The sequence below is a fragment of the Phyllobates terribilis genome, unplaced genomic scaffold, assembly GCF_046119375.1.
Source record: "Phyllobates terribilis strain yellow unplaced genomic scaffold, ASM4611937v1 Scaffold_1__5_contigs__length_1240528914, whole genome shotgun sequence".
NCBI classification, from domain to species: Eukaryota; Metazoa; Chordata; class Amphibia; order Anura; family Dendrobatidae; genus Phyllobates; species Phyllobates terribilis.
In genome coordinates this window covers 604175800-604247888 of record NW_027362761.1, presented here as the reverse complement: position 1 = coordinate 604247888, position 72089 = coordinate 604175800, and the positions used below count along the sequence as shown (strand labels likewise).

Sequence of the window (72089 nt, the reverse complement as noted above, 5' to 3'; positions counted from 1 at the left end):
AAAGAGGAGTAAAGACCGATAATGACTTCACGTGATCTAGACTGTATGCTTCTGTTAATACATCCCAGAATTGTATTTGCCTTTTCTGCTGCTGCATCACACTGTTGACTCATGTGCAGTCTATGATCTATTAGTATACCCAACATAGCGCGTCAACTGACTTAATTCTGCTCAATATTAAGTGGCAAAATTAATATTAATATGGAGCAGATTTAAGTTCGGTCTGTTGGCCCGGTCTCCACGTCAGTCATAGTCTCTCAAATGGCCCCTCGGGAAAATTAAAAGAAATATTGCAGCAGGTTTTTCTATATAATCTGAGAGCAGCATGATCTAGGGAAAGAGACCCTGATTCCAACGATATGTCACTTACTGAGCTGTGCTGTTTCATTACAATCAGTGTTTTACCAGCAGCAGATTATCACTGCTGGACTAGCTGCCTCGTGCCTCCTGGTCCAACCACGGCCACAGCACTGATTAGCAGCTTTCACTATACAGTGTACACAGAAAACTACTAATCAGTGATGTGGGCGGAGTTATTCAGAGAAAGCTGCCAATCAGGGGTGTGGGTGGGGTTATACACAGCTCAGCATTCTGAGCTCTGCTAAATCTGCAGCAGAGAAAATTGTGTTTCTATCACAACTGCTGCACCCAGTGAACTAAATGACAAATTTTTGGATTCATGGTCTCTGTCCCTAATGCTGCTGTCAGATTGCACAGCAAACACCTTCTGATGGATTACCTTTATAAAAAAATACCTCTTGAAAGACTTTCCCTTTTAATTTCTTTTGTAAATCACCTTGTGGTTCATATGTTCAGTTTTTTTTAACGTTTTTTTCCACTTCAGGTTTAGACTGCAGATTCATGATGTGTTATTGAAACTCTTCTGATAATCCCAAAGAAGAAAAAAAACACGAGGACTGTAAATGCTGTGATCGACTATGGAAATTCAGTGCGACAGATGAAAGACCATGTCCTATGAGGAACGGTTGCAGGATTTGGGAATGTTTAGCTTGCAAAAAAGAAGACTGAGAGGAGACTTAATAGCTGTCTACAAATATGTCAAGGGCTGTCACATTGTAGAAGGATCATCTTTATTCTCATTTACACAAGGAAAGACTAGAAGCCATGGGATGAAACTGAATGGGAGGAGACACAGATTAGATGTTAGAAAAAACTTTTTGACAGTGCGGGTGATCAATGAGTGGAACAGGCGGCCACGAGAGGTGGTGAGTTCCCCTTCAATGGATGTCTTCAAACAGAGGCTGGACAGACATCTGTCTGAGATGATCTAGTGAATCCTGCTTTGAGCAGGGGGTTGGATCAGATGACCCTGGAGGTCCCCTCCAACTCTACCATTCTATGATTCTACTTCCCTACGAAATCGGAAGATGCCCAGCAGTGCCATCAGCTCAGAACAGGCAGCAACAAGTGGAACCCAGCTACACCCATCTACTGTTCAAAGTTGTTTGGCGAGAAGTTGTCTTCATGTGAAAATTGAGACTACAAAGCCATGATTTTGAAATGGAAACAAGGCCAAGACACTCAACTGTGCACCAAAATATAGGAACTGTGACTGCAGAAAAATTAAGGACTGATGAGTCAAAATGTGAGATATGTTTCAGGAAGCTTTTTGGCAGAAGACAGTTTTGTTTTCCAACTCTGTCTGGGATCACACGAAGAGACAGAAAGATCTGCACAAGCCTCATACACAGATCTGGGGGCAGTTCTCCAAGATGTTTGGGACAACCTCTTGCCGAGTGCCTTCAAAAACTGTGTACAAGTGATGAGTGTATCTAGAAAAATTGATAATTTGATGCTGTTTAGAAAGTAAAGGGTGATCACCAAATATTGATTTTAGATTAGATTTTTTTTTCTTCATTCACTTTGTATTTTGTTAATTGATAAAAAGAAACTATTAACACTTTTATTTTTCAAACCATTCTTAGTTTTCAGAATTTTTTCACACCTTCCTAACTTTAGTACTTGTACTGTAAGTGTGCTCAGGTCAGAAGAGCTGTCTGTCAGACCATATATCATGAATGTGAACCCAGCCTAAACTAAAAAAAACAGCATCTGTCTCTCCACATTAACAATCAGATCTAGGAAACGAATTAGAATTACAGAAGTAAAGTGCACAAATTCTGTAGTGTGTGACTATAACCTAATGTAACGTTCTAAAGATTCTTTACAAAGATCTAAATGTGGAGCACATGATTCTGATTTTAGGTCTTTAACCCCTTTGCCCCTGAAGGCTGTTTATACGTTAATGACCGGGTCAATTTTTACAATTCTGACCAGTGTCAATTTATACCTCTGGAACGCTTCAATGGATCCCCCTGATTCTGAGATATTTTTTTTTTGTGACATATTGTACTTCATGATAGTGGAAAAATTTATTTGATATGACTGGCGTTTATTTGTGAAACTTTAAATTTTCATGCCCTTAAATCAGAGGGATATGTCACACAAAATAGTTAATAAATAACATTTCCCACATGTCTACTTTACATCAGCACAATTTTGGAACCAACATTTTTTTTTGTTAGGGAGCTATAAGGGTTAAAAGTTGACCAGTGATTTCTAATTTTTCCAACAAAATTTACAAAACCATTTTTTTAGGGACCACATCAGATTTGAAGTGACTTTGAGGGACCTATGTGACAGAAAATACCCAAAAAGGGACACCATTCTAAAAACTGCACCCCTCAAGGTGCTCAAAACCACATTCAAAAAGTTTATTAACCACTCAAGTGCTTCACAGGAATTTTTGGAATGTGGAAGAAAACAATGAACATTTACGTTTTTTTTCACAAAAATTTTAGTTTAGACCCAATTTTTTTTTATTTTCGCAAGGGTAACAGGAAAAATTGGACCCCAAAATTTGTTGTGCAATTTCTACTGAGCACGCCGATACCCCCTGATGTGCCTAAACAGTGGAAACCCTCTACAAGTGACACCATTTTGGAAACTAGACCCCTCAGGGAACTTATCTAGATGTGTTGTGAGCACCTTGAACCCCCAAGTGCTTCACAGAAGTTTATAATGTGGAGCCGGGAAAATGAAAAAAACATCCCATTTTTTCCATAAAAATCTTTTTGAGCCCCAAATTTTTTATTTTCAAAGGGGTAACAGGAGAAAATGAAGCACACAGATAACCCATATGTGGGGGAAAACTATTGTTTGGGCACACGGCATGGCTCACAAAGGAAGGAGTGACATTTTGGAACGCAAACTTTGATGGAATGGTCTGCGGGTGTCATATCGCGTTTGGAGAGCCCCTGATATGCCTAAACAGTGGAAACCCCCCACAAGGGACACCATTTTGGAAACTAGACCCCTCAAGGAATTTATTTAGATGTCTGCTACACAGAATTTTACAACGTGGATCTGTAAAAATGAAAAAAAAAAAATTTTTCCCACAAAAATGTTCTTTTAACCCCCAATATTTTCATTTTCACAAGGATAGCAGGAGAAAATGGACCCCAAAAATTGTTGTGCAATTTCTCCTGAGTAGGCTGATACCCCATAAGTGGTCAAAAACTGCTTTTGAGGCACAGTGCAAAGCCCAGAAGGGAAGAAGCACCCTATTGGAGTTCATATTTTGCTGGGCTAGTTTGACGGTGCCATGTCACAGTGACAGAGCCCCTAAGGGACTGCAGAACCCTCAATAAGAGACCCTGTTTTACAAACTACACCTCTCAATGAATTCATCTAGGGGTGCAGTGAGCATGTTGACACTATATGTGCCTCACAGAATTTTATACCACTGGGTGGTGAAGAAAGAATAATTACATAATTACATTTTTACCTCCAACGTTTTGTTTTAGCCCCAGATTTTACATTTTCACACTGGGAAATGGGTAAAAATGGCACCAAAATTTGTCACATAATTTTTGCTGAATGTATAAATACAGTACAGTACTGCTTAGCCACATGGCAAGACTTGGGAGAGACAGAGCGCTATTTGCCAACTGGAGCGCAGATTTTCCTAGAATAGTTTGTGGACTCCATATACAGAGACCCTAAGTGCTAGAAGAGCAGAATTCCCCCTCAATTGTCCCCATTTTGGAAATTATACCCCTTTGGGAATTTATCTACAGGTGTGGTGAGGATTTTAACTACTTGGGTGTTTTCCAGAAACAAGCAGCAGTGGATGTTGCTGAGTGAAAATTACAAACTGCCGTTGTAGTGACCAGTACGTTGTAGTGACCAGTAAGTTATGCCCAGCTCATGCTTCTGAGGACTTGCACCCATAAATTAGGCGGGCTCTCATCGCTATAAAAATGGCAAACATGTGGACGCTAACTGTGGTTTAGGAACACTGTGTGGCTCAGAAGGGAGGTGAGCATTTGTATTTGGGAGCACAGTATTTACTGAATTTCTTTTAGGGGGAAAGGGCCTATTTCACTTTTCAAGAGTCTTTGTGCTACTAGTAACGTGGAAGCCCCCTATATTTCCGTTAAAAGATGACGGACCTGAGTAGGGACTTGCTTTTGTTGTGGATTGAGTTGAAGCTTTTATTGTGATTCAAAATGTTATGTAAAATGTTCCCATTTATCCTGCGCTCTACGCTGAGCACTGATATCGGGGTTTCCATTTAAATCTCCGAGTGACTTAATTCAGATTAAACTCTCAAAGAATCCATTCACTATAATGAGGCAGCAGAGTTACTCTGGACTCTGTCTGGCCTCGGTTTAGCAGTGTCCTTTTTTTCAGAGGTTCACAAAACTGTGGCCGACGGCATTTTTGTACACGCCTAATAAAAAGATGGACACCGTGGGATCACAGACCAGGCAGCGTCCACAGTGCCTCCATCTGCCTCATTACAAGGAATCTTCCGCTGGTGGTTCCGTCTGAATCACGTATTTCAGAGATTTACATGGAAACCCCGGAGGAAGCGCTCAGCACAGAGCGCAGGATAAATGTGCGCCGAACCTTACTGCGATCTTTGGGAGGCAGAATGAACAAATCAGCAGCAGTTGAATAATTGGTTTAATTTACTTTTTATGCTATTCCTCATGTGGTATAAATGATTAGACAACTTTATCCTTCGGGTTGGTGCGATTACAGCTATACCAGATTTATATCGGGTTTTTATGTTTGGCAGCTGTCACACACTAAAAAACGATTTTTTTGCAAAGACTAGTTTTTGCATCACCATATTTTGAGAGCTATAATTTTTATATATTTCTTCCGACAGAGTCATGTGATGGCTTGTTTTTTGTGCGACAAGTTGATGTTTTTATTGGTACCATTTTTGGGAAAGTGACATTTTTTGATCGCTTTCTGTTCCAATTTTTGGGAAGCAGAATAAACAAAAATCAACAATTCAGGAATTGTTTTTTTGTTATGTCGTTCCGCTTGTGGTAAAATTGATAAAGCAGCTTTATTCTTCGGGTCAGTACATTTACAGCAGTACCACATTTATATCTTTTTTTAATATTTTGGCGCTTTTACACAATAAAAACTATTTTAAAGAAAAAATATTATTTTTTGCATTCTTTTTACTCTGAGAGCTATAACTTTTTTATTTTTCCGTTGATGGAGCTGTATGGCGGCTTTTTTTTTGCAGGATTTTAGATACATTCGTCTTTTTGGTCGTGTTTTTTTCCACTTTTTGTTTGGCGGTATGATGATAAAGCTTCGTTTTTGCTTCTTCTTTTTTTTTACCGTGTTCAATAAAGGGGTTAACTAGTGGGACAATTTTATAGGTCAGGTCGTTCCGGACAGGCGATACCAAATATGTTAGTTTTTTTTTCATAACAATATGTATTTATGGGTACAATATATCCACTGCTCAATAAAATAAAGGGAACACTTAAACAACAGAATATAACTCCAAGTAAATCAAACTTCTGTGAAATCAAACTGTCCACTTAGGAAGCAACACTGATTGACAATCAATTTCACATGCTGTTGTGCAAATGGAATAGACAATAGATGGAAATTATTGGCAATTATCAAGACACCCTCAATAAAGGAGTGGTTCTGCAGGTGGGGACCACAGACCACATCTTAGTACCAATGCTTTCTGGCTGATGTTTTGGTCACTTTTGAATGTTTGTTGTGCTTTCACACTCGTGGTAGCATGAGACGGACTCTACAACCCACAGAAGTTGCTCAGGTAGTGCTGCTCATCCAGGATGGCACATCAATGGGAGCTGTGGCAAGAAGGTTTGCTGTGTCTGTCAGGTTAGTGTCCAGAGGCTGGAGGCGCTACCAGGAGACAGGCCAGTACACCAGGAGACGTGGAGGGGGCCGTATGAGGGCAACAACCCAGCAGCAGGACCGCTACCTCCGCCTTTGTTAAAGGAGGAACAGGAGGAGCACTGCCAGAGCCCTGCAAAATGACCTCCAGCAGGCCACAAATGTGCATGTGTCTTCACAAACGGTTAGAAACCGACTCATGAGGGTGGTATGAGGGCCCGACGTTCACAGATGGGGGTTGTGCTCACAGCCCAACACCGTGCAGGACGCTTGGCATTTGCCACAGAACACCAGGACTGGCAAAGTCGCCACTGGCGCCCTGTGCTCTTCACAGATGAAAGCTGGTTCACACTGAGAACATGTGACAGACGTGACAGAGTCTGGAGACGCCGTGGAGAGTGATCTGCTGCCTGCAACATCCTTCAGCATGACCGGTTTGGCAGTGGGTCAGTAATAGTGTGGGGTGGCATTTCTTTGGAGGGCCGCACAGCCCTCCATGTGTTCGCCAGAGGTAGCCTGACTGCCATTAGGTACTGAGATGAGATCCTCAGACCCCTTGTGAGACCATATGCTGGTGCGGTTGGCCCTGGGTTCCTCCTAATGCAAGACAATGCCAGACCTCATGTGGCTGGAGTGTGTCAGCAGTTCCTGCAAGATGAAGGCATTGAAGCTATGAACTGGCCACCCGTTCCCCAGACCTGAATCCGATTGAGCACATCTGGGATATCATGTCTTGCTCCATCCACCAACGTTACGTTGGACCACAGACTGTCCAGGAGTTGGCGGATGATTTAGTCCAGATCTGGAAGGAGATCCCACAGGAGACCATCCGCACCCTCATCAGGAGCATGCCCAGGCATTGTAGGGAGGTCATACAGGCACGTGGAGGCCACACACAATACTGAGCCTCATCAGGAGCATGCCCGGGCGTTGTAGGGAGGTCATACAGGCACGTGGAGGCCACACACAATACTGAGCCTCATTTTGACTTGTTTTAAGGACATTACATCAAAGTTGGATCAGCCTGTAGTGTGTGTTTTTTTTTTTTTTTAATTTTGGGGGTTACTCCAAATCCAGGCCTCCATTGGTTAATAAATTTGATTTCCATTGATGATTTCTGTGTGATTTTGTTGTCAGCACATTCAACTTTGTACATAAAGTATTCAATGAGAATATTTCATTCATTCAGATCTAGGGTGTGTTATTTGAGTGTTCCCTTTATTTTTTTGAGCAGTATATATATATATATATATATATATATATATATATATATATATATATATATATACAGTACAGACCAAAAGTTTGGACACACCTTCTCATTTAAAGATTTTTCTGTATTTTCATGACTATGAAAATTGTACATTCACACTGAAGGCATCAAAACTATGAATTAACACATGTGGAATTATATACTTAACAAAAAAGTGTGAAACAACTGAAAATATGTCTTATATTCTAGGTTCTTCAAAGTAGCCACCTTTAGCTTTGATGACTGCTTTGCACACTCTTGGCATTCTCTTGATGAGCTTCAAGAGGTAGTCACCGGAAATGGTTTTCACTTCACAGGTGTGCCCTGTCAGCTTTAATAAGTGGGATTTCTTGCCTTATAAATGGGGTTGGGACCATCAGTTGTGTTGTGCAGAAGTCTGGTGGATACACAGCTGATAGTCCTACTGAATAGACTGTTAGAATTTATATTATGGCAAGAAAAAAGCAGCTGATTAAAGAAACACGAGTGGCCATCATTACTTTAAGAAATTAAGCTCAATCAGTCCGAAAAATTGGGAAAACTTTGAAAGTGTCCCCAAGTGCAGTTGCAAAAACCATCAAGCGCTACAAAGAAACTGGCTCACATGAGGACCGCCCCAGGAAAGGAAGACCAAGAGTCACCTCTGCTTCTGAGGATAAGTTTATCCGAGTCACCAGCCTCAGAAATCGCAGGTTAACAGCAGCTCAGATTAGAGACCAGGTCAATGCCACACAGAGATCTAGCAGCAGACACATCTCTACAACAACTGTTAAGAGGAGACTTTGTGCAGCAGGCCTTCATGGTAAAATAGCTGCTAGGAAACCACTGCTAAGGACAGGCGACAAGCAGAAGAGACTTGTTTGGGCTAAAGAACACAAGGAATGGATATTAGACCAGTGGAAATCTGTGTTTTGGTCTGATGAGTCCATATTTGAGATCTTTGGTTCCAACCACCGTGTCTTTGTGCGACGCAGAAAAGATGAACGGATGGACTCTACATGCCTGGTGCCCACCGTGAAGCATGGAGGAGGAGGTGTGATGGTTTGGGGGTGCTTTGCTGGTGACACTTTTGGGGATTTATTTAAATTGAAGGCATACTGAACCAGCATGGCTACCACAGCATCTTGCAGCGGCATTCAATTCCATCCGGTTTGCGTTTAGTTGGACCATCATTTATTTTTCAACAGGACAATGACCCCAAACACACCTCCAGGCTATGTGAGGGCTATTTGACCAAGAAGGAGAGTGATGGGGGGCTACGCCAGATGACCTGGCCTCCACAGTCACCAGACCTGAACCCAATCGAGATGGTTTGGGGTGAGCTGGACCGCAGAGTGAAAGCAAAAGGGCCAACAAGTGCTAAGCATCTCTGCGATCTCCTTCAAGATTGTTGGAAGACCATTTCCGGTGACTACCTCTTGAAGCTCATCAAGAGAATGCCAAGAGTGTGCAAAGCAGTCATCAAAGCAAAAGCTGGCTACTTTGAAGAACCTAGAATCTAAGATATATTTTCAGTTGTTTCACACTTATTTGTTAAGTATAGAATTCCACATGTGTTAATTCATAGTTTTGATGCCTTCAGTGTGAATGTACAATTTTCATAGTCATGAAAATACAGAAAAATCTTTAAATGAGAAGGTGTGTCCAAACTTTTGGTCTGTACTGTATATAGAGCTAACACTTCAACTTCCATTGAAGTGGGGACCTCCTGCAGTGAACAGGTAATTACAGCAGAAGATTTTTAATTTTTCCTCTGGAAACTTGACACCAAGTCTGGTATTTATTTACACAGAGGCGGAGAAGCACACTTCCGAGGCAAGAGTTTCCTGTTCGAAGGGCTTGTCTGAGACACTTTGGAGCCAGTGGTTAGTGATGAATATTGGGGTTTTCACCAATCCAATATTTATGGGAGATATATTTTTGACATCGTAGCGAGGGGACAAACATAACACACTCACTCACATCACTGTAAGGCCAGCAGAACCCCTCCAACTTAATATCGGGAACATGGATGATGCTATCCATGCCATGTTTCATCTCTATAGAAAGGAAAAATTGCAATAGGAAATATGACAATATCTACTGCCTGGGACCTCCAGGGGCGAAGATATCCTGAAAGTTGGGGATCTCATAAAATTCTAAAAGACCTAGCATATCCCACAACCAGCCCCCATATGAGCTCACGAATTGGAGGTATCTGGGAGTAACCTTGATTTAATAAAAAGCAGAATTTGTGTTTGGTCATTTGTCAGTCCTGAAAGGTACAACTTGCTGTGGGTTCTGTCCATTTTCCTAAGGAGTACCTCCCTCCGTTAAGCTCTGAGCTATTTCCGTGACACGGGTTTAGTAATTTTCTTTCTTTAATTGTATGTTTTGTATTGTTTTGTTCCTATTTTATACCATCTTTGTATATTTTTTATAAACACTGCCTACCTTTCTGGATTAAATATATAAAATTAAATACCTCTGTTCATCTTGCTTTGTAAACTGCACCCCTGAAGCCATACGCTACTTGTAACGGGTGTCCAATTGGCCTGTATAAACGAGTAATGGTGGCAGCTAGTAGTTTCCTTTGTTATTGTGGAGTTGGCAGTGATCGTACCGGTGTATATATATATATTAAATATGTTGGAATTGAAGATGTATATACTATTTACTCAGTTCCCCAATAACCGGCCTAGTAGTGTAAGCAGCTGCGGCTTCGTCCATCACTCGTCAGTCAATTGCCTAATTGTCCTGACGATTGGAGACAGAGGAGCTGTGTCCCCTGACAAACCGGTGACAGCATCTGCATGATCTCTCTGGTGTTATCCTTGACAACGACCATTGGCTTCACAGTTTTGAGTGTAAACAATTTTTTTTGTTTTCCTCATACCTACAATAGATTTCTCTGTGTATCGTGATATCTCTAGACCTCCGGTAACCATAATTTAGGAGTTAGGCAGATCCAGTATTGTTCTGCTTAACTTCCACCACCTCCTCAACTTGTATAACCTGTCTAGTAACTCTGAATTACCTGTTAAATTAAAAAAAAAATTATTAAAAAAACATAAAAATACATTTTGTACATATAGAACATTAAACAGCTTTGATCTACGTAACTCTTCTGATGATCTCAAATTTTAACCAGTTCAGGACCGGGCCATTTACCCTCATTCCTGACCAGGCACAGTTTCATGTTTTTTCATGCTCTCAGTTTAAAGAGCTGCAACATTTTTTCTCGTTCGTATTTTCAAATATTTTTTGCAGTTTTTATTTGGTGATACACGGGGCCCAATTTTTATTAATACTCTCTTTTTTTATTCTTTTCACCATATCGAGCGATAACGGTGGGCAAAATAAAGGAAATACTGTTTTTCACACTTTTTTTTTATGACCACAAATGAACAATGAAATACATTTTTTCAATTATTTTTCCTTTTCATAACAATTATTTTTATATATCTGACACATTTTATCTTGGTTGAGGTGGAGCTAATGACAGAGATTTGGATTGGCAAATTGGATTTTTTTAAATGTAATTATGTTCCTGCTTTATATTTTTCAATTTAATTTTCATTTATTACAAATATTCTGCCACCCCCCTCCACCATATTAGATCATAAAAGACTTTGGAGTGGGGGCATTTAAATATCTAAACACTTTGTTTTTCACCTGATTTTTCCTGTAACTGGGGCTGGCAGAATAAGCTCAGTTACAGTGGAAATTCAGCCTCCTGGTTGTATAACAGAGATGACTGGGTCTCCTAGGACCAGCAGCTCCTGCTCATTCCCTACACTCAGCGATCACATGACCACTGGGCCCAAAGGAGGAAGAGTCATTGGAAATTGTTTTAGCACCGCGTATATAGCGATTAGGAAGGCAGAGACGGATAAAAAAACATCTGTACCTTTTCTATTGGGAGTCTGAATGTGTCGGGTTAAAAAGCGACTAAACTTTTGCAACTTTTTTTTTATATTTGAGTGCCCTTTTAATTTCAAGCCGTTGGGTTCAGGTCTTGACTAGAGATGAGCGTTGTTCGACTAGAACTGTTCGCCAATCTCAAATTCGAGCTGTTTTGGGCGGTGTTCGAGTTGTTCGACGAACCCGAACGATTTGCAAAAAATTCGGCTGTTCGAGGTTATGTTCGATAACTGTTCGTGCACCAAAAGCGTGTCCTGCATGTCTGGCGCTATTTAGAGCACCAATCATGCAGGGATTGTCTGCCACTCACTGTAATGCCACAGCCATGGTGGTTGTGGCATTACAGTGATTGCCCAAATCGATGGGAACAGTGCCAACAGTGAAACATGAAAAGCCGGCAATTCAGCAGCGGCATACACCGGTACTGACAATTTAGAACCGAAAGAATAGAGCTTCACACATAGATTAGATAGATATAAACATGTCAGCCACATATATACGAAGTACAGTGAAAGTGCTGCTTACTGTACTTGTCATTTAGCGTAAAGGATTTATCAAAAAAAATAATAGTGTTTTCATGCACCGTCTCTTTAAAAAAGCCGGCCGGCAATTCAGCAGCGGTACCCGACAATTTAGAATAGAAGGAATAGAGAATCACACATAGATTAGATAGATAGAAACATGTCAGTCACATATATATGAAGTACAGTGACAGTGTTGATTACTGTACTTGTCATTTAGTGTAAAGGATTTATCAAAAAAAATAATAGTGTTTTCATGCACCGTCTCTTTAAAAAAGCCGGCCGGCAATTCAGCATCTGTACCCGACAATTTAGAATAGAAGGAATAGAGCTTCACACATAGATTAGATAGATAGAAACATGTCAGTCACATATATATGAAGTACAGTGACAGTGTTGATTACTGTACTTGTCATTTAGTGTAAAGGATTTATCAAAAAAAATAATAGTGTTTTCATGCACCGTCTCTTTAAAAAAGCCGGCCGGCAATTCAGCATCTGTACCCGACAATTTAGAATAGAAGGAATAGAGAATCACACATAGATTAGATAGATAGAAACATGTCAGTCACATATATATGAAGTACAGTGATAGTGTTGGTTACTGTACTTGTCATTTAGTATTAAAATAAAGGATTTATTATTAAAAAAATTGGCGTGGGGTTCCCCTTAATTTTAGTCTCTAGCGGAGGTTAAGCAGACGGCTGGGGCAGATGTTTGAAGCCTGGGAAGGGGGTAATACCCACGGAGCTTCCCAGGCTACTAATATGAGCCCCCAGCTGAATACATAGCCTTTACTAGCTATTAAAATGGGGGACCCCCCCAAAAAAAATGACGTGGGGTCCCCCCTAATTTAATAGCTAGCAAAGGCTAGGCAGACAGCTGGGGGCTGATATTAATAGCCCAGGAAGGGAGCCATGAATATTGGCCCCCTCCCAGGCTAGAAACACCAGCCGTCAGCCGCCCCAGAAATGGCGCATTCATAGGATGCGCCAATTCTGGCACTTAGCCTCGCTCTTCCACGCTGCCCTGGTGCGGTGGCAGGGGGTAATAGGGCTGGGGTTGATGTCAGCTTATAATGCCAGCTGACATCAAGCCCAGGTTAGTAATGGAGAGGCGTCTATAAGACACCCCCATTACTAACCCCATAGTCAAAGTTAAAAGAAAACACAAACACCCAGAATAAAGTCCTTTAATTGAAATAAACACACAATTCTTTATTGTTCTAAATTAAACTATACTTACCATCACGCCCATTCCAGCTGAAGCCAACGATCTCCTGCAATAAAAGAAAAATAATAAACCAACCTCATCCTTACCTTTCCATGGTTCCCACGACAGCTTCAGCTCTGCTACATCGAGATGACAGGCTGGACCGCAGCAGAACGCTGCCATCCAGCCTGTAATGCCGCAGACACTGAGAAGCGCAGGCATGCTTGCGCTCCTCAGTGTCTCTCTGTGACGGCATCCAGATGAGCCGAGGTCATGTCCAATGAACTCAGCTCACCTCATGCACCTCACTGACAGCGTGGGAAAATTCTCACGCTGAAGTGCTGAGTGCAGGAGAATTCTCCCACGCTGTCAGTGACGTGCATGAGGTGAGCTGAGTTCATTGAACATGACCTCGGCTCATCTGGATGCCGTCACAGAGAGACACTGAGGAGCGCAAGCATGCCTGCGCTTCTCAGTGTCTGCGGCATTACAGGCTGGATGGCAGCGTTCTGCTGCGGTCCAGCCTGTCATCTCGATGTAGCAGAGCTGAAGCTGTCGTGGGAACCATGGAAAGGTAAGGATGAGGTTGGTTTATTATTTTTCTTTTATTGCAGGAGATCGTTGGCTTCAGCTGGAATGGGCGTGATGGTAAGTATAGTTTAATTTAGAACAATAAAGAATTGTGTGTTTATTTCAATTAAAGGACTTTATTCTGGGTGTTGTGTTTTTTTTAAATACTTTACTAGAAATTCATGGCGGTCATGTCTAATACTGGCGTGACCCCATGAATTTTGGGCTTGGGGCCAGCTGATAATACCAAGCTGGCCCTAACCCCTTTATTACCCAGTGAGCCACCGCACCAGGGCCCTGGATGAGTTGGGTACAGCGCCAGAAGATGGCGCTTCTATGAACGCGCCATTTTCCGGGGTGGCTGCGGACTGCAATTTGCAGCGGTGGGGGCCCAGAAAGCTTGGGCCTCCCTGCGCTGCAGATTCCAGCCCCCAGCTGCCTAGTTGTACCTGGCTGGACACAAAAATAGGGCGAAGCCCCACGTATTTTTTTTTTAATTATTTCATGAAATTCATGAAATAATTAAGAAAAAAAGGCCTTCCCTATATTGTTGTGTCCGGCCAGATACAAATAGGCAGCTGGTGGTTGGGGGCAGCCCGTTCCTGCCTGCTGTACCTGGCTGGACACAAATATAGTGCGAAGCCCCACTTCAATTTTTTTTAATTATTTCATGAAATTCATTAAATAATTAAGAAAAAAAGGCCTTCCCTATATTGTTGTGTCCGGCCAGGTACAAATAGGCAGCTGGTGGTTGGGGGCAGCCCGTTCCTGCCTGCTGTACCTGGCTGGACACAAATATAGTGCGAAGCCCCACTTCAATTTTTTTAAATTATTTCAGGAAATTCATGAAATAATTTAAAAAAAATTGACGTGGGGCTTCGCACTATATTTGTGTCCAGCCAGGTACAGCAGGCAGGAACGGGCTGCCCCCAACCACCAGCTGCCTATTTGTACCTGGTTGGACACAACAATATAGGGAAGCCCTTTTTTTCTTAATTATTTCATGAAATAATTTAAAGAAGATTGACGTGGGGCTTCGCCCTGTTTTTGTGTCCAGCCAGGTACAACTATGCAGCTGGGGGCTGGAATCCGCAGCGCAGGGAGGCCCAAGCTTTCTGGGCCACCCCCGCTGCAAATTGCAGTCCGCAGCCACCCCGGAAAATGGCGCGTTCATAGAAGCGCCATCTTCTGGCGCTGTACCCAACTCATCCAGGGCCCTGATGCGGTGGCTCACTGGGTAATAAAGGGGTTAGGGCCAGCTTGGCATTATCAGCTGGCCCTAAGCCCAAAATTCATGGGGTCACGCCAATATTAGACATGACCACCATGAATTTCTAGTAAAGTATTTAAAAAAAACACAAACACCCAGAATAAAGTCCTTTAATTGAAATAAACACACAATTCTTTATTGTTCTAAATTAAACCATACTTACCGTCACGCCCATTCCAGCTGAAGCCAACGATCTCCTGCAATAAAAGTAAAATAATAAAGCAACATCATCCTTACCTTTCCATGGTTCCCATGACAGCTTCAGCTCTGCTACATCGAGATGACAGGCTGGACCGCAGCAGAACGCTGCCATCCAGCCTGTCATCCCGCAGACACTGAGAAGCGCAGGCTTGCTTGCGCTCCACAGTGTCTCTCTGTGAGGGCATCCAGATGAGCCGAGTTAATGTCCAATGAACTCGGCTCACCTCATGCACGTCACTGACAGCGTGGGAAAATTCTCCTGCACTCAGCGCTTCAGCGTGGGAGAATTCTCACACTGAAGCGCTGAGTGCAGGAGAATTCTCCCACGCTGTCAGTGACGTGCAGGAGGTGAGCTGAGTTCATTGGACATGAGCTCACCTTATGCACGTCACTGACAGCGTGGGAAAATTCTCCTGCACTCAGCGCTTCAGCGTGGGAGAATTCTCACGCTGAAGCGCTGAGTGCAGGAGAATTCTCCCACGCTGTCAGTGACGTGCAGGAGGTGAGCTGAGTTCATTGGACATGAGCTCACCTTATGCACGTCACTGACAGCGTGGGAGAATTCTCCTGCACTCAGCGCTTCAGCATGAGAATTTTCCCACGCTGTCAGTGAGGTGCATGAGGTGCGCCGAGTTCATTGGACATGAACTCGTCTCATCTTTATGCCGTCACAGCCAGACACTGCAGAGCGCAAGCATGCCTGCGCTTCTCAGTGTCTGCGGGATGACAGGCTGGATGGCGGCGTTCTGCTGCGGTCCAGCCTGTCATCTCGATGTAGCAGAGCTGAAGCTGTCGTGGGAACCATGGAAAGGTAAGGATGAGGTTGCTTTATTATTTTTCTTTTATTGCAGGAGATCGTTGGCTTCAGCTGGAATGGGCGTGATGGTAAGTATGGTTTAATTTAGAACAATAAAGGATTGTGTCTTTATTTCAATTAAAGGACTTTATTCTGGGTGTTTGTGTTTTTTTTAACTTTGACTATGGGGTTAGTAATGGGGGTGTCTTATAGACGCCTCTCCATTACTAACCTGGGCTTGATGTCAGCTGGCATTATAAGCTGACATCAACCCCAACCCTATTACCCCCTGCCACCGCACCAGGGCAGCGTGGAAGAGCGAGGCTAAGTGCCAGAATTGGCGCATCCTATGAATGCGCCATTTCTGGGGCGGCTGACGGCTGGTGTTTCTAGCCTGGGAGGGGGCCAATATTCATGGCACCCTTCCTGGGCTATTAATATCAGCCCCCAGCTGTCTGCCTAGCCTTTGCTAGCTATTAAATTAGGGGGGACCCCACGTGATTTTTTTGGGGGGGTCCCCCATTTTAATAGCTAGTAAAGGCTATGTATTCAGCTGGGGGCTCATATTAGTAGCCTGGGAAGCTCCGTGGGTATTACCCCCTTCCCAGGCTTCAAACATCTGCCCCAGCTGTCTGCTTAACCTCCGCTAGAGACTAAAATTAAGGGGAACCCCACGCCAATTTTTTTTAATAATAAATCCTTTATTTTAATACTAAATGACAAGTACAGTAACCAACACTATCACTGTACTTCATATATATGTGACTGACATGTTTCTATCTATCTAATCTATGTGTGAAGCTCTATTCTGTCTGTTATAAATTGTCGGGTACAGATGCTGAATTGCCGGCCGGCTTTTTTAAAGAGACAGTGCATGAAAACACTATTATATTTTTTAATAAATCCTTTACACTAAATGACAAGTACAGTAAGCAACACTGTCACTGTACTTCATATATATGTGACTGACATGTTTCTATCTATCTAATCTATGTGTGAGGCTCTATTCCTTCTTGTCTAAATTGTCGGGTACCGGTGTATGCCGCTGCTGAATTGCCGGCCGGCTTTTTTAAAGAAAGCGTCTTCTGAGCAGTTTGTCAGCTTTTGGACACCTTTGAAGGTGTTTTCTATGTGTTTCTATGTGTTTTTGTTTGCCTGCCATTGGTTTTAACGGTGTTCGACGGTGTTCTAAGGTGTTCGACGAACAGTTCCTTGAACATCCCGGTGTTCGACGAACCGAACCGAACCCGAACACTACGGGGGTGGCTCAACACTAGTCTTGACATTCCCACCAACTGCTCAAAAACCGTCAATGAGGCGCACAATCCATTCAATAGGAGTGCACATCTGTATGAGCGCGCACTCAGAGTTGGGTACAGATTCAATAGAAAGCATAGGCTACGTGTGCACGCTACAATTGATTTTAGAAGCACGGGCACAGATCCCAAGCGGCAGTGTGACTGCTACAAGAAGACGTATATGTCCTGGGTGAAGTCGGCCATAAGCCAGCAAGTGTCGCCGGACCAAAGAGGACCTGCTTAAACATCTGTTGCAGGCACAGGAGGTGCAACAAGTGCAGCACCAGCAGCAGCTTCAGCAACAGCAGCAGCAACTTCAGCAACAGCAGGCTCAGCAGGGACAGTTCCAGGAGCAGTAACTGCAGAGCCAGCAGAGCAGGCAGCAGCAACGGGAGCTGCAGCAGGAAACAAATAAACTTCTGATGCAGCAGATCCAACAGCAGCAAAGACAAATGGAAATCTTGGCAGAGCAGATCCGTGACAGGACGACCGCCACCTCCTCAGATCCAGGTGATGACTCACACATCAGGAAGACGGTAAGAAGAACATTACAAAAGATGACCCCGGGTGATGACGTTGAGGCGTTCCAGACGGTCTTTGAGAGGGTGGCAGAAATTGCCTCCAGAGCAGTGGGCGGAGGTACTGGCGCCATATTTGACAGTCGAGCCGCAAAAGGCCTATACTGACTTGGCCTTGCAGGACGCGGAAGAGTACGCTAAGTTGAAAACTGAGATTTTGGCACGCTTGGGAGTGACTCTGACTGTCAGGGCGCAACGGGTGCACCACTGGGCCTATTGCAGTGACAAACCTCCCCGGTCCCAGATGTTCGACCTCCTACACCTGGTCCAAAAGTGGTATCTTCACAGCATAGACAATTGCCTTCAGATGACCCCAAAGATAAAAGTCTAAGGGGGTCAGATCGGGAGACCTTGGTGGCCATTCAACTGGCACACGACGACCAATCCACTTTCCAGGAAACTGTTCATGTAGGAATGCTCGGACCTGACACCCATAATGTGGTGGTGCACCATCTTGTTGGAAAAACTCAGGGAACGTGCCATCTTCAGTGCATAAAGAGGGGAACACATCATCATGTAGCAATTTCAGATATCCAGTGGCATTGAGGTTTCCATTGATGAAGAATGGCCCCACTATCTTTGTACCCCATATACCACACCGTACCATCAAGATACGAGATGTGCAGCCTCTGAAACAACGGATACTGGAAGCCTGTGCTAGCATTTCTTCTGCGGTGTTGCTATCACTGTGTCAAGAGTGGGAGAAGAGGGTTACATTGACAATCCAACACAATGGGCAGCACTTTGAACACATTTTATAAGTGGTCATAAACTTGTAAAAAACTCATGAAAGAATAAAGTTATGTTAAAACCAAGCACACCATTCCATTGTTTTTCTTATGAAATTCTCAATAAGTTTGATGTGTCACCTGACCCTCTTCCCTTTGAAAAAAATAAAGTTGGATCCAAAATGGCTGACTTCAAAATGGCCACCATGGTCACCACCCATCTGGAAAAGTTTCCCCCCTCCCATATACTAATGTGCCACAAACAGGGAGATGATATCACCAACCATTCCCATTTAATTTAGGTGTATCCATACAAATGGCCCACCCTGTATATATAAAAGTGTTATAAATGTGTAGTTACTCTTTAGTAACATCTGATTTAACTGTTAAAACACTTCCGATATTTTACACGAGTACGGCTTCTCCACTCCTGTGTAACAAGTTCTTTCTGTAAAAATCTGGCATCTCTCTTTTTGAGTTCTTTTATGTCTAAGCCTACGTTTCCACGGTGAGATTTGGGTGAGTTTTTGGTGTTGCAGATTTTGGTGTTGCAGTAACCTATCTCAATTACTGGGTGCAGAAATGCTGCACAAAAATCCTCAACATCAAAAATCTCATCGTGGGAAAGTAACCCAAGATTTGATTTATTTCCCACATTTGGAACATGATTCAGGTTTCTCTCCTTTGTACGTTCCCTGGTGTTTAATAAGACTTAAGTGCAAAAGATTTCTCACATTATAAACAATAAGACTGGGTTTGCACGTTGTGTGTTTGGTGCAGATTTTATGCAGGTAAAATTGGTTGCATTTTACAGTACCAGCAATGTGGACAAGTTTTAATGTCATCTCATCCACATGCTCTGTTTTTTTTTTCGCTGAGGAATCTGCACAGAAATAGTTTTCTGGTGCATTTTTAAAAGCATAGCCTGTTGCAAAAATGCACCTTTTCGGTATGGTTTTACGCATTAATTTCAATGGTAAGGGCTCATACTCATATGCGAGAAAAACGGACGAGTGCAACCCGATACAAAATCGGATTGCACTCTGACCAATGTTATTCTATGAGGCACATCTCATCTGCGATTTTTTTTCTCAGCTGAAATGGGACTGAGATAAAAATCGCAGCATGCTGCGTATATCGGACGAACCTCGTCAATGCAAGTCAATGGGTGCGAGAAAAAAAACGGATGGCATACGGACCATTCTTATGCCTTCTGATTTTTACGGATACATTACCATTCTGTAGCACAGAACACTGTAAATGGTCCTGTAAATGATTGTAGAATAATAGTTGCAAAGAAAAAAAACGCATTGCATATGGATGTCATACGAATGCTAGGTGTGAAAAATCGCATTGTCCTCTCATGAAAATTGCATGACACTTGCATAGCACTCGTCCGATTTTTCGGTCCAGATATCGGAACGTTTTCTTTCACACATATAGGTATGAGCCCTAACCCTGAAATCTGCTTGTTAAACTGCTGGTCTGCAATATTTTGTTGCATTTTTTGCTATAAAACCACATAAAAATCCACTAATAAGTGCAGCAGTATTTATGCACAGATTTCGGTGGCAGGCACAGAGCAGATTTCTATTTGGAAATGCATGTACAAAATTTGCAGGAAATACAAAACGTGTGGACTGACCCTAGAAGTTCTCTGATATATGACTTCTTTTTTACTTAATGAAATACGACTCAACTAAAGAGGACTTCCCACATAATGAACAGGAAAATAGTTTCTCTCCTATGTGACTTCTCTTATGTTTAATGAGAGTTGATTCGTATGTAAAGCATTTCCCACAATCCAAACTTGAATATGCCTTCTCTCTTGTGTGAATTCTTGGATCATTAAAAGGATTTAATATAAAGATCTTATACCTGTAAAAAAATGTTCCATATTCTAGACATAAATAAGACTTGTCCCCTGTGTGAAATCTCTCATATCTATCAAAATTTGATTTATTTATAAAAAAAATTCCCACAGTATTAATATTAGTACGGCTTTTCTCCTGTGTGAATTCTCTGATGATTAACAAGATATGACTTAACTGTAAAACATTTCCCACATTCTGAACATGAATATGGTTTCTCTCCTATATGAATTTTCTCATGCCTGACTAGATTTGATTTATTTAGAAAACATTTCCCACATTTAGAACATGAATACGGCTTCTCTCCTGTGTGAATTCTCTGATGATTAACGAGATCTGATTTAACTGCAAAACATTTTTCACATTCTATACATGAATACGGCTTCTCCCCGGTGTGAAATCTCTGATTTCTAACAAGATCTGATTTATTGATAAAACATTTCTCACATTCTGAACATGGATACTGCTTCTCCCCTGTGTGAACTCTATAATGTCTAACAAGATATGATTTATTTATGAAACACTTCTCACATTCTGAACATGAATACAATTTCTCTCCTGTGTGGATTTTCTGATGTCTAACAAGATATAATTTATTTGTAAAACATTTCCCACATTCTGAACATGAATATGGCTTCTCTCCTGTGTGAATTCTTGCATGTGTAAGAAGACCTGATTTATTTCTGAAGCCTTTCTCACATTCTGAACAGGAGTATGGTTTAACACCCTGAAGCATTTTACCTTTTATACCTGTACTTGTGGTAGCACCCTGAGATTGCTCAGGAGAAGGTTCTTCAATCTTAGGAGAATTATAGAACAGATCTTCTGTATATATATTAAGGGTAATGAGGTTTTCTTGTAGGGTATTTTCATCTTCTCTTTTATAATTTGGCAACAACATGAAGTTTCCACCAGAATTCTCACTGTAGTTTTCTCTTAAGAATAAAAATAGATTTTGTAAATTTTTTTTACAACTACAAAGTTGACAAATTTGTAAACTCACTTACTCGGCTGCAAACACATATTTCCTGGACATCCTACGACAGCACAGTTTGGGTTAAGGTTACTTCATTAGTTAAAAGCTAAGGAGATAAATAAATGGGTTTTTCAGGCTGAGAAGAAAAGTTTGCAGTAGCTCTATGTGACTGTAGTCTGTCAAATCGTGGCAATGTGTGATGTGCACACTGTCATGATTCCACTATATTTCCCTTGTGAGTGGGCGGTCACGTGACCACAAGTATGCAATTTGCATAGTTGCAGTCGCGTGGCAATTAGATTGTCCTCCGATTCTTTCAATACAACATTAAGAGACGCATAGGAGAGTTTGGACGACACGTGAATGCAACTATACAAATTGAATAAAGGGCACATCACACACTGCTACGGTTTGGCAGTCTTCAGTAACTTCGAGTGACGGCAGACCTTTCTTCTCAGTCCAGAAAAAACTTCAATCAGCAATATATTAAAATAATAAGCTAAAGAAAACCTGTTAGTAGATTTATTCACGGACAGCAAGATCAAAATCTGTCAGGATTTCTGTTGCCCTTCTACAGTGTGACCACTAGTGGCCGCTATTGTTCACTTTAATATTGTGCTGCAGTTTCACTCCTTACCATTGGAGGCTGCTGTTATGTTCTGCAATTGTCTTTTACCAAGCTGGCGGATTCTGAATCTATGGAATCCATCTTGTTTCCTGTTTGGGCCCACTTAAAGCTGCATGGACCTTTCACTCATTGCTTGAGTATTGTGTCTAGCTGTTAGCCTTGTTTCAATCTCCAGCTCTTGAACATTCTTACCCAGACTGTTCTATTCATCTACGGATTGTTTCCTACAAACTCCTTTCTATCTCCAAGAACTTTTACTACCGCTTGCTGTTCTTGCTTGTGCTCCTTCGCCAACTGATTTCCAGCAGTACTATGCCAGTATCGTAACAAAGCCTGACTGCACAATTTCGACCAAGTATGTTTAGGGGATTAGAGGTAGAGACCTGACTAATCTGATGACATCTCCAGCTAGCTTCTTCTTGGCCTGCTACAGTTGATTGATGGGTCTCTCCCTTGAAGGGAGAGTCTCAAACAAAAGCCGTTTCTGCCTATTTGGTGTCAGCGCCGTTGTAGATATACTCTGCTTGTTTCGGTTGTATCTTTTACCATGTCGATTTTGGCGTCCAGAAATCTTGTCTGTGCATGCACAGGATTGTAAGTATCGTGAGACTTCTGATCTTTGAACAATTGGCATGGACACTGCTTGGTCTAGTCACTCTCTGCCGGGCAGCCGAGCTTACTGTCCACCAATGTGAGGACTGTTGTTGTCTGAGAGCACATGGCATTCGGTGAATATTTTTACAGTAAAAGTATTTTTTATGTGTTTTTCGGATGGGTAACCTTATTGGGCACGTTCAAGGTGCTCCTGCTCTACATACATATTTAAACATCTTGCTTTTCACACCAGGTGTTCTCTGTTCAGTTGCCGTTTACATGGCAGTTTTTGGGGAGTTTGCTTCACGCATTGTTCTCCTCATTTCTAGGAGTGATCTTGTATTAGGGCTTATTCAGTTGTGTCCATCTTGTGCTTATTATGATTTTTCTTTTTCAGAGTTCTCCGTTCTCTCTTGCTTCTGCTAAGAAAAAGTCCAGATACAGATCTTGAGTTCTTGTTAAAAGCTTCTTCTTGATGACTGCTTAGAAGATCTTTGTGCCAACTGTGTGCCTCCTACTGGAAAAAAAATAATTCCAATCTGTAGCTAAGGATTTCTTTTCATGGCATTGTTCTCAAGGTTCTGATATGTTTAACCAAGGCAAACAAGGTAAGAAAAGGTAGCACTATTCCTGCAAGAGTACACTTTCTCCAGCCTTTTCCATTATGCATGTTCCTGATTCTTTTGATGACTCAGACTTGGGGGTATCAGTGGATTATTATTTATTTTGTATATTGATTGTCCATAGACCTGCCAGGCTTTAATAGTTTATGGTTGAGTCACCCAAAGACAATGAAAGAAAAATCAAGAGAAGCTTTATATTCTTTTCCTACATCTGACAATAGGACCTTTCTTCTTTCTTAGAAGCATTGGTTTGAAACAAACTGGAAGAAGCCAGAGTGGAAAGTGGATTCTAGCTGAAAGTTTAAAGCTGTCTTTGAAATGGACCCCCCAGAGTGGGAAGCACTTTCGAAGATGGATCTGGTCATGGCAAAATCTCTTTTCTTCTGAAGACTCCTCACTTCTGAAGTAACCCAAGGATAGGAAGGCGAATTCATTATTGTAAAAAATCCTATTCTGAATCGGCTGCTATAGCAAATACTTTCAAGGCTACAATTATGCTATAAGGTGTCCTTTGCATTTGGTTAAAGGGAACCTGACATCAGTAGGTCTTTATTTTAAATGTGTCTATGCATTTGCTGCAAAATTGAAGTTTAATATCGGCGACCCTGTCCCCAAAGTAGTCTGGGAGCACCATCAATCATCTCCGCATTTTCCTGGCATCACGACACCCGCAACATGATTGACAAAGCATCGTTTACAGAGAACAGGAAAGAGGAGCAGAGGGATGGCGTGTTGTCACGGTGTGTCAGGTGTAATAGACAGTTGCTCTGGATCTAGCTGTAGAAGTTCACTGTGTTTGGCATTGCAGACACCTTCTTAATCCTTCTTCCTTTAGGACCCAGCAGCAACCTCCCTCCTGCTGCTGATTGACACACCCTTGCCTGGGAGTTAAAAACATTGTTTGCTCCAGGGAATCGCCGGTGATACTTCTATGTACCTTTGTGCAGGTTTGGAGCACTAGCAGTCTGCTAGCTTCTTCTCTGGTGCCCTTGGAGGACAGTTGGCGTTACTCCTCTGGTTTCTGCTCAAGTTAAGTTTATCCCCTTTGTTTGCATCGGGATGTGGTTGAACACGTGTCTGCTTGTAGTATTTGTGTGCGTTCTAAAGTATCGCATACCCGTCTGTCTGATACTCTTCTTCCACTGCCTATTACTAGCAGGCCATGGACACACTTGTCCATGGATTTTTATTACTGACCTACCGGTATCTGCAGGCAAAACTGTGGTTTTGGTGGTTGTAGATAGGTTCAGTAAAATGGTTCACTTTGTCGCATTACCGGCACTTCCGAATGCCAAGACTCTTGCTGAGGTGTTTATAAATGAGATTGTGAAGCTTCACAGGGTTCCCTTTGATGTGGTGTCAGATCAGGAGGCCCAGTTTGTTTACAATTGCTGGAAAGCGTTCTGTTCTCGACTGGGGGTGCAGCTGTCCTTTTCCTCTCCCTTCCATCCTCAGTCGAATGGGCAGACCGAGCGCATTAATCAGAATTTGGAGACTTACCTCAGGTGTTTTGTCTCTGAAAACCAGGAGGATTGGGCATCTTACTTACCGCTGGCAGAATTTGCTATTAATAATCATCGTCAAGAATCTACCGGCAGGTCACCGTTCTTTGGTGCATACGTTTTTCATCCACAGTTTGATATTTTTAGTGGGGGAGGGGCTTCAGGAGTTCCTCAGGTGGAACGTTTTGCATCATCGCTCTCCTCGGTGTGACGGGTGGTTCTGAGTAATTTGAAGATCATAGGAGACAGGTAGAAACGTATGGCTGACAGGAAACGCTCTCCAGGTCCGGACCTGAGTATGAATGACTTTGTGTGGTTGTCTACCAGGAATATCAAGATGAAGGTTCCTTCCTGGAAGCTGTGACCTAGATTTATTGGTCCCTATAAAATAACTGCTGCGTTAACCCAGCAGCGTTTCATCTTGAGCTACCTCAGTACCTTAAGATCTACAATGTCTTTCACAGGTCTTTGCTCAAGAAATATGTAGAACCTCTTGAGTCCTCTCCCCTACCGCCGCCCCCAATCATGGTTGATGGTAATTTGGAGTTTCAGATTTTGAAGATTGTAGATTCTCATCTCCAGCGTCGTTCCCTACAGTACTTGGTGCATTGGAAGGGTTATGGTCCAGAGGAAAGGATGTGGGTTTCAGCATCAGAGGTGAATGCCCCCAGGTTGGTTGATGAATTCCACACCTCTTATCCTGAGAAACCTGGTCCTGAGGCCACTCGTAGAAGCGGGGGTACTGTCACTGGTGTATCAGGTGTTATAGACTGTCGCTCTGGATCTGGCTGTAGAAGGTCACTGTGCTTGGCATTGCAGACGCCTTCTTAATCTTTCTTCCTTTAGGACCAAGCAACGATCTCCCTCCTGCAGCTGATTGACACACCCTTTCCTGGGATTTAAAAACACTCAGTTTGCTCCAGGGAATTGCCGGTGATACTTCTATGTACCTTTGTGCAGGCTTGGAGCACTAGCACTTGGCTAGCTTCTTCTCTGGTGCCCTTGCAAGACAGTTGCCATTACTCCTCTGGTGTCTGCTCAAGCTAAGTTTATCCCCTTTGTTTGTCTACCTTGTTGTCTTTAGTTTGTAGTGGAGCCTGACCAGTGCTCACCCCTCCTCCTCTAGGGCCAAGCTCTAGGGACAAACAGGGCTTAGGATTCTGCTCAGCGATAGGTGTGGAACCTATATAGGAACGGTAGGGTAGGCAGCGTGATATTAGATCTGCCTAGGGGTTTCCACTCTCCCTTTCCCTAGTGTTTGGGCTTCCTTCCCCTCTTCCCTGCGTGTTGCACTTAGTCTTTCCCTCACCTTGCATGACACATGTTCTCTCCCCTGTTCTCTCGGCACATGCTGGTTTGTTAATTATGCTCCGTGGTGGGTGATACCAGTGAAGTGCAGAGATAAATGGCGCTCCTGGACTAGTCTGGGGACAGGAGCACCAAGATTAACCTTCAGTTTTACAACAAAATGGCGTTGACAGAAAATAAATATTGAATAAAATTGCTTTATCGAATTGTGCTTCTGAATTTCTTTAAGATACTCTTCTGGACTTTCTCAGACTTTTTCCCATTTCTTTGGCTCTTAAAGATTCAGCACATAAAGCGTTATGGATTAAACAGTGGTCAAGACATATTCCTGTAAAACACAACTTCTGTTCCCTTCCTTTCCAACAAGTTATATTGTTCAGACTCCAGCTACAGCTCAAGGACATTTTGAAAACCTATTGTCCTTCAAAAATTACTCCAAGTTTTAACTTCCAATCCAAAATGTCAAATCTAAAAAAGAAACCAGTTCCTACAAATTCTCAAAAAGAGAAATTTTAGAAATAAAGCAGGACCTTTTTTATGCCAGTCATTAAACTCAATGGTCCAATAGTTTGTGCACAAAGTAATCCTTAGATGTGGTTCCACATTTTCAAAGAGGAAATGGTATTTATTCCAGAATTTTTCTAGTGCCCAAGTTGGGGAAAAAGTGGAGGCTTGCCATAAGTCTCAAATTTCTAAACAAGTTTCTAGTTATGAAATCTTCACAATGGGCACCATCAGATCAGTAATGGCAAACCTTCAAAGGAGTGACTTCATGGTGTTCATAGAACTTTTCAACGCTTATCTTCATGTCCCAATTTTCCCATCCCACAGAATTGAAATCAATCATTATCAAGACTACCATTATCAGTTCACTAGGTTGTAAAGACGTTATCAGTCTCAAGAAGACCTAACACAAGATAGACCTATACCACAATCTGGAAAATCTTCCATACTCAATACTCTGACAATCTTGTCTCTTTATTTTAAATTTTACTGTTCTGCCAACAAGTTCTCAAGAGAGGACTCAAAGTAATATGCTGAATGAGCAATTTTCTGCAATTAGTGCCAGTCTGAAAGTTTTTTTTTTTTTTGCACCATCCCTTTCTGAGGCATTTTTTCAAGGTCGTAAATGTGTATTTTCCAGTTTCTTCTTGGGATCTCTTTATAGTTTTAGGAATAATATGTAATTCTCCATTTGAACACTTATCTGAAGTAGACCTCAAGTTCCTGTCTTGGAAAACTATGTTTCTAGTTCCCATTTCCTCTGCGAGAAGAGTTAGCGATCTGCAGTCGTTAACCTGCTGAAGACCCGATTTAAAAAATACTAGTTCTCCATATGATGTCTGGTTTCCTTCCTAAAGTCTTATCCTATATGAACAGCAGTTACCCTACCAGCCTTTTCTGAGGAAGAACTGCATGGTTCACCATCACAAATTTAAATCTTCTTGATGATAGAAGATCTGTACTTGCTGATCTACGTAGTTTTACAAAAGAGGAGCAACTTTACTCGAGTTGCAGAATAAAGTCGTGAAACCAGTGATTATTCCCTTTCCAACTGAATGCAGAATGTAGTTGTCTTCTGCTATAATCAAGATCTCCAATAGCCTCTGGTCAAAGCTCATGCTACATGCTCTACAACAGCTTCCTTGGCAGAGTCTAACTATGTCCTTCTTGACCAGCTTTGTAAGGCTGTTATCTGATCAAATCAATCATCAATCATTAAGCACTTTAGCGTAGAGGTGACAAAGAGCAGAGGTGGGTTGGGAAAAGCTGCTACTTGAGTTTCCTCCTGTTTTCTTTAATTGCTCTACAATTCCCATACTGTGCATTCATAGGACATCCAGAAAAGAATAGAACGTGTGACCTGAAATGCTCATATCATGGAGTCAACAGACAGCACATAAATCCCCTCTTGCCCCCAATACCCCAATACAATCTCAAAGACTGACTTATTGGTGTTACCTTACATAGGGCCTAAATAGTTAATTATCACAACTCATTGCTAACTAGTTGTGCTTGTATCTAGGGAAGGAACCTTAACCCATACTGTGCTGCCAACGAACTCTAGGAAAAGAACATGCCAGGTACATTTTATTCTGTAGTTTTTGATGCATATATTTTTTTGTAAAATCAGAAGTGGATCCCGCACGAAGGTAAGTACAAGCTATTCCTGTTGAATTCACTCCTGATTTTTGCCATAAAACCTGTATGTTGGATTCCAGCCTTATGAAGCTTTTTCATAACTTCATAAAATGTATCAATGACATCAGCGATTCCGATCTACACGTTGACGTCATGTAACTAAAACGTGAAAAAGCATAACATTTGTACAGGAAACATCCATCTTCTGAGGGCCCATCAATACTAATAAGGCTTCACATTCACGCAGTAACCTAATATTGTCAGTGACGATCTGTTCCTGGCCACAGACTATTGGTAACAAGATAATATAAGATAAGGGAAAGCACAAATCTCCAGCTGAATCCTAACAATGAGCGTGGTGCAGCCCAACAACCACACCGCCACCGGCGCTCAATGCTATACTGTGTCCTAAGGATGGAGCGCACCAGACCGCGAGGTGATCAAGGTTTCTCCACCTCGGAGAGAAAAAGTACGTTCTATCGAGTGCTAAAAGGGTGGAACTGATGAAGCGGCCTCTGAGTGCAGCCAATCATCACTACAACATGTGAGATAGGGAACACTATGAAACATATAAAAAAAGAAAAATGTTTGGGGCATTCTTTGATCGTATCAATGAATCAATAACTAATATATAACTCAAATACTTTCTGGAAAAAAAATAATACAATTTCTGCCACATGAAACAAGGACTCATAAAACCAAGACAGAGAAAAGAACTCATGAAAAAAATAAAAGTTCTGGCTGATGAAATGCGCAGAGAAAAATATAAAGAAAATTGGTCCTTTGGGCTCCCCGCCGGGACTTGAAGCACCAATTGCTCCTGAATGTCGTAGAATAGAGTAAATCAACGTGTAACCTGGCCTTAGACTCTCCCAGCAGGAGCGGGACAGCATGTATTTCTATGCAGCTGTCACGCTCAGGTTGGGAGAGCCACCGGCCAGTCCAAGCATTGCGTTGCAATCCTTGTCGGAGATGTGACTCTCCCGATACAGGGAGAAGCAGTCCACACCATTGTGAAAACCATCTGATAGCTTTAGTTAAGTCCAGGTTGGTGGTAACTCATAAGGTCCCAAATACTTTGATTGCTAATTATCTCTGCAACGGACAGGAGAAATTAGAAACAAACAAAACAGTTTTATTCAGCTGTTATTACATCGTGTGTCCAGATCAACATGAAAAATTTGGTGAAACGTTCTCTTTAAATCCCTTCTGGAATCTGAGAATTAATTTCTGAGACAGCTTTTGGAAAGAGTCCTGTTTCTCCAGTGCTTTCTTGGGTAATAGCTGATAAAATCCTTCCTGCTCATATCGATTACAACTTCGATGTGATGCTTCTGATCCAGAGGAAGAGAAGAGAGGATGCGGAGCGCCGTCAACAGCAAACACGGATCCACAAGTGCAGGATGAGCCGAGGCGTCTATGCCACCTTCGGCTAGCCTAGCCCTTTCCTGGGACTGATGAAGTCCTATCCCATTTGTTGTTGTTTGTGTGGCACCTTATGAAACCTTACTCCAGTCGTACCACAAGCAGATTTATATCTAAAGACTGACCAGAGCCCAAGGGCAAGGTGAGAATCATTAAAATCCATAAAGACATCTTCGAAGAGGGGACATATCACCCTCGCATTGAACATATGGTAATAATTCTAGCTGGGGAAGTGAGAAACTAATTCTAACTGGGGAAGTAAGAGAGAGCTGACACTTAAATCTCCATTAAAGTATGGACTTCCTCAGTACACATCTCAGGTTATAGCTTCCTCTGATCAAAGCAACGTCTTGAGACGTTTTGGAGCCTGTGATGGATATTGTGGTTTGCATTGATCCGATATTTATGGGAGATATATTTTTGTCGTCGTAGCAAAGGGACGAACATAACACATTCACTCACGTCACCATAAGGGCATTTTAACCCCTCCAACTTAATAACGGTCCGATGGATGGTGCTATCCAGGCCATGTTTCATCTCTATATAAAGGTAAAATCACAATAGGAAACATGACGACAATATCTACCGCCTGAGACCTCCAGGGGCAAAGATATCCTGTATGTTGGGGATCTCAAAATTATAAAAGACCTAGCACATCCCACAACCAGCCCCCATATAAGCTTACCAAGGGGAGCTATGAGGCTATAACTGGGAGCTAATAAAAAGCAGACTTTGGATCTGTGTATTCTGTCAATCCTGGAAGGTACAGCTTGCTGTGGTTCTATCCATTTTCCTGAGGAGTACTTCCCTTCACTAAGCTCTGAGCCATTTCATGAAATCAGGTTTAGTAATTTTCTTTTGTTATCTCTTTTATCCAATGTAATTGCATATACTGTATTGTTTTGTTCCCATTTGTATCATCTTAGTATATTTTTTATAAACACTGCCCATCTTTCTGGATTAAATATAAAATTTAATAGCTCTGTTCCTCTTGTTATTTAAACTGAACTCCTGAAGCCATATGCTACCTGTAACAGGTGTCCAATCGACCTGTATAAACGATTGGTGGTGGCAGCTAGTAGTTCTTTTTGTTACTGTGGAGCTGGCAGTGACCATACTACGGTATATATATATATTACATGCATTGGAATTGGAGGTGTATATACCATACGCTCACTGTTCCCCAATAATCGGCCTAGTAGTGGAAGCACCCTTGTCCTGATGAATGGAGGCAGCAGAGTTGAGTCTCCCTGACAAACTGGTGGCAGCGGTGGGATCTTCATGACTACACCCCGGCTATTGTCTGTGACTATATATATATATATATATATATATATATATATATATATATGCACATATAAACACATGCACCTATATACACACACAAAAACAGGCAAAGGAAGAGATTTTTTAGTCCATGTGTGACTGTGGAGGGGTGATTGGTTATTGTCAGGGGTTCGTCACAAGCACGATCCCGATTACTCACTTCGTAGCTATCGGCAAGCGAGCAGTGAGCATATGGCGTACACACCTCCGAATTCCAATGCATGGAATATGTATATACGCTCCCGTACCATCACTGCCAGCTTCACGATAGCCCATTTAAGATTATTCGCTGCCACCACCGATCAGTTTTCAAATACAATACAGGCCTGATCGGACGCCTGCTTTCTGGTAGAGTATATGGCTTCGGGAGAGGGATGATTATAGAGCACAAGAAACAGGACTATTAAATTTTATATTTAATCCAAAAGGGAGGCAGTGTTTATGAAAAGTATACAAAGATTTTACAAAGGTGAACAATGCAGTACGGAATATACAGTTCCACAAAATAAAAAGAATTAACAAAAGAAACTTACTAGACAAATCGCAGAGACGATGTAGTTAAGTTGGAGGGGAGGTGCTCCAATTCTGGCCGTTATCAAATGGGACCCCTGCTTGTAAAATATATAACTCCTGGCATGAGTATAGATCTTCAGCTGGATCTTTTATGCCAAAGGGGGAACCTGCCCACACACTCCCCTGTGAGGACCTCGCATGGGCTCATCTCTGCCCTTCATGGTTTTAATAAAATCTCTAACTTATGCGATAACTTCTGGCTGGTTGATCGCAGAAGTTCGCAAGTGACACCTTATTTTTTAATACGAATTTACCTTTCTTTAGAGATTAGACGTGACATAGCTGCCATTAGTTATCTCTGCCGTCTGGTGTTACAGCTCACCCGTAGGGCTCTCAATTGCGGAAAAATGTGCATATCATTCCTTAGCTGACCCTGCAGCTAAAAATAGGTGTCCCATTATTATCGGAAGTAGAGAACTTCTGATAATCCATATTTTGTGTTGGTGCCTGCGAGACTGCAGATCGTACACATGTGTAAATGAGAATGTCCTGGCTATTGTGGAGAGTGACATGGATTTTCTTTTGAAGTTTAATGAGCGATTTCCTCTTTAGCCAGGTGTCTACTCATCACAGGCCTCTGCTATTAGGAACTACATTCGCATGTTAATTCGAATTGACAATTGATTTTGCCACCTCAAGTCCACAGGAGGGACATATAGAGTGGAAACAGACAAAGATTTACAAAGGAGAAAAAATTGTCAATGGGTGTAGAGGGAGTATAAATGGCAGAAAGGAAGTAAAGATCAGGAAGAGAATCGACAAGAGAAGAGGAAAAAGAATGAGATGTGAGAGGGGTAGAGAGGAAATAGGTCTGGGAGGGCAGGATGTAATGGGGTGGAGGTGGGACTAGGGATAGGATTGGGATGGAGGATACGACTGGGAGGGCAGGGGTAGTGACTGGGATGGGGGGAGCTGTAGGAATTCCAAAATGGTGCTAAGAAGCCTCAGGCGGCACTCATGCTGCTGCTCCGAAGGCATTAGGTCGATCCAGGGGCTGAGACTTATGAGGAACGGAGTATTTCTTGAAGGGGGAAGTGACGTCCCCACTCCATCCGGCAGCCGATTCAATTCTTCCCTTATAGAAAGGTTCTGTTCTTCCAGTCCCATCATGGCTTCACGTGTGATCCTTGTGAGATCATCTAAGACCTCTAGACGTCTCCTACCGGATCGTTCCCGCCGCAACAAAGGTTCGGACACATTATACATGGCTGACTGATTTGTTCGAAACAGAGCAGATTCTGGAATTTGACACTCAGGTGCCTGAGTGCGAGTATGAAAGATAGAGGGGGCAGTTCTAGGTTCTTCCTCCGGGACCATTACATTTAACACTATTGGTCCCCGAGTGCAAGTATGAGGCGCAGAGGGGCCGGCTCTAGATTCTTCCTCCGGGACAGCTACATGAGAGACTTCTGGTGCTCGAATGCTGGACGTTGTCCTGAAAGGAAGATAAGAATCAATTATTCACCTATTATGGTAATATGTAAACAACAAGTCTACGTGAGGAATCTTAGTAATGAAGATCTAATCAGACACTCATGTTGTCAATTCTCTTTATTTCGAGTGGAGGCAGAGTATTTTGCGATGAGGAGCGGCAGGTGGTGTAGAGCGCAGGCAATGAGGAGCGGCAGGTGGTGTAGAGCGCAGGCGATGAGGAGCGGCAGGTGGTGTAGAGCGCAGGCCCAACAAGAGCTGATGACCAGTGTGAGAATTGATGAGATTTTACTTAAGATTAGGGGATTAGCAGGACAATGTGAGTACCGGTTGTTTTCAATACTGTTACTTTATTTTGCAGTATCGGAATCCGATCTGACCAGCAGCTGATTATGTATCTGCTTTCTTTAAGTCCCAATCGTGGCTCTGCCTCCTGTTAGGGGGCTTCTCGCTGGACCACAGTTATATATCTGAATTAAATACTGGATTGGATCTATAGAATAGAATAGAGGAGATACTTACAGACGCAGATCGGCGCAGCGGTCCAGGAAGCGCAGCATCTCGCTATAACAGTATAGGGGTCTTCGGCAGGGCGCTGAGCCACTTCTTTCCTCCCTTAAATCTCTCATGTAGCGGTCCCTGATTGACCGCCACCGAATCAGAATTTTCTCTCCTTGAAAAAAAAAAATATAAAAAATAAATATAATATTAATCCAAAACTACAATATAACATTAAAAATAAATAGATTTCATTGGCCGCATTATCTCCTCCAGCGACCGACCAGAGCGGCTCCACATACCACTCACCGCTTCTCCTCCTCTGCTCAGGCGTGAGCTCACCCCAGCGGGTGTCAATAGTCCGGTATATCTTCTCCCAGAGGCGGCGGGTGTGGACGTAGTCGGCATGTCTGGGGTCCATTGAATCCCATAAAGGGGCTCTTGCCTCCACCAGTTGGATGAGGAGTTCGTTGTCGATGTCTGGACCTTTGTACGCCTCATCCTCCCTGGTAGAGCCTCTGGGGACCTGGAAGAGTAAGCATATATCCAAACATGAAATTGGATGGTCGCCATTCAGACATGAACTGTTAGAACCCTCCTGTTAGTTTTTTCTATCTTGTGTTTTGCGGTCACGTGACCAGCTGCCTATATATTCCAGCTCCGCCCTTCTGGCTTTGCTGGACTTCAGTATTGTTTGACTGTCTCTCTAGCCAGGTGCTTTTGTGCCTTTCTCTGTCAGTTCGCTTGGTCCTCTGGGACCTCTAGTACTTTTTGTCAGTTTGTCTTTTGTGCTCTGCAACAACTTCTGTTTAGGAGGTGTCCCATTTTGTCCCAGTCCTTAGTTCTTTTAGGGACCCCTCCCTTAATTCTATAGGTCGTTCAGACTAGCCGAGGACTAAGGCGGGTCTGTTCACAAGGAACAGGCAGCCCGCTACATCGTTGGGATTCAGCTTAGTCTTACTGTAGGGACAGCTTTCCCCTATCTTTCCTTAGTTCTTGTTGCAGATCATAACAGTAAGTCCAGCCCAAAAAAAACTAAGGAAAGAAATTCGAGGATCAGTATGGTTTCCGTCCAGGATTTGGCTCAATGCCTGCAAAGATTGTCTCTGGAGGTGGCCGAGCTCCAGCAACACTTGAGTAGCTGTTCTGGAGCGCATTTTGTTGAACCCAAGGTAGGTCTGCCTGATGTTTTTTATGGTAAACAGCAAGATTTTTTTTCCTTTAAAAATGCTTGTTTGTTACATTTTCGTTTGAGACCAAGATCCTCTGGGAATGAATCACAGTGCATTGGTTTTATTATGTCACTTTTGCGCAAAGAACCACAGGGGTGGGCCTTTTCTCTCCAACCTAATGATCCGTGTTTAAGTTCTGTTGAAGAATTTTTTTCTGCTATGGGGCTATTATATGACGATCCTGATCGAATCTCATCTGCTGAATCAGAACTTAGACGTTTAAATCAGGGGTCAGATGATGTTGAAAATTATTGCACACACTTCAGGAAATGGGCCTCAGAAGTTAAATGGAATGATTCTGCGCTGAGATGTTTATTTCTTCGTGGTCTGAGTGAAAGGGTTAAGGATTTGCTAATTGAATTCCCTGCACCTGAGACTCTGCAGGAAGCTATGAAGTTAGCTGTTCGTGTGGACAGGAGACTGAGGTCTAGGGTTAATAATGTAAAAACTCCTGTAACTTCAGGTCCTAGTTCCCAGAAAACCTGTTCTGACAGCGGAGAACCAATGGATGTTACGGCGATGTCACTCCGCTCTCAGGAAAGAGATCGGAGATTCGCCGAGGGTTTGTGTCTTTATTGTGGTAAAGCTGACCATTTGATTAAGTATTGTGAGCGTCGTTTAAGTAAAGAAAAAAAGGTCAGTTACGCCCGTATAGCTTGCTTACGCTCTGCAGGAGTGTTTCTTTCTGGGAGTACTACTCTGCATGGAGATTTGATTGAATTTCAGGTATTTGTGGATTGTGGTTCAACACTTAATGTGATTGATAAAGGGTTTTTGGAAAACCTTAAATTGAAATCCAAACCTTTGTCATCACCTATTTCTGTGATTGCAATTGATAACACTCCTTTGAAATGTATTACTCACAAGACTGCTGCATTTCCTCTCACTATCAATGGAGTTCACCAAGAAATTTTGGACTTGGTTGTTTTGGATAATTTGCCCTCTCCAGTTGTTCTAGGATTGCCTTGGTTAAGACTGCACAATCCTTTACTGGACTGGTCTACTAATGTGATTAATTCTTGGAGTCCGAAGTTCTATGATAAATGTTGTAATGGTCGCATTGCGGCTGTGGAAAAAGGGGAATTACCGGTATGTATTCAAGATTTTTGGAGAGTTTTTTGCGGAGGAGGAGTCGCAAGTTTTACCTCCTCATAGGGATTATGATTGCGCCATTGAGTTTGTTCCTGGAGCTACTCTTCCCAAAAGTCGCTTGTTTAATCTGACTATCCCTGAAAGAAAGGCCTTGGAGGAGTATATAGAGACTAGCCTGGCTGCTGGTCACATTAGACCTTCTAAGTCGCCTGTGGCAGTTGGATTCTTCTTTGTTAAAAAAAATGACGGGGGTTTACGACCATGTCTGGATTTTCGTGAAATTAATAAGATTACCGTACGCAATTCCCACCCATTGCCGTTAATTCCTGACTTGTTTAACCAGTTAGTGGGAGCAAAGTGGTTCTCAAAAATTGATCTCTGGGGGGCATACAATTTGTTACGTGTGAAGGAGGGTGATGAACGGAAAACTGCTTTTAACACTCCGGTGGGTCATTTTGAGAATCTGGTGATGCCTTTTGGTCTTACCAATGCACCTGCATTTTTTCAGAGCCTTATTAATGACATCCTGAGACCTTTGATTGGTACGAATGTGGTTGTGTATTTGGATGACATTTTGATTTATTCACCAGATCTAGAGTCCCATTGGCAGAGCGTACGTGAAGTTTTGCAGTTATTGGGTGATAATTCACTCTTTGCTAAGCTGGAGAAATGTGAGTTCGCTGTGCAGAGAATTAGTTTTTTGGGCTACATTATCTCCAGCGAGAGCTTTGAGATGGACCTGGTGAAGGTTCAGGCTGTGCAGGAATGGCCTAGGCCTATTGGTTTGAAATCGATACAGAGATTTTTGGGTTTTGCCAATTATTACAGGAAATTCATTAAGAATTTTTCTGTAATTGTTAAGCCTCTGACCAATCTCACCAGGAAAGGTGTGAATACTGTCCAGTGGACTACTGAGGCCATTGAAGCGTTTGAGTATCTCCAAGAGAGGTTCAGTTCTGCCCCTATCCTTATGTAGCCTGATGAGACCAAGCCTTTTTTGGTCGAGGTCGATGCTTCATCGGTGGGGGTCGGAGCAGTTTTGTCTCAGGAGAACAGGGATGGAGTACATCCTTGTGCCTTCTTTTCGAAAAAATTTTCGGAAACCGAACTGAATTATGATGTTGGAAATCGGGAGTTGCTGGCTATTAAACTCGCGTTTGAACATTGGCGTCATTTTTTGGAAGGTGCTAAATTTCCTATTCAGGTTTTCACAGATCATAAGAATTTGATCTATCTGGATGCTGCCAAGCGCTTGAATGCCCGTCAAGCTAGGTGGGCACTTTTTTTTCCCCGGCTTCATTTTTCTGTTGCCTATATCCCTAGTACTTAGAATGTTAAAGCCGATGCTTTATCTCGCAGCTTCTCTCCTACGGTCGGTGCCGAGGAGGAGGAGAGCATTTTACAGAAAGGAGTTGTGGTGGCGGCTTTGGACTCCGTTTTGGAGAATGGGATTCTGAAAGCCCAAGATGATGCCCCATCTAACACTCCTCATGGGAGGTTGTTCGTGCCTAGAACCTTTAGGAGAGATTTGTTTGTGGAGTGTCATGAGTCTCGGTTGGCAGGTCATCCAGGAATTTCAGAGACTAAGAGACTTATCAGTCGCAGTTCTTGGTGGCCTGGATGGCAGAAAGAAGTCCTCAAGGGGGTGCGTCACTGTACTGTGTGTGCTAGGTCAAAGGCTTCACATACTCCTGCTGCGGGGTTGCTTTGCCCTCTGGAGGTTCCTAGTGCGCCTTGGACGCATCTCACTATGGATTTTATTACTGATCTTCCTGTGTCCGAGGGTTTTACTGTCATCTGGGTGGTCGTGGACCGTTTTAGTAAGATGTGTCATTTGGTTCCATTCATTAAGTTGCCCTGCGCCAAGACATTCGCTAAGGCGTTTGTTAAGGAGATTGTCAGACTCCATGGCGTCCCCACGGATATTGTTTCGGATAGGGGACCTCAGTTTGTGGCTCGCTTTTGGCGTGCTTTTTGTGACAGGTTGGGAGTCCATTTGTCATTTTCGTCTGGTTATCATCCGGAGTCGAATGGACAGACTGAAAGAAAGAACCAGGATGTTGAACAGTTTTTGCGTTGTTTTGTTGTGGACAATAAAGAGGGGTGGTCTGAGTTTCTACCTCTCGCAGAATTTGCTCTTAACAATCATACATCCTCCTCTGCTGGGTGTTCTCCTTTTTTTTATTGTACTGGGAGACATCTTTCTTTTGGTTCGTTCTCCAAATTGGGGTCGGCGGTGCCGGAGGAGGAGAATTTTTCCGGTGATTTGGAGAGAGTTTGGACTAATGTACGTTGTAACCTGCAAGAGGCTAACAAGAAGTCCAAGAAGTATTTTGACAGGAAACGTAAGGAGGTTTTGTTTACTGTGGGTGACATGGTTTGGTTGTCCTCGAAGAACCTGCGGTTGAGGATTCCTTCTAAGAAACTGGGTCCTAAGATTGTGGGTCCATTTAAAGAGCTTCAGGTTGTTAACCCGTCTGCTGTTAGGTTGGATGTCCCTACTTCCTGGAAGATTAATCCTGTGTTTCATGTTACCTTGTTGAAAAAGGCTGACGTATCTGATAGGGACGCCACTGTCACAGTTCCTCCTGTGGTGGAAGACGGCGAATCTGAAATTTCTCGTATCTTGAATTCTAGATGGCATAGAGGGAGATTACAGTATCTTGTCTCTTGGAAGGGTTTCGGTCCCGAAGACAACTCCTGGGTAAGGACGGATGATGTTACAGCTCCTAGGCTTGTTAAAGCTTTCCACAGGAGGTTTCCGGATAGGCCTGGGCCTGGAAGATCCGGAGGATCCTGTAGCGCCGGCGTCCCTGCCCTCTGCTAGGCAGGGACGCTGTTCCCCTCACCTCCCTGCTCCGTGCCCGGCGTCCTCCTCCCGCTCTGCTGGCAGCGCGCGCTCCTTCCCGTCCACTGTGCTTAGGGCGCGCACGCGCGCTCTCCCTCCCTCTTAAAGGGGCCGCGCGCGCCGTCCTAAGGAGTCCCCGGCCAATGGCCGGAGGACTTCACCATATATAAGGCACCTCCTCCAAAATGGAGGTGCCCGAGCAATGTTGTTGCACTGTTTACTACTCTGCTTCAGCCCTCAGGTCCCGTTGCCAGTTACCTGCCAGTTACCTGCCAGATTCCTGCCTGATTATCCGCTACCTGCCTGCTAGTCTGAGGTCCGAAGGTCTGCCTTACTACTCCTGTCAGTCTGTCTAAGGACCAGTCTGCCCGCTCACCTGGGAGCGCACATCAGCCACCTGCCTGCTTGCCCAAGGTCCGACGGTCTGCCTTCCAACTCCTGTCAGTCTGTCTATGGACCAGCTTGCCCGCTCACCTGGGAGCACACACCTGCTACCTGCCTGCTAGTCTACCTGGAGGCTCCGCCGTCACGTGCTGTGACCACCTGCCTGTCCAGTGACTCCTGCTCGCTCACCTGGGAGCGCTCATCTGCTGCCTGTCTGCTAGCCTACCTGGAGGCTCTGCCGTCACGTGCTGTGACCACCCGCCTGTCCAGAGACTTCTGCCCGCTCACCTGGGAGCGCTCATCTGCCGCCTGTCTGCTGGTCTTCCTGGAGGCTCCGCTGTCACGTGCTGTGACCACCCGTTCATCCAGAGACTCTCGCCTGCTCACCTGGGAGCTCAAGTCTATCATCAGCCGCCACAGTTCGTACCAACCCTTTACCTAGAGACTGCCCCGGTCACTTGCCGTGACCATCTGCCCGTTCATCCAGAGACTGCCCCGGTCACTTGCCGTGACCATCTGCCCGTTCATTCAGAGACTGCCCCGGTCACTTGCCGTGATCATCAGCCCGTTCATCCAGAGACTGCCCCGGTCACTTGCCGTGACCTCCAGCCCGTTCACTCAGAGACTGTCCCGGTCACCTGCTGTGACCTCCTGCCCGTCTTCCCTGGTCGCCACCCGCTCCCTTACAAGGACTGCCCCCTTGTATAGTAGCTCAGAGGTTCCGCCTCCCAGACCCGTTACAGTTTGCTCGGGCCATGGAACCCGGTGGCACCCAAGCTCCCTCGCTCTCGGACCTGTGTCATGAACTGTCCCGTCAAAGGTCCCAACAGGAGTCCATCCTGGGTCACCTGCGGAATGTCAATACTCGCCTGGACACTCTGACTGCTCCACCAGCAACCTCCGCCAGTGCCATGTCTCGCAATCCGGCAGCTCCGCTGCCCACTAATACCATGGTATCCTACCCCGGACCCCGGCTTTCTGCACCTCCTCGCTTCGGAGGCGACTCCGCCCAGGCTCGGGGCTTCATAAATCAGTGCACCCTGCACTTTGAACTATTGTCCCACCAGTTTAACTCCGACCGGGCCAAAATTGCATTCATTATGTCCCATCTCACCGGGGAGGCCCTGGCCTGGCTAAATCCTCTATGGGAGAGAGGAGACCCCCTGGTGTCCAACTTGCCTGCTTTTCTCACGGCTTTCCGGAAAGTCTTCGACGAACCCGGACGGAAGACCTCATCCGCATCATCACTGCTACGCCTCCGTCAGGGAAGTCTCACCATGGGCCAATATGCCATACGGTTCCGTACCCTTGCCTCGGAGCTGGCCTGGGATAACGACGCTCTGGTATCCGTCTTCTGGGAGGGTCTGTCCGGCCGTATTAAAGATGAACTTGCCGGTCGGGACATTCCTACCACTCTCGATGACCTAATAACTCTTGCCACCCGGATTGACCTACGGTTCCAGGAGCGTGCCAAAGAGGTCACCCGTGAGAGGAGGTTACCATGTCTAGCTCCTACTTTTCAGAAACCCGTCACTCCCTCCGTCTCTACCCAGGTACACTCTCCTGAGTCTATGCAGGTCGACCAAACCAAGATGGTCAAAACCCGTCAGGACTTACGCCGTGCCGAGGGGAGCTGCTTCTACTGTGGCAGTAAGGAGCACCGGACCCGTGCCTGCCCGGAGAGGTCGGGAAACGCCTGTGTCTAGGTTCGCTCAGAGAGGTCAACCTAGACAAGAATAAATCCTCTCCATCTCTGCTGCTGTCAGTCTCAATCGTCTGCGGGGAGAACCGTTATTTCGAACTAGCCCAACTTGACTCTGGAGCAGCCGGGAATCTTATTTCACAGTCCCTGGTAGAGAAATACCGCATCCCCACCAAACCTCTGGCTGTACCCTTGTCTGTTGCTGCCGTGGATGGGGGCCTCTTACCACGCCCCATCCAACTCATCACCGAATCCATTACTCTGCAGGTGGGAATGCTGCATTCTGAGAGTATCTCCTTTCATGTTCTGCCTGGACTCTCTCACGCCCTCTTGCTAGGCCTACCTTGGCTCCAGAGACATGCACCCGTGCTTGACTGGCAGACCGGAGAAGTCCTTCGCTGGGGACAGGACTGCCATAAGACCTGTCTGGTTCCCGTCCATCCCGTCCGTCCTTCTCCTACCCCAGCTAATCTACCTGGACTTCCGATTCCTTATTGGTCTTATGCTGATGTCTTTAATAAAAAGGAAGCAGAGACACTACCTCCTCATAGACCATACGACTGCCCTATCGACCTGTTACCTGGTACTACTCCTCCCCATGGGCGTATTTATCCTTTATCCGCTGCTGAGACCCGGTCGATGTCCGAATATATTGAGGAGAATCTGGCCAGGGGATTCATCCGGAAATCTACCTCCCCGGCGGGAGCAGGCTTCTTTTTCGTCAAAAAGAAGGACGGCTCTCTCCGTCCCTGTATAGACTATAGAGGCCTTAACCAGATCACGGTGAAGAATAAGTACCCCCTTCCGCTCATTCCGGAGTTATTTGATCGTCTGAGGGGGGCTAGAATCTTCACCAAACTGGACCTCCGTGGGGCGTACAACCTGGTTCGTATCCGTCAGGGGGATGAATGGAAGACGGCATTCAACACCCGGGACGGCCACTATGAATATCTGGTAATGCCCTTTGGTCTCTGTAACGCTCCTGCCGTCTTTCAAGAGTTGGTCAATGACATCTTCCGGGACCTTCTCTACTCCTGCGTAGTGGTGTACCTGGACGACATCTTGGTCTTCTCTCCGGATCTCCAGACTCACCGGAGGGACGTTCGTCAGGTCCTGCTCAGGCTCAGGCAGAATCACCTCTTCGCTAAATACGAGAAGTGCCTCTTTGAGCAGACCTCGCTTCCGTTTTTGGGCTACATTATTTCTCAGACCGGCCTACGAATGGATCCAGAGAAACTGTCTGCCATCGAGAAATGGCCTCGACCGGAGGGGTTGAAGGCCATTCAGCGATTCCTGGGCTTCGCCAACTACTACCGCCTCTTCATACCACACTTCTCTTCCCGGACTGCCCCAATTTCCGCGCTCACCCGTAAGGGTACTAATCCCAAAGAGTGGCCGCCCGAAGCAGAGGAGGCCTTTCTTTCCCTAAAACAGGCCTTCTCTTCCGCCCCGGTGCTGCATCGCCCGGACTGCAACAAGCAGTTCTTCCTGGAAGTTGACGCCTCCTCCTCTGGAGCCGGAGCGGTACTTACTCAAAAATCATCTTCCGGGAGAATGGTAACTTGTGGCTTCTTCTCCAAACTCTTCTCCTCTTCTGAGCGCAACTATTCCATAGGAGACCGAGAGTTATTGGCCATCAAACTGGCATTGGAGGAGTGGCGTTACCTACTCGAGGGGGCTCTTCACCCGGTAATAATTTACACTGACCACAAGAACTTGGCTTACCTCCAGCATGCCCAGAGACTTAACCCGCGCCAAGCCCGGTGGTCCTTGTTTTTTGCTCGCTTTGATTTTGTTCTTCATTTTCGCCCGGCTGACAAAAACGTCAAAGCAGATGCCTTGTCCCGATCCTTTCTGGTGTCCGATCTCGAGGAAGAACCTAAACATATCATCGATCCCGCCAGAGTAATGCAGGTGGCTCCCGTGAGCCTAAATCGTCTCCCTCCCGGTAAGACGTTCGTATCAGTACCTGATCGGGAGAAGATCCTACACTGGGGTCACTCGTCTAAACTAGCTGGCCACGCCGGTCAGAAAAAGACCCTCCAGCTTATTGCCCGGCACTACTGGTGGCCTACCCTGCACAAGGACGTAATAGACTTTGTTTCTGCCTGTGTGTCCTGCGCCCGCAACAAGGTCCCGAGACACCTGCCAGCCGGACGCCTTCTTCCGCTTCCTGTGCCTGCTGGCAGCATATTGCTATGGACTTCATAACTGATCTCCCCGTCTCTGCCGGTTGTACGGTCATTTGGGTGGTCGCTGACCGCTTTTCCAAGATGGCTCACTTTATTCCCCTGCCTGGCCTTCCGTCTGCACCCGAGCTGGCTAAAGACTTTATCCGCCACATCTTCCGTCTTCATGGCCTGCCCCTCCACATCGTGTCGGATCGTGGGGTACAGTTCACCTCACGTTTCTGGAGAGCCACTTGTAAACTGCTAGACGTCACCCTGGACTTCTCTTCCGCTTACCACCCACAGTCCAATGGTCAAGTGGAGCGGATCAATCAGAACCTGACCAGTTACCTCCGGCACTTCGTTAATGCCCATCATTCTGACTGGGTGGATCTCCTACCATGGGCCGAGTTCTCCTATAACAATCACGAGAGCGAATCCTCCTCCAAATCCCCGTTTTTTGTAGTCTTCGGTCAGCATCCTCGGATTCCTTTCCCTGTCTCCACCTCTGTGGACAACCCGGCTGCGGAATCTCTCGTTAGCAAATTTTCCTCCATTTGGGAGAGTACCCGATCCGCACTCCTCCAGTCGTCCGAACGGATGAAAAGACACGCTGACAAAAAACGCCTGGATCCTCCTCAATTTCGTCCTGGAGATAAAGTCTGGCTCTCGTCTAAATATGTCCGACTCAAGATACCTTCTTACAAGTTAGGGCCTCGGTTCATCGGTCCTCTGGAGGTCATCAGTCAGATCAACCCTGTGGCCTATAAATTAAAACTCCCGGCCAACTTACGGATCCCTAACTCCTTCCATGTATCTCTCCTCAAACCTGTGGTACTTAACTCTTTTTCCAAGTCTACAGGTACGCCTCCTGCTCCGGTTTCTGCTGAGGACGAGTTTGAGGTAGAGAACATTCTTGCCTCCAAAAGGGTAAGAGGAAAGACCTTTTTTCTAGTAGATTGGAGGGGGTTTGGTCCTGAGGAGAGAACGTGGGAGCCCCGGGAGAACATCCATGCCCCTCTTATCCTAGCTAAATTTCTGTCTGGCCTAAAAAAGGGGGGGCCTAAAGGGGGGGGTACTGTAGCACCGGCGTCCCTGCCCTCTGCTAGGCAGGGACGCTGTTCCCCTCACCTCCCTGCTCCGTGCCCGGCGTCCTCCTCCCGCTCTGCTGGCAGCGCGCGCTCCTTCCCGTCCAATGTGCTTAGGGCGCGCGCTCTCCCTCCCTCTTAAAGGGGCCGCGCGCGCCGTCCTAAGGAGTCCCCGGCCAATGGCCGGAGGACTTCACCATATATAAGGCACCTCCTCCAAAATGGAGGTGCCCGAGCAATGTTGTTGCACTGTTTACTACTCTGCTTCAGCCCTCAGGTCCCGTTGCCAGTTACCTGCCAGTTACCAGCCAGATTATCCGCTACCTGCCTGCTAGTCTGAGGTCCGACGGTCTGCCTTACTACTCCTGTCAGTCTGTCTAAGGACCAGTCTGCCCGCTCACCTGGGAGCGCACATCAGCCACCTGCCTGCTTGCCCGAGGTCCGACGGTCTGCCTTCCAACTCCTGTCAGTCTGTCTATGGACCAGCTTGCCCGCTCACCTGGGAGCACACACCTGCTACCTGCTTGCTAGTCTACCTGGAGGCTCCGCCGTCACGTGCTGTGACCACCTGCCTGTCCAGTGACTCCTGCTCGCTCACCTGGGAGCGCTCATCTGCTGCCTGTCTGCTAGCCTACCTGGAGGCTCTGCCGTCACGTGCTGTGACCACCCGCCTGTCCAGAGACTTCTGCCCGCTCACCTGGGAGCGCTCATCTGCCGCCTGTCTGCTGGTCTTCCTGGAGGCTCCGCCGTCACGTGCTGTGACCACCCGTTCATCCAGAGACTCTCGCCTGCTCACCTGGGAGCTCACGTCTATCATCAGCCGCCACAGGTCGTACCAACCCTTTACCTAGAGACTGCCCCGGTCACTTGCCGTGACCATCTGCCCGTTCATCCAGAGACTGCCCCGGTCACTTGCCGTGACCATCTGCCCGTTCATTCAGAGACTGCCCCGGTCACTTGCCGTGATCATCAGCCCGTTCATCCAGAGACTGCCCCGGTCACTTGCCGTGACCTCCAGCCCGTTCACTCAGAGACTGTCCCGGTCACCTGCTGTGACCTCCTGCCCGTCTTCCCTGGTCGCCACCCGCTCCCTTACAAGGACTGCCCCCTTGTATAGTAGCTCAGAGGTTCCGCCTCCCAGACCCGTTACAGATCCTCATAGAAGAGGGGGGGTACTGTTAGAACCCTCCTGTTAGTTTTTGCTATCTTGTGTTTTGTGGTCACGTGACCAGCTGCCTATATATTCCAGCTCCGCCCTTCTGGCTTTGCTGGACTTCAGTGTTGTTTGACTGTCTCTCTAGCCAGGTGCTTCGGTGCCTATCTCTGTCAGTTCGCTTGGTCCTCTGGGACCTCTAGTACTTTTTGTCAGTTTGTCTCTTTGTGCTCTGCAACAACTTCTGTTTAGGAGGTGTACCATTTTGTCCCAGTCCTTAGTTCATTTAGGGACCCCTCCCTTAATTCTATAGGTCTTCGTTCAGACTAGCCGAGGACGAAGGCGGGTCTGTTCGCAAGGAACAGGCAGCCTGCTACATAGTAGGGATTCAGCTTAGTCTTACTGTAGGGACAGCTTTCCCCTATCTTTCCTTAGTACATGTTGCAGATCATAACATGAACATGGCAGACAGTGGGATAGAAAATGACAAATAATGGGGCCGGGCCCATCGTCATATATGGACTTTACAATATCCTTATTGCCTTTAATCTCGGGACTTCTGAAATCCACGACACGTTACGAGATGCCGAGGATTCAGGGCGGCTCCATAGCGGGGGTCTATGGTGCAGGGGATCCTCCCCATTTCTTATAGTATCTCTGATACTGTACAGTTTTTTGTGCACTGATCTATAATGAGTACAACGAGGGAGGAAAGAGATGAATTACCCTTCTGCGGCCACGTCTAGCACAACGATGTCTCTGGGAGGGTCTCTGCTGCCGGTATATAGGTTGGCCCAAGGCCGATTCCTTTAGGACAGAAAGACACATTCTTTTTAGAAAATCTGTGATACAATATACGATGCAGAATTTTCCAATTCCACTGGTCGGCCATGATGGCAACTACACGACCATAATGATTACTACTACGATAACTATTATACTCACAGACGTCTCTCTTTCTCCTGCTGTGAACCTCGCTGGTGGTGTGGGAGAATCCATAGCGTCAGGGAGCCCCTCGAAGGGTGAAAAACTCTATGAACAGGCAAAAAAAGAGAATAAAGAAAATCCTCACATTTGAAAATAAATAAATAAAATAATAATAAAATAATAACAATAAGAAAAATAACTTACCTCAATCCTGTGTCGGGCGCTGTCACTGGGTGAGGACATTTGGATTCCTGTAAATTAAAATAAATAAATAAATATACGGGGCATATATATATATATATACAGTACAGACCAAAAGTTTGGACACACCTTCTCATTTAAAGATTTTTCTGTATTTTCATGACTATGAAAATTGTACATTCACACTGAAGGCATCAAAACTATGAATTACCACATGTGGAATTATATACTTAACAAAAAAGTGTGAAACAACTGAAAATATGTCTTATATTCTAGGTTCTTCAAAGTAGCCACCTTTTGCTTTGATGACTGCTTTGCACACTCTTGGCATTCTCTTGATGAGCTTCTAGAGGTAGTCATCGGAAATGGTCTTCCAACAATCTTGAAGGAGTTCCCAGAGATGCTTAGCACTTGTTGGCCCTTTTGCCTTCACTCTGCGGTCCAGCTCACCCCAAACCATCTCGATTGGGTTCAGGTCTGGTGACTGTGGAGGCCAGGTCATCTAGCGTAGCACCCAATCACTCTCCTTCTTGGTCAAATAGCCCTTACACAGCCTGGAGGTGTGTTTGAGGTCATTGTCCTGTTGAAAAATAAATGATGGTAAAACTAAACGCCATCCGGATGGAATAGCATGCCGCTGCAAGATGCTGTGGTAGCCATGCTGGTTCAGTATGCCTTCAATTTTGAATAAATCCCCAACAGTGTCACCAGCAAAGCACCCCCTCACCATCACACCTCCTCCTCCATGCTTCACGGTGGGAAGCAGGCATGTAGAGTCCATCCGTTCACCTTTTCGGCGTCGCACAAAGACACGGTGGTTGGAACCAAAGATCTCAAATTTGGACTCATCAGACCAAAGCACAGATTTCCACTGGTCTAATGTCCATTCCTTGTGTTTTTTTGCCCAAACAAGTCTCTTCTGCTTGTTGCCTGTCCTTAGCAGTGGTTTCCTAGCAGCTATTTTACCATGAAGGTCTGCTGCACAAAGTCTCCTCTTAACAGTTGTTGTAGAGATGTGTCTGCTGCTAGAACTCTGTGTGGCATTGACCCGGTCTCTAATCTGAGCTGTTGTTAACCTGCGATTTCTGAGGCTGGTGACTCGGATAAACTTATCCTCAGAAGCAGAGGTGACTCTTGGTCTTCCTTTCCTGGGGCGGTCCTCATGTGAGCCAGTTTCTTTGTAGCGCTTGATGTTTTGTGCAACTGCACTTGGGGAGTCATTCAAAGTTTGCCCAATTTTTCGGACTGACTGACCTTCATTTCTTAAAGTAATGATGGGCACTCATTTTTCTTTACTTAGCTGCTTTTTACTTGCCATAATACAAATTCTAACAGTCTATTCAGTAGGACTATCAGCTGTGTATCCACCTGACTTCTGCACAACACAACTGATGGTCCCAACCCCATTTATAAGGCAAGAAATCCCACTTATTAAACCTGACAGGGCACACCTGTGAAGTGAAAACCATTTCCGGTGACTACCTCTTGAAGCTCATCAAGAGAATGCCAAGAGTGTGCAAAGCAGTCATCAAAGCAAAAGGTGGCTACTTTGAAGAACCTAGAATATAAGACATATTTTCAGTTGTTTCACACTTTTTTGTTAAGTATATAATTCCACATGTGTTAATTCATAGTTTTGATGCCTTCAGTGTGAATGTACTATTTTCATAGTCATGAAAATACAGAAAAATCTTTAAATGAGAAGGTGTGTCCAAACTTTTGGTCTGTACTGTATATATATATATATATATATATACACACATACACAGTACAGACCAAACGTTTGGACACACCTTCTCATTTAAAGATGTTTCTGTATTTTCATGACTCTGAAAATTGTACATTCACACTGAAGGCATCAAAACTATGAATTACCACATGTGGAATTATATACTTAACAAAAAAGTGTGAAACAACTGAAAATATGTCTTATATTCTAGGTTCTTCACAGTAGCCACCTTTTGCTTTGATGACTGCTCTGCACACTCTTGGCATTCTCTTGATGAGCTTCAAGAGGTAGTCACCGGAAATGGTTTTCACTTCACAGGTGTGCCCTGTCAGGTTTAATAAGTGGGATTTCTTGCCTTATAAATGGGGTTGGGACCATCAGTTGTGTTGTCCAGAAGTCAGGTGGATACACAGCTGATAGTCCTACTGAATAGACCAGGGGTCCTCAAACTTTTTAAACAGGGGGTGAGTTCACGGTCCCTCAGACCATTGGAGGGCCGGAATATAGTTTTTAAAAGAACCTATGAACAAATTCCTATGCACACTGCACATATCTTATTTTGAAGTAAAAAAAAAAAACAATACAAGAACAAATACAATATTTAAAATGAAGAACAAGTAAAGTTAAATCAACCGGTATTTCAATAGGTAGGTAACTGTACCCAATAGACAGCATAGGTCCCCAATAGACAGCATAGGTCCCCAATAGGCAGGTAAATGTCACCAATAGGCAGCATAGGTCCTCAATAGGCAGCACAGGTCCCCAATAGACAGCATAGGTCCCCAATAGACAGCATAGGTCCCCAATAGGCAGGTAAATGTCACCAATAGGCAGCATAGGTCCTCAATAGGAAGGTAAATGTCCCCAATAGGCAGCATAGGTCCTCAATAGGCAGGCTGTTTCCCCCTTATAATGCCCTATGCAAGCTGTTCCCCCCTTATAATGCCCCATGCAGGATATCACTCCCCTGTCTTTATAATGCCCCATGCAGGATGTCACCCCCCATATAATGCCCCATGCAGGATGTCACCCCCCCATATAATGTCCCATGCAGGATATCACTCCCGTCTTTATAATGCCCCATTCAGGATGTCACCCCCCCCATATAATGCCTCATGCTGGATGTCACCCCCCATATAATGCCCCATGCAGCATGTCACCCCCCCATATAATGCCCCATTCAGGATGTCACCCCCCCATATAATGCCGCATGCAGGATGTCACACCCCCATATAATGCCCCATGCAGGATGTCACCTCTCCCCCCCATATAATGCCCCATGCAGGATATCACACCCCCATATAATGCCCCATGCAGGATGTCAACCCCATATAATGCCCCATGCAGGATATCATTCCCCTGTCGTTATAATGCCCCATTCAGGATGTCACCCCCCATATAATGCCCCATGCAGGATGTCACCCCCCCATATAATGCCCCATGCAGGATATCACCCCCCTCTCTTTATAATGCCCCATGCAGCATGTCACTCCCCCATATAATGCCCCATGCAGGATGTCACCCCCCATATAATGCCCCATGCAGGATGTCACCCCTAATATTATGCCCCATGCCTCCATACATTAAAAAAAAAAAAAAAAATACTCACCTCACTTCTCACCTGCTGCCGCTGCTCGGGTCCGGACTCCAGCGTCACCGGCGTCTTCCCGCTCTGCGCTCCCTGTGACGGCTCAGGGGAGGGCGCGGTGGAAAGACGTCACCGCACCCTCTGACCTGAGACGTCACAGGGAGCGCACAGCAGGAAGACAGCGGATCTGCAGAGGCACGGGGAGAGGTAAGTATCCGGCTGCCGGGGCCCTGAGCAAGCGGGGGAGAAGGGCGGGCGCTGGCACCGCTCTCCTCCGCCCACAGCCCGGCGGGCCGGATAAAAATCCTCCGCGGGCCACATGTGGCCCGCGGGTCGTAGTTTGAGGGCGCCTGGAATAGACTGTTAGAATTTGTATTATGGCAAGAAAAAAGCAGCTAAGTAACGAAAAACGAGTGGCCATCATTACTTTAAGAAATGAAGGTCAGTCAGTCCGAAAAATTAGGAAAACTTTGAAAGTGTCCCCAAGTGCAGTTGCAAAAACCATCAAGCGCTACAAAGAAACTGGCTCACATGAGGACCGCCCCAGGAAAGGAAGACCAAGAGTCACCTCTGCTTCTGAGGATAAGTTTATCCGAGTCACCAGCCTCAGAAATCGCAGGTTAACAGCAGCTCAGATTAGAGACCAGGTCAATGCCACACAGAGTTCTAGCAGCAGACACATCTCTACAACAACTGTTAAGAGGAGACTTTGTGCAGCAGGCCTTCATGGTAAAATAGCTGCTAGGAAACCACTGCTAAGGACAGGCAACAAGCAGAAGAGACTTGTTTGGGCTAAAGAACACAAGGAATGGACATTAGACCAGTGGAAATCTGTGTTTTGGTCTGATGAGTCCAAATTTGAGATCTTTGGTTCCAACCACCGTGTCTTTGTGCGACACAGAAAAGGTGAACGGATGGACTCTACATGCCTGGTTCCCACCGTGAAGCATGGAGGAGGAGGTGTGATGGTGTGGGGGGGCTTTGCTGGTGACACTGTTGGGGGTTTATTAAAAATTGAAGGCATCCTGAACTAGCATGGCTACCACAGCATCTTGCAGCGGCATGCTATTCCATCCGGTTTGCGTTTAGTTGGACCATCATTTATTTTTCAACAGGACAATGACCCCAAACACACCTCCAGGCTGAGTAAGGGCTATTTGACCAAGAAGGAGAGTGATGGGGGGCTACGCCAGATGACCTGGCCTCCACAGTCACCAGACCTGAACCCAATCGAGATGGTTTGGGGTGAGCTGGACCGCAGAGTGAAGGCAAAAGGGCCAACAAGTGCTAAGCATCTCTGGGAACTCCTTCAAGATTGTTGGAAGACCATTTCCGGTGACTACCTCTTGAAGCTCATCAAGAGAATGCCAAGAGTGTGCAAAGCAGTCATCAAAGCAAAAGGTGGCTACTTTGAAGAACCTAGAATATAAGACATATTTTCAGTTGTTTCATACTTTTTTGTTAAGTATATAATTCCACATGGGGTAATTCATAGTTTCATAGTTAATACTAAAAATTATGGTAATCCTAATTGACGTACACGCAGATGTGTCTTTTTATATAGTGTATGTAAACTTCTGGTTTCAACTGTAGAGGTGTTATCAGCCATTGTACAAGAGGAGGAGGTGAGATGTAACATCACCTATTGTGAATGGTGGATCCTGTGTTATCTACTGTATATAGAGGTGTTATCAGTCATTGTACAAGAGGAGGAGGTGAGATGTAACATCACCTATTGTGAATGGTGTTTCCTGTGTTATCTACTGTATATAGAGGTGTTATCAGTCATTGTACAGGAGGAGGAGGTGAGATGTAACATCACCTATTGTGAATGGTGGATCCTGTGTTATCTACTGTATATAGAGGTGTTATCAGCCATTGTACAGGAGGAGGTGAGCTGTGACATCACCTATTGTGAATGGTGGATCCTGTGTTATCTACTGTATATAGAGGTGTTATCAGACACTGTACAGGAGGAGGAGGGGAGATGGCATCTGTTATAAATGATGGATCTTGTGTTCGAGATGTGATCGTATTATGTTAATACAAATAATGTTAACATAATATCATTATTATGTACCTGTGGTGACATCTGGAATTTCCTCCTTCACGACGTTCATACACGGTTGACCTCCCCTCATCACCTCTTCTATGTCCTCCTCCACTTTAATAGGAGTCAGATCTTCCCTCTGATAGGACAGATGTAACAATTCAGTACAACTTGGCACAAGAAACAAACTAAGGCCCCATTCACATATTCCAGTTTCATGTACATGTTCTATAAGTTTTTCGCGAAAAGTACATGTACCCTTTTAGTCTAAATCACCATCTTCTCACACTTGATGCTTGAATTAATGAAAACATTACATTTCTGTATTTCTCTGTGTCAGAGCCGTAAACTCTAGAATACACGAACATTACTCTGCTGGATGAATAACCGCACTGGATGTGGTCACTGCTGGAAAGAGGTTCTTCTCATCACTGATAACCAAGACACAATATGGTCCAAGGCTGGGAAGATCCAACTGATCAACTGAAGAAACCACCAGAATGTAGGACATCTATGACACTGGGCCAGAAATCCCTCTGATATACAGATCCAGTACAGAGCTTGGCGCTATCTACCTGATGACTCTCTGCGACATTGTGATTCTCCTGTGGACAGTCCTGGGAATACAGAGGACGGGGACATCTCTCTGGTGGATTTCTTTCCATGCGTCCATCTGTAGGAAACACAAAGTAAAGGAATAGATTGTGTCATGTGATGATGGAAGTAGTAGTAGCTGACCACATAACAGACATGATAGTCTCCCCTCATTACCCTGATGATTGGCCCAAAAATCCATCGTCTCTTCTGCTTCATCGATATCCTCAACCTTAATATCAATCAGATCTTCACCCTAAAAAGAGAAGAAAAATGTAAGATGATCACCAGTCCCATCACTTCATGGTCAAATGTTGTGGGGACTTCAGTGTCATCTACCTGATGATCCTCCGGGACATTGTGATTCTCCTCTGTATAGTCCTTGGAATACAGAGGACGGGGACATCTCTCTGGTGGATTTCTCCTCCTGGATCCATCTGTGGTGAACACAACCACAAAGGGATTAATTACATGATCTCTATATATCTACAAAGGCAGCCGTAACTGACAAAAACTCTACACCCCTGTAAAAGACACCATCAAGAAGTTGCTTAAATCTGGCACGACAGTAACATTACTCAGAAATGGACGTTCCTCAAAAATTGATGAAAAGATAACAAAATTTGGCCAAGAGGCAGACAGCAACATTAAAGGAGCTGCAGAGATTTCTGTCCAGTCCTGGTTGTGTCCGGTATGTGACAAAAATCTCCCATATTCTTTGTATGTCCAGATTGTGTGGGGACGGAAGCCCTTTTCTCACAAAGATAAATATGCACAACCTACGATGTTCTGCCAAACCCTCTGTCACAGCTGCCAAAAGCATGAGGAAAACGTGTTATCAAGGTTGACGGTTTTGTCCATAATTCCAAAAAGTTTGTTTGGCACAAAGCCAACGCTGCGCATCACCAAAAGGTCACCATCCCCACAGTGAGGCATGGTGGAGGCAGCATTAGGCTTTGGGGCTTTTTATCGGCAGCTGGAACTGGGGCTTTAGCCAATTTGCTCTCCATTTATTAATATGAATAGTTCCAAATATCTGTAAATTTTGCAACAAAACCTACATGCTTCTGCTAAAAAGCTGAAGATGAGGAGGAATTTAACTTTCAACAAAACAATCATAAGTGGCCTCCAAATCACAGTTCTGGAACGGCCCAGCCTGAGTCTACACATGAACTTAAGGGACAGTCTGTGGTGACCTGAAGAGGTGTACACAGGATATGCCCCCGCAATCTGACAGAAGTGGAGCTGCTGCAAGGTGGAGTTGACAAAGATCGCCAATTCTAGATGTGCCTCTCTGATAGACTTCGACTTAAAAAGACTGAATGCTGCCAGAAATTCAAAGGGTACTGTGACGATGCAGCCTATAATCTTAATAAGTCAGATGTTTAGATTTGTTAATCCAAGAGAAATACCCTATTATCTTTGTGTTGACTTGTAAATGTATGTGTATTTATGTGCCTGGTCAAGAAGAACAGACCAGTATTTGTATAACCCTGATTGTTGTCTCCTCTTTGATTCTGAAACAATGATGTTAATTTAAGGAGCCCCCTACTATACCAACTATGTAAATAGATTATCTCAAACAATGATAGCTGAGCCCTGTGAGTAATGCCCTCCCTAACCCCTTACCTGTGAATGTGTACTTGCAAGGACAACTGTAACTATTTTAAGGGGCATGTGCTTCTGTAGCAGTCAGACGTGAAACAGAGATTGAAAGAAACTTTACAAGAAGTGAAGTTGAGACTCTCCCAGACCATCAACTTGGAAGGATGGCTTTACCCAAAGAGACACAGATTTGTATTCTACATGATTCTAGCCTAACAGTATATAGCCCTGACTGGAAAGATACGGATCTGCTCCAATGACCATCAGAGAGACCATGGATACATTTGGGGAGATCAGGTTGGGACGATGAAGTCACCTGACCCCATGGATATGTTGTTTGGGGTTGCCTAGAACCCATGGAGACATTCGGAGAAGCCAGATTGGGACCAGCCGGTCATCTGGCCCTTGGAAACTCTCTCAGAGAGGCCAGGGTGGGACCCTCGGGTCTCCTGGCCTTGTAACTCGATGGACTGCTAGCTTCCTAAGCTTGCTGCTACCTTCTCTCTGTGGGGGCCCGCCAGAAGCGGGGGGCCACTGGTTGAGGTAGTTGGCCCTGGAAGTCCCAAAGTCGCAGCTGTTCTATTCCAGGCGGGCCAGCGGAAGGGTGAGACTGTGTAATTTTGTACCATCTCGGGTATTGCTGGGACTGTTCTATGTGTTTATTGTCCGCTTTGTGGTTCAGTAAAGTATTGCCACGCTGTTTTATCCTCACCCTGTGTTGTCTGAGTGGTATTATGCCCATGGAAGACCCCGGGTCTTCTCAGGTACTTCAACAAAGTATTAGATTAAGAGTGTGCAGTGTTATTCAAACAAGTTATTTTAGTTCTTTAGTTTTTCCCCCCTAAAATGATTTCAGTTTGTTTTTCAATTGAATTGTACAGATTATGGGCGACAGTAAAGGGGGAAAAAGTTCTGAAATGATTCTTGTACATAACAAAAACCTGACACTTTAACAAGGATGTGTAGACTTTTTATATCCACTGAATATAACAGATAAAGTCACACAATGACTGAATATATGACCTGCTATTCACTTGTCTATATAAGATACACTGCTCTCAACACCATTTATTCTATGTATATCGATCAACGACTAAATTACACTGTCAAGGGTCACGCCATTTGCGCTGAGGTCATACTTTACAACTTTAGAAAGTAAACATCCAAAAGGAGTATTTATTTGCAGCTTGCAAAGCACATGGCTGATTAAATTTGGCAGTAAGCACCGCTGGTACTCACTTTTCTTTGGTGCCGAGCTTTGGTCTATTTTCCTTTGGTCAGATCTGTCTGTGCTGGGTAACTGTCTAAATCTGGCAAGCAGCTCTGATGTCATCACCCAAGGCCTTTTAAGGTCAACTGAGCTCTGCTTGAGCATTGAGGTAGTAATGCACGCAGCTACCATGTGGATATCAGGACTCAAGCTACACATCTACGTGACTCTGCTCCAGGCAGATGTCCAACTGTCTGCTATCCTACAACCAGCTTCTACCAAGTCCAGTCCGGCAAATTTTGTACTGTTCATAACTACAAGCCTGCTGCTATAAGGTACTTAATAACAAAGTTATCTCTGCTACTCTGGACCTACTGCATCTACAATTCTGCTGTGTAGAGTTCCCGCTTACTAACTCATCTCAGCTATCCTGCTGCATTTTCTATTCTAGTGTTCTAGTGTAGTCCGCATGTTTAGTTCTGCTGCATTGAATGCTTCCTGCTTTGCTTATCCAACTGTACTGGTCCTCACGGTATCACGTCATATCTGGCAAGTCCAGCTGCGCTGTATCATTGTCTCTGTTCTGTGGGGTTTATGCTGATGTACAGCTTAGAAGATCCACTTCACTAGGCGAGTAGAAATCAGAATATTCAGGTTATGGATTCCAAAAAAAGGCAACTTCAACACCATTGTCACTGGATAGGGAGGGTTTTACCACAATGGTGATGCAAATTGTTGTAAGCCAACAGGAGGTTTCCCAGAGTGTGTCTACCCTCTAATCCGATGTATTGTCTCATATGGACGGTTTCATCTCACGATCCTCAACATCTGCCAGAACCTCCCTCTAATTCGGTACAATCTTCTAGGGATCATCTGCACAATTGCCTACACCTGCTCACTTTCGTGGAGACCATAAGTCTTGTTGAGGCTTAGTTCGTCAATGCACCGTACACTGAACAATTATTTTCTGATTGAAAATGGGTTATATTTTTTCTTTGTAGTGTGGAGATGTCCTGGCTAGGACGGCATCTTATGGGAAACAGAAAATGTATCAGAAGATTGTCTATCTTCCTTCCTGCCTGATTTCCATAGAATGTTTGACAAACCAGTTTGTATCCACCTAGCTGCTTGCTTTGTACTCTAGCTTAGACACAGAACTAACTACTTGGGAATGTATGCCATCTAATTCTGAACCTTGTAATCCGCAACAACTGGTCTCTAATAATGACGCTCTTCTGGTAATTTTCTATGTCGATCTGGCTAAAAGGCGTACTTGTTTTGCCGAAATCCCTTGATGTTTATTTTGCCACCTGTATGGTCTTACGGTACTGTGCAAATGTTTGACAGGTCTGAAAACAAAAGCTGTAAAGTAAGAATGCTTTCACATATAGAAATGTTAGCAAAGTAAATACAAATGATGCAAAATCTAAATCAAACCAATATTTGGAGTGACCGCACTTCAAAGCAGCATCAATACTTGTAGATACACGTGTACAGAGGTTATGGAGGAACTTAGCAGGAGGTTGTTCCAAACATCTTGGAGACCTGACCCCAGATCTTCTGTGTATGAGGCTTGTGCAGATCCTTCTGTCTCTTCACATGATCCCAGACCGACTGAATGATGTGAGATCAGGGATCTGTGAAGCCGGATCGTTACACCCAGGACTCCTTGTTTTGCTTTAAGCCAAGTATATTTTTTAATGACATTAGCTGTATATTTAGAGTCATTCTGCTGCAGAATCAATTTGTAGCCAGATACTCCCTTGATGGTATTGCATGATGTATAAGCATCTCCTGTATTTCTCAGCATTGAGGACACCAACAATCCTGACCAAATCCCAAACTCCATTTGCTGAAATGCAGCCACAAACTTGCAAAGAACCTCCACGCATTTCACGGCTCGTGCAGACCCTCATTGTTGTGCCGCTCTCCAGATCTGCTTCTGTTACAGCCGAATATTCCACATCTTGACTCCCCAGTTCTTATGGTTTTTGTGCATTATTGAATCTCTGGGCCTGGTTTCCATTTCAAAGGCATTGCTATGAGTTCTCTTTTGTTTATTTATTCACTTTAATTGTAATCAGTTTATAAAATGCAATTTATTAACCTTTTTAATATTTAAATAATTTTTACCTTTAAGCAGGTGGGGAAAAAAAGCTGAAAACTTTTACACAGTGCTGTGTGTTTTAGAAAGCGGTGAAGGAAGAAAGATCAAGATTCTCAGTTCTCAAATATAAGAGCATCTAAAATATCTCCTCCCAGAGATTAATTGGCTGGAAGAAATTATGCTTGGTCGAAACTTCCCATCACCAGATAGAAGGACCTTGTCTATGTTGCTTTAAAATTGATCAATTTCACAAAGACTGTTCCAAAATGAAGGCCAAACAGGGAATCTTCCCAAAAGGGGAAAGAGGAGGGATTGCCTTGGGGTGTACAATTTCCTCCTCCAAAGACGAGCATGTGGTATCTAAGTCTATTATCGTTTGTTCCTCTGAGATCAAGGCATCATTGATTCCGAAGCTGTAGAGAATTTTATTGACTTCTTAGTAGACACCATGCTGCAAATGATCTCAACGAATGGTTCTGCAATTGCTGGTGGTCATATCCAGCTTTGTACTAACAAGGTGACCCAAGTTGGAGAACTACACATTAAGGACAATTCTTTTCTAGTGTTTCCATTTTCTGACGTGCAGCTGCTCTTAGGACTTCCGTGCCTAAAGCTATATTCTCCGGTCATAGATTGGTACGAAACCAGTTCACCTAATGGGGATCACAGTTCTGCCTCAACAACTCAACTTTCTCTGAAACTCTGCATCCTTTTTCTCCAACTTGCCTTTTTCCTTATTATGACTTCGCTGACATCTTTTCCCAAGCAGAAGGCCAAAATACTACCTCTTCCTTGGCCGTTTCAGTGATATACACTACGTCATCCTTGTACTGAACCTCCCAGGTGATTCTTCCAAAAGTCCTAGTCTCAGGCCTGATAAAGGTTTCTTCTTCATGAAGAATAAAAATGGCTCTTAAACCATGCATCGACTATACGGGTCTAAATAAGCTCTCTCTGAATGATCACTAGAAGTTGCCCAGCATCTCAGAACTTTTTGACGGGATTAAGGGAGCATCCATCTTCACCAAAACAGAGCCACGAATGGAAAGACAGCAATCAATTCCCGCGATGGTCACACTGAATTTCTTGTCATTGGCTGTGCTCCAGTAGTTTGTTAAATAAATCTTTCATGATGTCCTGTTCCCGTATGTCTCAGAAGACATCCTAATCTTTTCTAAAGACCTGGATTCACTCATGTCCGCTCTATTTTAACCCCCCCGACTAATAAGGCAATTTTCCATTCTTGCGCTTTCATTTTTTCCTCCCCTTCTTCCAAGAGTCATAACTTTTTTTTTTATTGTTTTGTCAACATAGATGTATCAGGGCTTGTTTTTTATGGGATAAGTTGTAGTTTTGAATGATACCATACATATTATCACGTGATGCACTGGAAAGAACGAAAAAAAAAATCCAAATGCGGCGAAACAAGTGCAGTTCCACAATTGTTTGAGTTTTTTATTTACAGAATTCAATCAGCAATAACAACTTTTACGGATGTGGAGATTCCACGTGTATTTGTTATTTAGCACTAGGGGAAATTCTTGGTGTAACAAAGCATCAGTATTCTTACAGGAAAAATAAGTCATTAGAATGCTGAAGACTGCAGACAGCGGGTGAAATAAGTATTGAACACGTCACCAATATTCTAAGTAAATCTATTTCTAAAGGTGCTATTGACATGAAATTCTCACCAGATGTCGGCAACAACCCGTCCGATCCACACAGGCAAATAAATCACCAAAGATGCCCATAAATTATGTGTAATAATGAGAAATGACACCTGGAAAAAGCATTGAACACATGAAGAAAGAGAAGAGCAAAAAGCTCTGGAAAGTCCTGACATCGGCTGAGATCTATCAGTAATTAGAAAGCCACGTGACAAATAATATCAGCTGGTTCATCTGATGGACTATAAAAACTTATCTTATTACCAAGGTGCCACACAAAACATCCCGTGATGGGTAAAACCAGTGAGCAGCCTCAAGACCTTAGCAACCTTATTGCTGCAAAACATACTGATGGCATTAATTATAGAAGAATTTCTAAACTACTGAATGTACCAGTGATCAGGAAGTGGAAAGAACATTATTTCACCATAAATCGGCCACGACAACTCGCATGCTCACTACGCAAAACTCCATTGCTGGACAAAGAGCATGTTCAAGCACATTTACAGTTTGCTCAACATTTAGAAAAGCCTGTGAAATACTGGAAGAACATAGTCTGGTCAGATGAGCCCAAAAGTGACCACTTTGGATGTCATAATACACACTATTTTTGGAGGCCAAAAGACACTTCATATCACCCCAAAAACAGCATATCAACAGTGTAGTGAGGAGGTGGCAGTATCATGGTATAGGGCTGATTTTCAGCATACGGCACTGGCAAACTTTATATGATTAAAGGAAGGATGAATGGACAAATGTACCGAGACATTCTTGATAAAAATCTGCTGCCATCTACCAGGATGATGAAGATGAAACGAGGGTGGACATTTCACCAAGCCAATGATCTCAATCACATGGCCAAGGAAACTCTCAGTTGCATTCAGAGAAAGAAAATAAAGCTGCTAGAAAGGCCGAGCAGATCACTGGACCTGAATCCAAGAGAAAATGTATGGAAGGAAATAAAGTTCAGAGTTCATAGAAGGAGCCACGGGACCTCCAGGATGTGATGAGTGTTTGTATGGAAAAATGAACCAAAATCACACCTGAGCAATGCCTGTGACTAGTTTCTCCATACATGAGGTGTATTGAAGCTTCATCACCAATAAAGGCTTTTGTACGGAGTATTATATACAGTGGGGAAAATAAGTATTTGATACTCTGCCGATTTTGCACTTTTTCCCACCTACAGAGAATGGAGAGATCTGTAATTTTTATCGTAGGTCACTTCACCTGTGAGAGACAGAATCTAAAAATAAAACCCAGAAAATCACATTGATGATTTTTAAATAATTAATTAGCATTTTATTACATGAAATAAGTATTTGATACAATAGAAAAACAGAACTTGACGGCGTTGTGTGTTACTAACAATAATGTTTGAGACTGTGGTCCCAGCTCTCCGCAGGTCACTGACCAGGTCCTACCGTGTAGTTCTGGGCTGAATCCTGACCTTTCTCAGAATCATCCTACAGACCTCTCCATTCTTTGTAGGTGGGAAAACTTGCAAAATTTTCAAAAAATACTTATTTTCCCCATTTAGTAAACGTGTTAAATATTTTTTCTCGCTGTCATTTCTCATTATTACACATAATTTATGGACATCTATGGTGATTTCTTTGCCTGTGTGGATCGGATGGGTTGTTACCCACATCTAGTGAGAATTTCATGTCAATAGCACCTTTACAAATAGATTTACTTAGAAAATTGTTGATGTGTTATAATACTTATTTCACCCCCTGTATATAAAACTTTATTAAATGACATAAATAGACAATATTTGTGCAAAACTGTCTGCATCAGTATTCTGCACATGTGCTGCCCCCGCCTTTATCATGGAGGCTTGCTGCATCCGGCAGTGCATAGGTAATTTGACCTGGTGTTGGTAAGGCATTATCTTTCACTGTGATGCCTTTTGGTATTACCCCAAAAATGTGAGTGACCCCCTCCATGGAGAAGCCCCCGCACATTGTGAGTGACCCCCTCTATGGATGAGAAGCCCCCACACATTGTGAGTGACCCCCTCCATGGATGAGAAGCCCCCGCACATTGTGAGTGAGCCCCTACATGGATGAGAAGCCCCCACACATTGTGAGTGACCCCCTCCATGGATGAGAAGCCCCCGCACATTGTGAGTGACCCCCTCCATGAATGAGAAGCCCCCGCACATTGTGAGTGACCCCCTCCATGGATGAGAAGCCCCCGCACATTGTGAGTGACCCCCTCCATGAATGAGAAGCCCCCGCACATTGTGAGTGACCCCCTCCATGGATGAGAAGCCCCCGCACATTGTGAGTGACCCCCTCTATGGATGAGAAGCCCCCGCACATTGTGAGTGACCCCCTCTATGGATGAGAAGCCCCCACACATTGTGAGTGACCCCCTCCATGGATGAGAAGCCCCCGCACATTGTGAGTGAGCCCCTACATGGATGAGAAGCCTCCACACATTGTGAGTGACCCCCTCCATGGATGAGAAGCCCCCGCACATTGTGAGTGACCCCCTCCATGGATGAGAAGCCCCACACATTGTGAGTGACCCCCTCCATGGATGAGAAGCCCCCGCACATTGTGAGTGACCCCCTCCATGAATGAGAAGCCCCCGCACATTGTGAGAGAGCCCCTACATGGATGGGAAGTCCCCGCACATTGTGAGTGACCCCCTCCATGAATGAGAAGCCGCTGCACATTGTGAGTGACCCCCTCCATGGATGAGAAGCCCCTGCACATTGTGAGTGATCCCCTCCATGGATGAGAAGCCCCTGCACATTGTGAGTGATCCCCTCCATGGATGAGAAGCCCCTGCACAATGTGAGTGACCCCCTCCATGGATGAGAAGCCCCCACACATTGTGAGTGTCCCCCTCCATGGATGAGAAGCCCCCACACATTGTGAATGACCCCCTCCATGGATGAGAAGCCCCCGCACATTGTGAGTGACCCTCCATGGATGAGAAGCCCCCACACATTGTGAGTGATCCCCTCCATGGATGAGAAGCCCCCGGACATTGTGAATGACCCCCTCCATGGATGAGAAGCCCCCACACATTGTGAATGACCCCCTCCATGGATGAGAAGCCCCCACACATTGTGAATGACCCCCTCCATGGATGAGAAGCCCCCACACATTGTGAGCGATCCCCTGCACATGAATAGTCTCAGGAGGCTTTCCTGTCGGCAGACGCAGGACTGATGGCAGCGTCATCTTTTCTTCTCTGGACAATCATTTACCAGATAGTCTGAGGGGCTTCACCAGAGAAAACTGCAGGAAAAATACAGACTGGACGGCAGAGGACGAAGAAAAGTTATTTCTCTGATAAAGCTGATGAGTCAGAAGCAGGTGGCCATTAGTCACTATAGTCGTTTCTTCAATATATTTTCCATTTGCTTAGTAACAATCAGTATCCAGCAGTAGCGATGGGCGAATTCGTGGATGTTCGGGTCCGGTGGGTTCGGCAGAACATCTAAAAAAAAAAAAGTTTGATTCAGGTAACAGAACGGTACCTGAACTCAGGGCCCCATTCAGATGAATGGGGGGCCCGAACATTTGTTGTTTGCCATGCGGTCATGTGCCTGACAGCGCGGCAAACACGGGCTCTAATCGGCGGTAAGATCATTACCACCGGTAAGAGCGTTGTGGTTCCCACGCTGTCAGATGTCTACATGTGAGCTAGCAACTAAAAAGGTTACCACCGGTCACAAGTGTCAGCTGATGAGAGAGTACTACTCTCATCTTACTACGCCGGCTGTCGCTGATTGCAGCGAGATCAGGCGCCGCTGATTGGAGTATTCATCAGCCGACACCTGTGAAATAAATAAAGTGGGGTCACATCTATTTTTATTAACCAGTGCAGGAAAAACTGACAACTGCAGCCCCCAGCTGTCTGCATTAGCTTGGCTGGTTATAAAGAATAGAGGGGACCCCACGCCGTATTTTTTAATTATTTAAATATATAATTTAAAAAAAAAAACTAGGAGGGGCCCCCCCCCCCTATTTTTGACAACCAGCCAAGCTAATGCACACAGCTGGGGGCTGGTATTCTCAGTCTGGGAAGGGGCCATAGATATTGCACCCCCCCAGCCTAAAAATAGTAGCCCACAGTCGCCCCAGAAAAGGAACATCATTTGGTGCTTTGCCCGGCTCTTCCCACTTGCCCTGATGCAGTGGCAAGTGGGGTAATGGTTTTGGGGTTAATGTCAGTTGTTTTATGGCCGCTGACATCAAACCCACTTACTAGAAGACGCCCCCATAGTTAGATTGCAAATAAAAAACACAGCCAGAAAAAAGTACTTTAACTGAAATAATTACACAGACTTCTTTATTTGAAATAAAAAACTCAGTTATATTCACCTTAAGCCTAATCCAACGATGCCCATGTCCTCTGAAAAAGAAGAAAAATAATAAACAACCACATCCCTCCCCTGTCCGACGTGAAGATAATCCACACTGTCCCACGACGATCCGGATGATTTGGAGAGCAGTCACATCAGTGGTAACGGATGTGACTGCTCTCACCACCAGCCGGCTCATACAGACACAGGAGCTTAATCGCTCCTGCAGTGTAGAGCTGAGCTGCAGAAGAAGCCGCGGCTGCTCGCTCTGTGTATGCAGACATAGGGCTTGTACGCTCAACCTGACACCTTCAATGATTTCCTGTCAACGAGGCGGGGCTGTGAGCTGAAGAAAGGCAGAGACCAAGAAGGAGACAATTACAGAACATGCTCGCTCATCACTAGTGAGAGCCTTACAAAGCTGAAGAGAAGTGTGGGAGGTAATAATGGAAAGAAGCAAGCGGACATCCCCCTTTATCAGCAGGGATACTTTATTTCGCAGCATCGAATGGGTAAAATGACGGGATCGGAGGAGGCTCTGACCCTAAATTTACAGCAGGAGGTCATCTACGTGTGAAGGCTGATTCCCACCACTGAAGATGCAGATCAGCTCCTGAGCCCGAGGCATGGAAATACGGAGGCTCCAGGTAATGGCCTCTGCCTCAATTATATATATGTCGGTGTCGCTTCTCACCTGGTGATGTAAAAGGCCGGAGCTCCTCCATCATCACCTCCTTGTACCGATCCTGGTGTCCTTCTAGATACTCCCACTCCTCCATGGAGAGATAGACAGTGACGTCCTGACACCTTATAGGAACCTGACAACAATGACACCGCCATCACTCAAACCAGAGTTCACTTATATTTTTTAGCTATTCAGTTAGCCGTCACTTTGCTGGTTTATAAAGGTTCGGGAAGAAGTTAACAAAACATCCAGACTCACTCACTCCCCCTGCCACATCTCTGATCTGTCCCTCCATGATGCCCAGCTGTAGTTCAGGCTTCACATGTCATGATGTTGTGAGGTCTAGTCAGTGACGGAGGCGCCGCAGATATCAGAAGACGAAGTCAGACTGAAGCCCGGAGCGGGGCAGCACTGTGGGACAGACGAGGACCAGGGAGTAATGTTTAAATTTTTTTTAATTGGCAATTCCCAAAACAAAAACTGTCAAGTTCTCCCCACAGATCCAAATACTGGAGGATAATTTACTGACCACTGCGGATCACAAAATAGGACAACCAGCAATCTAGAGAACATGGAGAGTCCTGTCCTGGGTGGAGCGAAGGTGAGCAGGTTCCACTCCAATGCTCCATTTATTGTGAATGTCATGGCCGGAAATAGCAGAGTACAACGCCTGGCCGTCCGTCAGCGCAGAATGACTGTACAAACCAATCACAAGAGCTTGGTGCATCGTGGCAGGAAATAGTTCAGTGCACCCTCCCATCTGCTTGTTTTCCCTCTATCTCTGCCCTTATAAAGCCAGAGCTGTCAATCAAAGAAGAGAAGGCGTGGTGTGGAGATGAACAGAAACTAAGGAGCATGGAGCGTTCATGCTGGGTTCAAACAGGAATTCTGTGCTGACAGCATCCATATAAGCGAGCGCACTGTTCTTGGAATTACCCACAGTCCTAACACTCAGACCACAAGCGATTAGTGGCTACACAGTGTCCAATATCCCCGGTGACCCCCGGTACAGCCGTCTTCTGTGTCCTCCGTGTCTGATATCCCCGGTGACCCCCGGTACAGCCGTCTCCTCCGTGTCTTATATCCCTGGTGACCCCCCAGTACTGCCGTCTCCCATGTCCTCCGTGTCTTATATCCCTGGTGACCCCCGGTACAGCCGCCTGCCGTGTCCTCTGTGTCTGATATCCCCAGTGACCCCCGGTTCAGCAGTCTCCCGTGTCCACAGTGTCTGATATCCCCGGTGACCCCCGGTACAGCCGTCTCCTCTGTGTCTTATATCCCTGGTGACCCCAGTAAAGCAGTCTCCCGTGTCTGATATCCCCGGTGACCCCCGGTACAGCCGTCTCCCGTGTCTGATATCCCCGGTGACCCCCGGTACAGCAGTCTCCTGTGTCTGATATCCCCGGTGACCCCCGGTACAGCAGTCTCCTGTGTCCTCAGTGTCTGATATCCCCGGTGACCCCCGGTACAGCCATCTCCTCCGCGTCTTATATCCCCGGTGACCCCCGGTACAGCCGTCTCCCGTGTCCTCCGTGTGTTATATCCCCGGTGACCCCCGGTACAGCCGTCTCCCGTGTCCTCCGTGTCTGATATCCCCGGTACAGTCTCCCGTGTCCTCCGTGTCTTAAATCCCCGGTGACCCCTGGTACAGCTGTCTGCCATGTCTGATATCTCCAGTACAGCCGTCTCCACCGATGTGACTGCTCATCAGCAGGGCACGGTCACCGCGGTAACTACACCGCCAGCGGGGGTCGGTCACCGCGGTAACTACACCGCCAGCGGGGGTCGGTCACCGGGGTAACTCCACCTCCAGCGGGGGACGGTCATCGTGGTAACTGCATCTCCAGCGGGGGACGGTCACCGTGGTAACTCCACCTCCAGCGGGGGACGGTCACCGTGGTAACTCCACCTCCAGCGGGGGACGGTCACCGTGGTAACTCCACCTCCAGCGGGGGACGGTCACCGTGGTAACTCCACCTCCAGCGGGGGACGGTCACCGTGGTAACTCCACCTCCAGCGGGGGCGGTCACCGTGGTAACTCCACCTCCAGTGGGGGCGGTCACCGTGGTAACTCCACCTCCAGCGGGGGCGGTGAGGTGAGGAGGAGCCGCTGCACATCCCCCATACAACACTGAGGAGCCGCAGTCACATGGAGCAGGAGCCTCCACAGGAACAGCTCTGATCTCACCCCACACTCTCCTCTCACAGATTCACCACAAACCCTCCCTGTAATCTCACCGGAATGGCGGGAAGCGGAAACCTGCTGCTGGCTGATACCAGAGAGCAAGAGCTGCGCACAACCAGGACGGAGCTGCTGCACTGAGAGCGGGAGGACCTGTGGTGACGTCACCGCCATGTGATCAGGGGCGGAGCTCAGGAGAGAAGTGAAGGACATGTGAACATGTAAATATCATGTGATCAGGGCAGAAGGGGGCGGGGCTCAGCTTTGATACGTTTAGTGTTGGTGAAGGACCTGTGATGAAGCTCACGTGACATAAAGGGGCTGTGCTTAGCTGTTATTGGTTAAGTGGTGGTGAAGGACCTGTGAAGAGCGTCATGTGATATGAGGGCGTCATGTGTATAACCCCCCCCCCCCCCCGGGGGGTTATACACTGTGTGGAGACCGCACAGACCTCACACAGAAGCCGCCATATTGTCACCGTGTGGTGATGGCAGACTATCATAGCCGGGTGCGGGCGGCACCACAGATTGTTACTGCACATATGGCGCTGATATAGGGACAGATAGATCCGGCTCCCGGGGACACGAGGCAGTAACGCGCTGCCGGCTGAAGGGGGCGCTGCGGCTGACGGGCGCCGGCAGAAAGTCGCCTGTAATATCTAGTGGTCTCAATGTCAGGGCTCTGACGTCATCAGTGACCTCCATAGGGCTGAAGAGAGTGAAAAACCAGAGGCAGGAAACTCCTCTAACAACCAGAACACACAAAGTGCCACAACCACCATCAGAGAACCTCAGGACAGAATTGTTACTAATCATTAAAATTAGGGGGAAAAAAAACAGTACGGGGGGTTTCAAGCAGCACCTAAAGATAGGAGAGTGCTGGGAGAGGCGGCATACCCTGCCATCTAGAGACGAGGGGGAAACAGAAACGTGAGCTGTGCCCTCAGGGTTAAATACAATTTGTTTAGGACCACTCTGCATAGATGGGGTCTCCTGGAATAACCTGGGGACTTCGCTCGCTGAGATATCTAGCGGGAAACGTGAACAGTGAACACAGAGATTGCACAGAATCAATGACTTCAGATGTTCTCCACAATTGTGCCACAAAAAAACATGGTTCTTCTATATGAATCCTTTAGATCAGGATCCTTCAGGGTCTAGGATGATCGCCACCGCTGCCGCCGTCTGCAATTTCCCCTACTTGATCTTTTGGTGCCATTTTTGGCCTTAAAAGACGGCAATTCTCCACTAGTGAGCCTCTTGTGGCTTCTTATAATCTCTGCACTGTTAGTGAGTTATTAACAGTATTGATGGGGAGATAAAATATTATGCTGGTGCGATCTCACTGCTATAGATGACATTAAAGAAACAGCTATATGGCTGAACTTACATCTATGAGCCAGGCACTAATCTAATGTGGGTAATATATGCGGTTAATACCGCTGATCTACCAAATCATACCCATAAAGATAAGAGTGCTCATTTTCTCCCACAGCATATACATTCTAACTGTGTGCGAGTGGTCTGCTTGCAGTCACTGTAATTTATTGCAGAGATCAAACATGCAGTTAGCTGCCAGTGTGTATCATTAGCTAGAGCACGTGGAGATCAAAGCACCTTATCTCCCCTACAGCGTTCTCATTCAAGTCACGTGCAGATGATCTGCACGCAGTCAATGCCGCTTTATATATTAAGCCGGCAGAGTAAGAATTAGAGTGAGATAACGACGGCACATAGCATGACAAAGAGTGGTGTATGGATCTTGGAGTGTGTCACCACATTTAGAATATAAGAATAAACGTCCCTGACGCGCGTTTCGCCGTGATTACCGGCTTTTTCTAAGGGCCCTTAGTGCCTGGCTCATAGATGTAAGTTCAGCCATATAGCTGTTTCTTTAATGTCATCTATAGCAGTGAGATCTCACCAGCATAATATTTTATCTCCCCATCAATACTGTTAATAACTCACTAACAGTGCATAGAATATAAGAAGCCACAAGAGGCTCACTAGTGGAGAATTAATTATTATCCCTCACATTTTTACGGCATCTTATATATGGAATTTATAATAATAAAATTATTTGACATAGAGGGTTGGGATACTTGGGACACACAACTTATAATACCCAGCCAACAATTATAGGGGCATCGGCTGTGGATAATTTATTTTTGTTTCCTCACATTTAAAATAAGTAACTTGTGGGCTAGAACTGCTTAAAATTACACAGCAGTAGCCCTATATACATCATTTGATGTATGAATATTCATTTATAAATAATTTTTATTAAACAAGAGTTTTTTTAATTATATTAATAAAAGCTAAATTTTATTCACACATCTTTTTCTTTCTTTATACCCTTTCCAATCTATACTAGCTATTTGTATCAGTGGTGACCACTAGTGTGAATTTTGTCCATTATCCTAATCAGTATTCTATGTAATTCTTTTTAGGGTGCCAACCCCCACGGTCAGGCAGTAGTATTATAGGGTGCTGTAGGGACCCTTATTGCTGTTATGTAATACTGCACAAAGCTAGCCCTTTCCTTATCTCTATCCTTGTATTCATCATTTTAGGTGCTCACCTATGTCAGGGCATTCTTAGGGACAGACTATGTTGAGTGGAGGCTCCAGTTGTGTCTATGATCTAGGATGCGAATCTCCACGGTCAGGCCGCATTGGCAATGGGGGTACATGCAGGGCACTTAGCCAAGATAACTGTTCGCTATCCTCTAACTCATATTATTTATTGGTAGCGTTGATCAGACAGTGAAATGCTCAGTACTCAGAGCACTTCGGAGGCTCGGACGTCCTCGACTCAAGTAACGATCATAATGGAAGTGAATGGCAAGCGCAAGCATTTTTCCAGAGGACGGAAAAATTCTCTCAGCGCACGGCTCATATAATTCATTTACTGTGATCCGAGCGCCACGTGATACTCGAGTATCGAGCTGTGCCGAGCACACTCGCCCATCACTGTTTATCAGTCATCGTGGAGCATGCCTTTTAACTAATTGCACATTGGTTATTGTCTTTGTTTTGTGAGTTTCTATTTTAATTGTTTAAATAAAAGTAAAGTTTTAGGGGATACACACCTTAGCTGATTTTTTTCCCCCATCCTCTGGCTATTAGCTATTTTTGTAAGATAAATTTATCTTCACATCAAACACGGCATATACTGTATAATTACACAGATCAGTTCCAAAATAAAACTATAATAAATTCACATACATATTTTTATGTAATCAGTTTAATTCTTATAAATAATAAGCTCCTGGTTCAAAGATTCATAATCAAAAGGTACAAAAATACATTATAGGCAACCAATAATATCTGAAAACAAATAGGAAAAATCATGACATAAAATTACAGATAATCCATTTAAGGACCAGGGAATTTTCTGATTTTGCACTGTAGTTTTTTCCTCACCTTCTTAAGGTGCCATAACTTCATTTTTCTGACGACAGACACGTATGAGGGCTTGTTTTATGCGGAACAAGTTGGAGTTTTTATTGGCATACTAAGGTTCAGGGGGCACTCATTACGGGTAGAAGAAAGGCAATTCCGGCAGCTAAACAGGAAAGGGTTATTTACAGTTAGATCAGTCAGAATATGGAATGCTGACGACAAGAGCTAGTAATGTCCGACGCTATAACAGCTTTATACAAGGGCTGGATGATTTCCTCGATACACATAACATTGTGGGTTATAGATAATTTAGTGACAAAAAGTACGATTGGGGGAGCAAGGCTGAAATTGATGGACCGGGGTCTTTTTTCAATCTACATTACTATGAAATGGTGTCAGGGATCACCACAGCACGATGACACCGGGGAAATCACGCGATATCTCACCGTACCATTATGCTGTCAGTATTTCGTCTGGAGTTGCGAGCACACGATCCATACTACTCGCTGCGTAGCTATCGGTAAGCGACCAGTGAGCGTATGGCGTCACATCTCAGGATTCCAACACGTGGAATCAGTGTTTACGCCCTCCGTACGGTCACTGTCAGCTTCACGATAGCCCAATTGTTATTCTCTGCCACCACCGGCCGAGTTTGAAATATAATACAGGCCTGGCCGGACGCCTGCGTTTTGGTAGTGTATATGGCTTGGGGGAAGAGAACGATTACAGGACAAAAGAAACAGAACTATTAAATTTTATATTTAATCCAAAAGGGAGGCAGTGTTTAGGAAAAATATATACAAGAATGTTGCAAAGGAGACATTAAAAATACATACGCAGTTACATAAAATAAACTGGATAAAAGAAGAACTTACACTATAGAATCGCTGAAACTATTCAATATAGGTGGAGGAGGGGCTCCCCAGTTTGATTATGCTTTTTTCGAACAGGACCCGTTGCTTATAATCCTTATACCCCCCCCCCCCTGCAATGAGTGCTCCTGTATTCTCCATGGGTTCTCTTATACCTAAGTGGAGATCTGGCCACGCACCCCCTGTGGTGACATCATGTGGGCCGGTCTCCAGCCTGTACATTTTTATTAAAAACGCTAACTTCTGTGATAACTGATTGCTCGTCGATGGCAGAAGCTTGCAAACTATGCCATTTTTTCCCTTATGATTTTATGTTCACTTAGAGACCACACATCGCATAGCTGCAGTCTGCTATTCTGGTATTTTTGCGCTACAGCTCTAGGTAGCATTTTTCAGTGCCAGAAAAATATCTCTCATTCCCTAGTTGATTCTATCTCTAAAGATATAGGTCCCGTTATTGTCGGACGCATGGACCTTACAATATTTCATATTTCGTTTCGGAGTCAGCATGTCTGCAAATTTTCCTTTGAGGCTCGGGAAGCAGCTTCACGGTTACACGCAAATTAGTGCAAGCCTGCGTTTTTCCCTTTCAGGGACAAGATGCTTGCTTCCTAACGAAGTTATAACACTCCTTGGCTGGCATTTGTTTATGTAAGCTATTTCTCAGGCATGTGTTAATTGGGGCTTTTGTGCTGAGCAAAAGGGGGCAGCTTGGTACTGACAGGTGGTGAGAGGAATAAGGGAGGGGGGTGAATATCTATGTCAGGCAAATATGGAAGAACATTTTCCTGACATTAATATTTACCTGACAAATGGTGATAAAAATGCAATTCCACCATTGTTTTTTGGGTCTTGTTTTTACAGTATTCCTTAGAATCATGAATGTCCAGGTCAAACCAATTACATCAATACCAAACATGCATCGAGTCCTTTCTATTTAAAGTGATGAAAAAAATTCAGACTCTTGTAAAAATATTTTTTGCTTTGTTTCGCCATTTTCCGAGACCCATAACATTTTTTTTCTTAAGGAACCCTTCGCAATCTAAAAACCCAATAGAAAAGAGAATTCTGAGGGGTCTACTTATTAGGTCAAGATCAGGCAAACACAAACTCAAGAGAACCAACTCTGCACAAAACCGAAATATGCAAAAATACTGGGATCACCAAATAACAGAGTAATCATTATTATAGTACAAGGACAAATCAAAGCACAAAGTTAAAACCATTTAAAAAGCCAATATGCCATGCAGTAGCAACCTAGGTTTGTCCATAATTTGACATGTGCCCAAACCGTAACAACAGAAAACCCCAAAGGAGATTAAATACATAACACAATTGTAATGGGTATGTAATGGTGGTAGCTAGTGATGAGCGAGCACTAAAATGCTCGGGTACTCGTTACTCGGCTCAAGGAAATCATAATGCTCGTTGCTTGGGTCGAGCAAATCATAATGCTCTGGTGCTCAACCCGAGTAACGAGTACAATGTAAGTCAATGGGAAACACCAAGTATTTGTCCGGCTTCCTCCCCTCCCCTGGAGGTCTGGAGGGGCCCTAAAAGCTGGTCAAATCGATGGAAACTGTTCTGAAATGACACTTGAACAGCATGGGGAAGACCTCTGGAAGCATCTCTGACTCCAAGGTCACTGCTGTGAACAATGTTGTCAGAGTATTACGTCACTTTTACGGACTGACAATAAAACATACAAAAATGAAGCAAAAATGGATTTTCCTGGAAAAAATGTTAAGAATAATTCTTTCTAGGGTAATGACTTGCATATAAGGCAAAATAAAAAACCAAAAACAAAAATGCTCCTCCACACCTTAGGCTATGTGCACACGTA

At 44.7% G+C, this 72089-nt stretch overlaps 2 protein-coding genes across 3 annotated transcripts; both read right to left on the bottom strand.

The window, feature by feature from the left end:
• Positions 1 to 18914: 18914 nt before the first annotated feature.
• On the bottom strand, positions 18915 to 21442 carry LOC141152657 (uncharacterized). The gene is made up of 4 exons (XM_073637251.1): positions 21414 to 21442; positions 20535 to 21341; positions 20216 to 20362; positions 18915 to 19230 (listed from the first exon to the last, which is right to left on the bottom strand). The coding sequence occupies exons 1-4, from the start codon at positions 21440 to 21442 to the stop codon at positions 18915 to 18917; spliced, it is 1299 nt and encodes a 432-aa protein (XP_073493352.1).
• Positions 21443 to 31331: 9889 nt separating this feature from the next.
• Positions 31332 to 66158, bottom strand: LOC141272353 (uncharacterized). 2 transcript variants are annotated; one of them, XM_073682984.1, is made up of 12 exons: positions 66028 to 66157; positions 63799 to 63922; positions 52528 to 52625; positions 52366 to 52444; positions 52170 to 52267; positions 51625 to 51733; positions 46231 to 46277; positions 46045 to 46131; positions 45826 to 45906; positions 33742 to 33958; positions 33457 to 33607; positions 31332 to 32938 (listed from the first exon to the last, which is right to left on the bottom strand). In XM_073682984.1, exons 2-12 carry the CDS (start codon positions 63881 to 63883, stop codon positions 32350 to 32352), a joined length of 1641 nt encoding a protein of 546 aa, XP_073539085.1. In that variant the 5' UTR covers positions 63884 to 63922; positions 66028 to 66157; the 3' UTR covers positions 31332 to 32349. The 2 variants fall into 2 exon arrangements, with proteins under 2 accessions (XP_073539085.1, XP_073539074.1); XM_073682973.1 differs by lacking the exon at positions 63799 to 63922 and having other exon boundaries at positions 66028 to 66158.
• Between the last annotated feature and the right edge of the window lie 5931 nt (positions 66159 to 72089).

Coding starts and splice junctions, on each gene's coding strand:
- LOC141272353 (XM_073682973.1), bottom strand. CDS start 66,145: ATGGCGGTGACGTCACCACAGGTCCTCCCGCTCTCAGTGCAGCAGCTC. Junction 51,734..52,169: donor ATGTCGCAGAGAGTCATCAG/GTAGATAGCGCC, acceptor CTGTCCTATCAG/AGGGAAGATCTGACTCCTAT. Junction 32,939..33,456: donor CGCTGCGCCGATCTGCGTCT/GTAAGTATCTCC, acceptor TCTTCCTTTCAG/GACAACGTCCAGCATTCGAG.
- LOC141152657 (XM_073637251.1), bottom strand. CDS start 21,442: ATGTCCAGGAAATATGTGTTTGCAGCCGA. Junction 21,342..21,413: donor AAATATGTGTTTGCAGCCGA/GTAAGTGAGTTT, acceptor TTTATTCTTAAG/AGAAAACTACAGTGAGAATT. Junction 20,363..20,534: donor ATTCACACAGGAGAAAAGCC/GTACTAATATTA, acceptor AATTCACACAAG/AGAGAAGGCATATTCAAGTT.